Below are 60,948 nucleotides of genomic sequence, written 5' to 3'. Positions count from 1 at the left end.
GGGGTCCCAGATTCTATTCCGGTCAAAGGCATGTACCTTGGTTGCGAGCACATCCCCAGTGGGGGCGGGGGTGTGTGTGTGCAGGAGGCAGCTGATCGATGTTTCTCTCTCATTGATGTTTCTAATTCTCTATCCCTCTCTCTTCCTCTCTGTAAAATATCAGTAAAATATATATTTTTACAAATCAATAAAATTGCCAAAACCGGTTTGGCTCAGTGGTAGAGTGTCGGTCTGCGGACTGAAAGGTCCCAGGTTAGATTCCGGTCAAGGGCATGTATATTGGTTGCAGGCACATCCCCAGTGGGGGGAGGGGGTGTGTGTGCAAGAGGCAGCTGGTCGATGTTTCTCTCTCATCGATGTTTCTAGCTCTCTATCTCTCTCCCTTCCTTTCTGTAAAAAATCAATAAAAATATATTTTAAAAAAATCAATAAAATATATTTTTAAAAATTAAAGGATGGAGCAGTTGATTTCTTTGGCACTGCTAAACTCTTACTTTGTGGGAACTCCCACAAGAAATCAATGGCCATCAGCGGCCTTCGAGTGAGAACTACAATCCCCACAATGCTCTGCACTTCTCCGCTCTCACGTGGGGTCGTGGAGCGGTAACCCTATTGGAGGCGCTCCCACAACCCTTTGCGGTGGTTCAAGATGACGGCGCCCAGAGGTTCCACCAGCGACGTGGAGAGCAGTAGCGGCAGCAGTGACGCCGAGGAGCTGGCGCGGTGCCGCGCGGCGGCGGTGCCGGCCTGGGGCCTGGCGCAGCGCCCGGCGGCGCCGGAGAGGCGGAGAGCCGGTAGGGACCGTGTTCGAGCAGCCTGGCGAGGGGCGGAGGGTCTTCCCCGGGGGCCGAGAGGAGGATGGTGAGGAGACTTCGGGGACTCCACTTCTTTCCCGAGAGCTCCGGGACCGGAAGCGGGTTGTTTCATTATCCCATTCAGGGAAACGGAGGCACCAGAGTGCCTCTTGGCTCGGCTCCCGTGGGCGTCACACGGGGAGCCCGCCGCCTCGGAAATGACTGCGACGGCCGCTGATGGATTCTCGCACCCACCCTTCCTCCGCCCGCAGCACCTTCCCGCCGGGGCTGCGGGGAGCTGAGTCCAGTGCTAACTCTGACCGGACTCCCTGGCCTCGCGGGAGTAAGTCCAAAACTCATGGTAGCGGTGCCTCATCACAAGCCAGAGAACATGGATGTGGAATGGGGAGGCATTTCCTCCGCACTGTCATTAACCTCTGAAATTGAGCATCCCTCCCATCCTCCTTTCCTGTGCGCCACAAGCCACAAGTAGCTTTGACAACACCTGGCACTTGGCCCTGGCAAAAGTCACGGATTTTCTTACCCCATTACAGTCTTTGCAGATAAATGTTGGAAAAAGTAATTTACATTCATTCCTACTTTAAAGTAACAATAATTTTTATTTTTTAAAATATATTTTATTGAGTTTTTACAGAGAGGAAGAGAGAGGGGTAGAGAGCTAGAAACATCGATGAGAGAGAAATATCAATCAGCTGCCTCCTGCACACCGCCCACTGGGGATGTGCCCACAACCAATGCGCATGCCCTTGACCGGAATCGAACCTGGGACCTTTCAGTCCGTAGGCCGATGCTCTGTCCACTGAGCCAAACGGGTTTCGGCTACAATAATTTTTAGACCCTAAAGCACATGTGTCAAACACAAGGCCCGCGGGCCAAATCCAGCCCGCCAGGCCTTGCAATGTGGCCTGCACCGCGCTGTCATCACTGCACTCCGCTGTCAGTTTATGACATTGTCAGTTTATGACTGTTCAGTAAACCATTCGGCCGCGATTTAGGCTGGATTTTAGATTTTGGCCCCTTCTTTGATTGAGTTCGACACCCCTACCCTAAAGAATCTCTAGCCCAGCTGGTGTGGCTCATTGGTTGATTTTCCTTTCACCCATGAACCAGGAGGTCACAGTTCTATTCCAGGTCAGGGCACATGGGGGTTTGCAGACTCGATTCCCAGTAGGGGGCATACTGGAGCAGCCTATCAATGCTTCTCTCTCAACATTGATGTTTCTATCTCCCCTCTCAAATCAATTTAAAAAATACATATTTAAAAAAGAATATCTAGATCTTGTTTAATGCATTAAAAAGGAAGCACACATATTAATTAGTATGCCAGGATTGCGGTTTTACTGTTACGGTAACTGAATTTCAACATACGTAATTGTGTGTGTGTTTTTTTGTAGTCCTATTTGTGTATGTGTTTTTAAATATATTTTTATTGATTTCAGAGAGAAGGAGAGGGGAAAGAGAGATAGAAACATCAGAGATGAGAGAGAATCATTGATCAGCTGCCTCCTGCACCCCCCTATTGAGAATGTAGCCAGCAACCTGGGCATGTGCCCTTGGCCAGAATTGAATCTGGGACCTTTAGTTTCTAGGCCAAGGCTCTATCCACTGAACCAAACCATCTAGGGCCTGTGTGTGTGTGTGGGTGTGTGTTTTGTGTTTTTTTTTAATTTAAAACATTATTCTGAGAAGGGATCCAACCTATACAGACTACCAGAGCAGGCCATGGGAAAGCATGGTTTAAAACCTACTTTTGCCCAGCTGGCATGGCTGTGTTAAGCGTTGACCTATACTGGTAAACCAGGAGGTCACGGTTCGATTCCCCATCAGGGCACATACCCAGGTTTTGGGCTTTATCCCCAGTGTGGGGTGTACAGGAGGCAGCCAAGTGATTCTCTTTCATCATTGATGTTTCTATCTCTCCCTCTCCCTTCCTCTCTGAAATCAATAAAAATATATTTTAAAATATATAAATAAAATATTTAAAATAAAATAAATAAAACCCCTGCTTTTGCCTTAGCTAGTTTGGCTCAGTGGATAGAGGGTCAGCCTGCGGACTGAAGGGTCTTGGGTTCAGTTCCGGTCAAGGTCACATGCCTCTGCCTCTACCAATTGATGTGTTCATCTCTGCTTCTCCCCCTCCTTCCATTCTCTAAAAATCAGTGGAAAAATATCCTCGGGTGAGGAGTAAAAATAAAATAAAAATAAAACCCCTGCTTTTGTTTAAAAGGACTTATAAGCCCTTTTGTAATCTATTCCCTGCCTGTTTCTCCTTTCTTGCTGTCCTGCCACACCGCACTTCCCATAGGTAGGCTTCTTACCGCCCTCCCCTGATTTATTTTCCTTCCCCACACTTATTATTTATTATATATATGTATATATAGAAATATCAATACTTGTGGGGTTTTTGTGTCATCTGCCAAGTGGAGATAATGGTGATCCCTGTAATGGGATTGTTGGGAAGAGTCAATGAGTTATAAATGTAAGTCACTTAACATCATGAGTGGCATACAAAGAATATATTATTGTCATTTCCTCTATAAATACCTCGATTTTCATTATTTCCACAGATGCTACAAATAATCAGTTGCCAACTGCCCAGCCGAGCCTCAGGTATTGTGCACTTTGGGTCCAGGTTTATACATTCATTAACAAATATTTCCCCTGCTGTATGTCAGTGCTGGGTTAAGTCAAGTGATAACAGGGTGAACGAGACACATGTAGTCCCTGCCCTCATGGGGGTAGCTGCTGAGCTGGCGGAAAGTGAGGTCTTGTGTGTGTGTTGTAGGCATAAGGTGGATGAGCACGAACAGGACGGCAATGAGCTTCAGACCACCCCCGAATTCCGAGCCTACGTGGCCAAGAAGCTGGGAGACCTGCTGGACAGGTAACCAAAGCACACCTTCTCTCCCCCACCCTCAGTCATTGGAACAGTAAGGCTCATATGGGCTGGGAGCTCACCGTGTAGAAGCCAACCCCGCGGCAAGCATGTGGCATACGTCACCTCACTGCATTCCAAGCCACCTGGCCACCAGGCCCTGTCATTCTCTAGATGAGGAGACAGAGGCTGTTTGTGAGAAGCAGCATCTGCTGGCATCACAGAGAGGAAGGAGCAGATCTGGGACTCAAACCCAGGTGTGTTTTTTTTTTTTTTTTTTTTAAATAAATTTTTATTGATTCCAGAGAGGAAGGAAATTTTTATTGATCCTGGAGAGAAAGAAAGAAACAGAAACATCAATGATGAGAGAGAATCATTGATTGGCTGTCTCCTTCACACTCCCTACTGGAGATCAAGCCGGTAACCTGGCATGTGCCCTTGACCGGAATTAAACCTGGGACTTTTCAGTCCTCAGGCTGACACTGTCTAGACCAGCCAGTGCCAAAGGCCTTGCTCTTAAGCTCTGTGTTGTCCGGCTCCCATGGGATAAGAGGCACCACAGAAGCAAGAGCCCATTCACAAAAGGGCAAGGGACAGACAGAATTACTGTGTGGGCCCGCTCTGTATGTCAGGCCCTGTGCCAGGTCTTTCTTATATTTGAGAATATCAGTAAAAGCATAAGCGACCGTTAAGACCAAACGACCAAACGACCAGTCACCCAGTCCCTATGATGCGCACTGACCACCAGGGAGCAGATGATCAACGCAGGAGCTGACCCCTGGTGGTCAGTGCACTCCCACACCCAACCTCCCACGGCCAGCCAACCTCCTGGGGTCCCTCCCCCTGTCCAGCAGATCCCATCTGGCAGCCAGTAGGCTCCGGCCAGAAACTGGCAAGCCCCGGCAGGCTTGGCCCCAATTAGGCCTGGGCAAGACAGCTCCATTAAGCTTTGATTGCCAGCCAGGCCTAGGAACCCCACCTGTGCATGAGTTTTGTGCACCAGGCCTCCAGTAATTCATAAAGATCTAGGTCAGCATTTCTGAAATAGGCACCAAGAAATACGAGTCCAAAGTGTGACCAGGAAAAAAGGATCTGACCACAAAGAAGGTGAGCACCCCTGGAGCCTGCACACTCCCTGTGCCCTCGCAGTAAACTCCCCGTGTAACTGCTCACCCAGGAGTTTTAGGCTCATTTGGCTACAGTGCCTTCGTTTCGCGGATGACTGATAATATAACATGGGCATGGTCTAGATCCATTCCTGATTGACAGCAGGTTTTGAAAGGGAGGTGGGGATGTTAAGCCAGAGTCCTTCATTTTGAAGTAGGCACCAAAAAGAACAAGTGAGCCCTCTCCAAGTATAAGCCAACTGCTCTTCTGAGACAGAATGTTGGACCACAGCTCAGCAATCTGAACCCCCCTGACACAGGGCCAGCCCAGAACTGGAGAAAGTAGGAAACGTGTTAGGAAGGTCAGCTGGCCCTGCAGCCTGTGAGAGCAGTGTGTCTGTGACTGTTTGTCTTCAGGGTGTTCAGCCCACCTGGCGCTATGGAAAGCCCCGGGGAAACCCAGCAGGATGCTGGTCAGACCGAGTCGGGATATTCCCTGGAGAGTTTTTGTTTTTCCCATGTGTGAGATCCGGGTTTCTCAGCCTTGGCCGTATTGACCTTTGGCCTGGTAATTCCTGGTTGTGGGACTGTCCTGTGCTTTGTAGGGTGGTGACAGCATGCCTGGCCTCTACCACGAGGTCCTAGTAGCATCCCCCCAGCAGTTATGACAACCAGAAATGTCTACAGACATTGTCCCATACTCCAAGGGACCAACATCGAGCCATATTGTTAAGATAAAGGGCCAGTCAGGCATGGGTGGCACGGTTTTGGCATTTAGTTTTGTCTTCCCAACTAGATTTCCTCCTCCCAGCGGAGGTCCTGGGGGTGGGTGTGCGGAAGGCAGTAGGAGAAAGCACCGCACGCTGCTGTCTGCTGAGAGGACAGTGTGAGAGCACCGCCCTCCGAGTGCACAGTGACCTCCGTGCGTTCACCAGAGACCGGCATCCTGGTCTCCCAGCTCTCCCTGCTCTGAGCTCTGGGGAGAGGGCTTATTTTTGTTAGACGGCCTGTGAAACTTACTGCTTATCGCGATGACAGTGATTGTCGTCATAGGTGCCATGCACTGAGCTGCTGCTTGTGGCCAGGCTCTGTGCCAAGGGCTTGATATCCACTATCTCATTTGCTCCTGTGGCAGTCCTAAGCGGGGAGGGCGCCCAGTGTACAGATGGGTAACAGGCTTAGAGAGATGAAGTCACTTGCCAAAAGGGACACAACTAGTAAGTGACAAAGCCAGGATTCAAAACCCAGGTCTGAAGTCTCAAGAAGGCCAATGGATTCTATCAATGTCCGTTTCTTGGTTGTGATATTGAACTGCAGTTGCGCACATATTACCACAGGGCAAAACTGGGTGAAGAGTACATGGAATCTTGCCCTGGCCCATGTTGGTAAGTGGTTAGTGTACCAGACTGAGCACTGAAGGGTCATGGTTTTGATTCCCGGTCAAGTGTACATACCTGGGTTGCAGGTTCTATCCCCAGTCCTGGTCAGGGCTTGTGCAGAGGGCAGCCAATCAATGTGACTCTCTCTCATTGATGTTTCTCTCCCTCCCCACCTCCCTGCTTTCCTTCCTTCCTCTCCTCCTTTCTCCTCTTTTCTCCCTCTCCCTTCCACTCTCTCTAAAAGTCAATGGAAAAAATATCCTCTGGGGAGGATTAACAAACAAAAATAAATGAAAAAGTAGATGGAATCTCTGTATTATTTCTTGGAACTGCTTATCAATTTACAGTTATCTCAAAAAAAAGTTTTTAATCAAAATTGAAAACGACAACAAAAAGCAAGTGTTATAGGACTTCTTCACTACGCTTTGGCTATTTCTGTCTCTCCGGTGTTTATTTTCTCTTATTCCTATTTGAAATTGTATTTATTTTGTTGTACTATGAGTATCTTAAAAATCTTCAGCGTTTTCTGGGATAAAGTGGGGTTTAAACAAATGAAGCCCTGCGGTTTGAGCTGGCAGGAGCTGCTCAGCAGTTACAGCTGTGGGTGTTAGCATTCTTTTTTTTTTTTTTTTTTTTTTTTTTACATTTTATTGATGTTTTACAGAGAGGAAGGGAGAGAGAGGGAGAGAGAGCTAGAAACATCGATGAGAGAGAAACATCTACCAGCTGCCTCCTGCACATCCCCCACTGGGGATGTGCCCGCAATCAATGTACATGCCCTTGACCAGAATCGAACCTGGGACCTTTCAGTCTACAGACCGACGCTCTATCCACTGAGCCAAACCGGTTTCGGCTGTGTTAGCATTCTTCAGGCCAATGTGCTGTCTGCTTTTGCATTTAAGACTGCAGGCCCTATCCCCTACACTTAAAAAGAATGGTGTTAATTTTTTGGAAAAGATTTTGTAGGTACTTAAAATTTTATGCAAAATCAAGCATCTCCTCTTTCCTTAGCTCCATTACCATCTCAGAAGCTGTGAAGGAACCAGCAAAGGCTGAGGCACAGAAAGCCACCCCGGAGGATGATGGTGAGTAGTGATCTTCTCTGTCTCTCTCTCTAAAAGGCTAATGTGCAAAGTGTCCCCTTAGGAGCTGGACTGTGAGACCGGGAGGTCCATTACTCGCTATGACGTGCGCTGACCACCAGGGGGTGGCGTGGAATGAAGGAAGGCCCCAGCCGGCAGCCAGAAGGCTCTGATCAGCCCTGATTGCCGGCCTGGCCTAAGGACCCTACCCATGCACGAATTTCATGCACCAGGCCTCTAGTCCTGTTAATATCTGCTGTCATTTGGTAAGCACCTCCTGTGTATCTGGAGCTAGGAAATAGTATTGGTGTGTTACCTCTGTCATCCGTGCAGCCTGCTGTGAGGCAGGTATGACACCCCCATTACGGGGGGACTGTAAGAGAGGCCGAGGCTCTCAGGAATGACGGCACTTACCTGAGGTGACCACGTCTGTCTAACCCTGAGCAGAGCTCCCACCACACACTGCACAGCCTCTCCCGTCTGAGCGTGTCTGTCCCCTGTCAGGCTCATGGCTACTTTGGAAGCTGCCTCAGGCAGGAGGCTCAACTGCTGACTCCCAAAAGCCGCGAGGGCGTGCTGGCCTGCTTGGCACCTCGCACCCCGTCCCCCGGCTCCAGCGTCGTCAGCACGCCGCTCCGCACATGTGGCGGCATTTTGTGGTTTGACAGGAGCGACTCCTGGGCCTGTGCCTCTGGACTAGGCGCTCCTGAGGGCAGGGCGCCTGGGAGGAGAGGGGCCTGGCAGTGCTGACTCTGCCCCTGTGCGTTTTAGGCTTCCGCCTCTTCTTCACCTCCGTCCCCGAAGGCCCCGAGGAGAAAGCTGCTCCCCAGCCCCGCCGAAAGCGCCTGCCTTCCCGCTCCAGGTGAGCGCACACCCTCCCCTCAAGGCCCCTCGGCTCTGCCCACTTTCCGCACTGGCCAGTGTCTCAGGAGAGCCAGGCAGATCGGTGCGGGCCCGGCCCAGAGGAGCCCTGTGAGGCAGCTGGAGAAAGGACGCTCCGGGGCAGGGGAGGACACTCCGCGGGGCTGGCTCTGGAGGGTTACTGCTTTCTGAGCACCCAGGTTGTGCCAGACGCTCACTCCTTGGACATCCTAGTGAGGCCTGGGCTCAGTGAAGATCCCATTTTATAGATGAAGACATGAGCGTCAGAGAGGTTACCTGATGAGATCACATAGCCAGGAAGCAGAGAAGCAGGAACCCTGGTCTGCCTCACACCCAGCGCCTGAGCTCTACCTGCCCCCCACCCCGTGGGCGCTTTCGGGGGCAGCTTTGGGGCCCAGTCGCAACCCCAGCTGACCCAGACTGCCCTCTCCCGCAGCAGTGAGGACAGTGAGGAGGAGTGGCAGCGGTGCCAGGAGGCCGCTGTGGCAGCCTCTGCCATTCTGCGGGAGTCCGCCATCCATGGTCCTGCCCCGGTGGAGAAAGAAGCGAAGAAGAAGAACAGGAAGTTGAGAAAGAAAGCCAGGAAGGAGGCCAGCACGGACTTGACCACGGCCACCACCCTCACCGGCACGGCCACCGCGGGGAAGCAGGAAGAGGAGTCCGCCATGCTCAACGGAGACGATGTGCCACCTGGGAGCAAAAAGAAGAAACGGAAGAAAAAGGCCAAGAAGGCCGCTGAGGCTTCGCCACTCCCGCCATCGAAGAGCGCAGCAGCCGCGCCTGCGCACTGACCAGGTGCCGGCGGGGCCCACCGGTCCCAGGACGCGGAGCCCCCTCTCCACGTCAGGGACTTGGCTGCAAGTCCAGACTCTGCCCATGACTGGGTTTGCCCACGACTCGGGGAAAGCCTTGGTTGTGGAGTGAGAAGCCTGAGTAAGGCCGCCCTCCTGTGCCCCCTGGGGGCCGGGCAGACTGTGGAACCAGGATGTCTGTGGAGCCGTCCAGTCAGTCAAGGCTGACAGCCGAGTGGTGGCGCTCCCATCTCCCCAGGGCTGTCAGGGAGGTGCGTGAGGGGAGACCGCACCCCGCTCCTCAGCCTGCTGTGGGAGACGGTCTGAAGAAAATGCGGGAAGAGGTCCCTGAGGTGTCAATGCCCAAAGTGCCATGTAGACTGGATATAACTCTGAGAAAGGAGAGATCTCCCCCCTCATTTTCCAGAACTTTCTACATTTGGGAACATAACCACACACGATCATCTCCCAACCAGATTGTGGAAAAGTAAGTGTCAGACCCAGCACCTAACTAAGTGATGGGGTGCTGCCTCCAGCAGTGCTGAATCCTGATGAGACATTTTAAATCGGCACCACAGGAGGGTCCCTGCCCGGCCGCGGCGTACGGGAGTGTCACGGGCCTGGTGGACTGGCTTCGCTGGGCTTCGTGCACGAGGCCTATTCAAGGAGCAGAAGGCCAAGGTGAAGGTAACATTCTGGCCTCGTAGATTCAGCAGAGCAAGAACGACAGGTGGCCCCTGAGTCTGTGTGTGCTGGACCCATCTCTCCTCCGGCCCCGGGCCCACCTCCGCCCCCCTGCCTGCCCAACCCCACCTGGGCAATGAAGGACAAGTAAGGAGTTTCCAGTGTGTTCCTCGTTTACTTTATTAAAAGTTAAATAATGTACAGGCTCGTCCTTAGCTGGCTGTCAGCTGCAGGGGATGCGGCTCTTCATGGTCCCAGTTTGGAGGTGGTCAAAGCAGCGGTCACCAACTGGTGGCCCTTGGACCACTAGTGGTCTGTGAGGTCCGAAAGGTTGGCAACCGCTGGTCTAAGGGCCCGGTTCTCACATTAGTCCGGAGGGGAGGACACAGGAGCCCCAGTGGCGGCACCTTGTTCCTCGGGTGGGACTTGGCCCTTTGGGGCTGCATCTGCCTGGACCGCCTCGTCTCCCAGGCCCCAGGCTCCCGGCTTCAGTCTTGTCCACACAGGGGACTCCTCTCTGCCGGCCTCGTCTCTCTCCTCTCCCTCTGGGCACCTCTGTTCTGCCAGCGCTCAGGCCTCTGCCTTCTGAGCTCGGCAGCTTCTCCAAACCAGGGAAGGGTCTGCAGGCCCCAGAGGCCCCGGGAGCTGCTGCCCGGGACTTAGCACCAGGCCCAGAGTCGCAGGCTCCCACAGCGAGGACACTTGCTAGCCTTGAGGGAGGGGGGCTTTTCAGCAGAGGCAAGACAGCAGGCTGGCACAGAAGGCAAGCTGCTCGGGAACAAGTGTCCCAGGAAAGGAGATCCCAAGGTCCCGGGAGAGGGAAGCTGAGAGCCCTGGTGCCTTCAGTTCGCTTCCTCGAGGGCTTGGGCGCTGAGCTCCAGGCCTGGGCAGATCAGCCCCTCGGAATGCTCTCCGAGGGGGCTGGGCGGGAACGGCGGGCCTTGGGTTAATAGCAGGAAGGAGGCAGGGTGGAGTGGCCTGGACAGGGCCTCGGGACAGGATGGTCTGAGGCCTCTCAGAGCCCAGTGAGGCACAGCTGCACAGCTTTGTCCTGAGCGGGGACTGCGGCTCCTGTGGGAGTGCTGGGCTCTCCAGAGGCCCAGGCTGGCTGTACTGGGGTCCAGAGTCTGTCCCCTTCTTTTCGAAGTGACAAGGTTTACCAGGAGCAGCAGGGATGGGCCCTCCTGTCCTGCCAGGAGCAGGCTCTGCCTCCCAGCTCTCCACAGCGCCCTCTTGTGCACTGAGCAGTCCTCCCTCTGACACTACAGCTCCGTAGAAGCAGATGTTTGCAGGCTCATGCCCTGGTCACCCCCCAAGTCGCTGTGCAGGCCTCAGGTGCCAGCCCCTGGGAGGCGGTTGCCATGGTTACTGGGAAGAAGAGGCCATCTGCGTGGAGATGAAGGTCTCGATGACGCTGTGGTTGGACGGCAGCAGGTGGCCGTGGCCATTGGTGGATTCGGAGCTCTGGTACAACACCAGGCTGCTGGAGGACACTGCGGGGCACAGGAAGCTGCTGGCTGCCCACCAGGCTTATCCCGCCCCGCCCACTTCCTCCCTGGAAGCACTGGGGTGGAGGAGGTGGGACCTTGTCTTTAACCCCCAGGGAGCGGCCTCAGCGTTTTAGAGGAAATGGTAGACATGTGAGGTGGTTAATGTTGTGTGTCAGCTTGGCCAGGCTGTAGTGCCCAGTCCCTCCAACATCTGCCCCATTACCCCCAGCTCACAGTTTGCCCCATCAGGGGTGGGGAGCCGTTTTTGTGCCCGGGGCCATTTGGATATAACACTCGTGGGCCACACACAATTAACAACTTAACAGCCAGCCTGCTGTACTTGGTCAGATGTTTAACTCGGCCTCGTGCCCTGGCAGGGCCAGCCAAATGGCGTCATGGCCTTATCCGGCTGCGGCCGGTCGTTCCCACCCCGTGCACACGCCCGCGGGGAGAGGCTCACCGGGGGGGCTGGCGCTGAGCCGGTGGGAAGGCTGCAGGTGCTGGATGCCGGCGGGGTCCTGGCTGGGGATGTGGATGGTGGCGGCCTGAGATGCCGGCGTGTGGAGCCCGGACTCGCCGGAGGCCTCGGCGTCTGAGATGAAGACCTGGAGAACAGAGCCGCCTTCTGAGCCTCAGGGTGTCCTCTGAGGAGGGGCCCGCGGGGTGCAGGGCAGCCCGGGGTCTTACCTGCTTGGTGGGCGTGAGGCTGGCCAGGGCGCTCAGGTTGGTGGTGTCGGTGATGAGCATGGTCTGCAGGCCGGTGTGGGTGTACTGGGCCACCTCAGGCTTGTGGCTGTAGAGGGCTGCCAGGAGGGAGGAGACAGAGAGGGTTCAGACGTGGCCCCCTCCCAGGAGGGCCTCAGGGCTGGGTGCTCTGGGGAAGTGGGGGTGAGGCCTGGGAAATGGCCTGGTGGGACAGTGGGTGGAGACTCAGGGCTGATTTCCAAAATGGAGCTCCAGGTAGAGGGTTTGGACGCCCTCCCCAACTCCCGGGCCTGCTCAGCCCCTGAGAGGAGCCGGGAAAGTCCAGGACCCACACCCAGCTCCGCCCGTCACCTGAGAGCAGGTGTGAAAGGGAGCAGGAGGCCAAACAGGCCTCAGAGGGGAAGCCCCCTCTGCACGGGCTGCAGGCGGAGGGCAGCCACGTCCATGCCAGGATGCTCTGACCGTAATCCAAATGTCACCTCAGCCACCCGCAGACACAGGAGAAAACTCACCCCCCTTGACAGATAAAACCACAGCACCCACATGACAAACGCATGCACTCAATCATGCACACAGCCCTCTACCCCCAAGTCCCAGTTTGTAAGGGTGGCGCTTTGGTGGCACAATCTGACCTGAGCCTGAAGTGAGGGTATTTAAGTCTATTTTGATTATTACTTTTGAAATGTGTTTTTATTGATTTCAGAGAGGAGGGGGAGGGAGAGAGAGCGAAACATCCATGATGAGAATAATTGATCTGCTGCCTCCTGCACGCCCCTCCTGGGGATCGAGCCCACACCCCAGGCATGTGCCCTTGACTGGAATCGAACCTGGACCCTTCAGTCCTCAGGCCAACGCTCTATCCACTGAGCAAAACCAGCTAGGCTTTATTAATCTACTTGGTGAGATTCTACTTTTTTGCTGCAGAAATCGTAGGGCTTGGTGACAGTGTTAACCCCAAATGCTGCTGGGCGAGTTATGTAACCTATAGTATGGTCCCTATATTAACCTTTGAAAATCTGAAAATAGTTAATTCTGAAATACATATGGCCCCAAAGGTTTAGAGAAAGACTGGCCTGTGGACCCACACGTGGGCATACCCCCTAAATACTGATGAACACCTAGATGTGTTTCCACTCACACAGCACACACATGGCCACACGTATTCACACATGGAAACACATTCTGGCCCCAGACACTCTCCGGAGCCCCCGCAGAGCCCCCTCCATCACAAACACACTTGTACCAACACACACACAGGCCACAGTATCTGCGAGGCCCCCTCCCCCCGTGCTCACCGTGGGGGCTCTGCAGCTGCGCCATGGTGGCCATGAAGGGGTTCTGGGCCATGTGGCTCTGCACAGGAGACATGAGCGGCTGCTGGTAGGAGGGGTGCAGCGGCTGCGAGAACTGCACCGGCTGCAGGGTGGCCAGGCTGCTGCCCATGCTGTTGATGACAGGCACACTCTGTGCCTGTGTGGAGGCCAAGCCTGGAGCGGGAGGGGCAGGAGTCAACCAGGCCACCACGTCCACTGCCTCCCGGGCCCCTGGGGCACCATCCCCCCCGCCTCCCAGAGGCAGTGTGCTGGGGGGGGAGGGGGGAGTGGAGGCGGACAGGAAATCCCTTTGCCCTAGGGCCTGTCACTAACTCATGGCCCTGGCAAGTCACCCCCTCCTCTGAGCCTCTGGCTCATTACATGGGCGGGAGGTGGGTCTATGGGTTCCCTGGAGCCCTGGGTTCCGTGCAGCCGAGGCCCTGGGCTTAGGTCTGCGTTCCTCTCCCATCAGCTCCCATCTGCCTTTTAATAGTTCCTGTAAGTAAAGTCCTCCGGGCTTTAAAGAAAAGCCTAAAGCCTAGAACACATGGGTCCCCTCCTGCCGCTCCGTCTTCCCCACGGCCTACGTGGCTTAGGCATTGTTTACCGTCTGCCCCCCGCCCCCCCCCAGCCCCTGAGGCCTGGGCCGCCAGTTACGTGTGTATCACGTGCGGCGCAGAGCAGCGCAGAGCAGGCAGTGAGTGTGAGAGAGCCGTGGTCCCAGAGCCGCTTGGGCTGCGCCCTCCCGCCAGCTTACCGATGACCAGGGTGGAGGCGCCGGTGTTGGTGAACGTGGAGCCCAGGGAGGCAGGCTCCCCGGGCCCGATGGTCATGACCCCGGGGAGCGAGGCCATGATGAGGTTCTGGGGCTGCTGGCCGAGGCCCGGGGACGTCTGCTCCAAGCTGTGCAGCGCTGTCAGCGTGCTGACCGGGGGCAGAGGACCCCCAGTTGCTGAGACCTTGGAGGGGAAACCAAGCTAAGTGGGGACTGCTTTTCCCCACCGAGGGAAGATGGGGTTGGGGGGTCTCACCCACCTGGGGGTGGGCTGGGGACACTCACCAGCTTGGCTTCCGTGCTCAGCAGGCTGTGACTGGGCTCCAGGCCTGCGGGGGACACCTGGTGCAAGGCTGCGGACACTGTCACCAAGGAGCCGCCGCTGCTGGAGGGCACGTCCGCCCCCTCGCTGGTGGCAGGTTGTCCATAGCGCACACCTGGAGGGGAGCAGTGTGCAGCCTCAGCACCCCACTCTCCTGCCCTCCAGGGGCCTCACCGGCTTGCTCAGGCCACTCGCCCCATCTTTATGCAGCCTCCTCCCAGGCTCTGTGCTGCCTGCTTCCAACTCCTGAGCACAGGGGCTGCACTGCATCAGCTCCTCGCCCCTGCCCAGACTATATTGACATGCAGAAGGTGCTCAACAAAACAACTGCACCGAACTGAACTGCAGCAAATGAACTGCAGCAAATAATTGGAATTAGTTTAATGAAACTGAATCTAGTTGAATTGAACCTGAAATACATTGAGTTGCACTTAATTGAATTGAATCAAATTGATTTGGATTGAATCAAACTGAGCCATACAAACTTAATTTTCCTTGAATTATATTAATTAAACTGAGTTGATTGGCAATTGGATTGGATTAAATGGCACCAAATCTACATGAACAAATTGGATTATAATAAACAGATTAGGAGAGAAACCAAGATGGTGGCATAGGTAAATGCCTAACTGCAGCCTCACACAACAATTAAAAAAAAAAAAAATACAACTAAAGTACAAAATGGACATTATCCAGAACTACAGGAAAATTGACTGACTGGAAATTCTACAACTAGAAGGAAAGAGAAAACTAGAAGGAAAATCAGAGGAGCTGTAAAAGCCTAAGGTACAAAGACATGGTGCTCGCGAGGAGAGGACGGAGCCGGAGAGGAGGGGTGGCTGAGTGCCTGGCTGGCATTCCCTAGCGGGAAGGAGATAAAAGCTCCGGACTGTGTTGAGCCCCAGTTCCAACAGCACTGAACCCCAGTTCTAGGCCAGACCCTGGGGACCCAGGCTTTTACAGAGGGAGTCTGGGCTGTAATGTGGAAACTCAGGTGAGCAGCAAAAGGCAGTCCCAGAGGCGCGCACATTACATGCAGAGAATGGAGTGTTGACTGTGGTCCTGGATTGCCTTAGTGGGAAGGAGACAAAAGCTCCATACTGCTCTGAACCCCACTTCCAACCACACTGAACCCCAGTTCCGGGATGACTGGGGGAGAGCCTAGACTGTTTGGTAGCGGGCAAAACTCGAGGGCACCTTTCTCTCAGAGGTGCTTGCAGTGAGTACCTAAGGACACTGAGGAACACTGAGACTCAGGAACCTCAAAGGGCGGGGCTGACGAGAAGCCAAGGCTGTAGGCTCCACCCTGAAACTCCACCCCATCCAAGCTGAGCACAGAGGCTTTTATAATTTTCCAAGTCTAGTCGAATAAGGCTGTCTCCTGGCATAGACACAGCTGATCCTCACAGCCAATTGGCCTGGAGGTCAGTTCCTCCCAGTGATACCAACAACAATCAAGACTTAACTACAATAAGGCTGTACACACAGTCCACAAAGGGGTGCACCAAGGGGTGCACCTCAGGTAACTGGGAGACTGACCCACTGAACCATATAGGACACCTTAGCGCACAAAGCCACCCTACAAACTCAGGAAAGCAGCAAAAATGCCGAGACAAGGAAACAGATCACAAACGAAAGAAATGGAGGACAAAAAGCGACCGGATATAGAGTTCAAAACCACGCTTATAAGGTTTTTCAAGAATTTCCTAGAAAAGGCTGATAAAATAAACAAGACCTATGAGGATATGAAAAGGGATCAACTAGAAATAAAGAATACATTGTCTGAAATAAAAAATATTATATAGAGTCCTAAAAACAGAATGGAAGATCTCAAGAATCAAGTCAAAGATTTGGAACACAAAGAGCCAGAGGACACTCCTCCACAGAAGCAAGAAGACAAGAGAATCCAGAAAGTTGAAGATAGTGTAAGAAAACTCTGGGACAACTTCAAGCAAACTAACATCAGAATTATGGGGGTCCCAGTAGAAGAGAGAGAGCAAGATACTGAAAACATATTGGAAGAAATAGTGAAAGAAAACTTCCCCCACCTGGTGAAAGAATTAGACTTACAAGTCCAGGAAGCGCACAGAACCCCAAACAAAAGAATCCAAAGAGGACCACACCAAGACACATCATAATTAAAATTCCAAGAGCAAAAGACAAAGAGAGAATATTAAAAGCAGCAAGAGCAAAGCAGGTAGTTACCTATAAAGGAGCACCTATACGATTGTCAGCTGATTTCTCAACAGAAACCATGCAGGCCAGACAGAAATGGTAAGAAATATTCTAGGTGATGAATAACAAGAACTTACAGCCAAAAATACTCTACCCAGCAAAGCGATCACTCAGAATCGAAGGCCAGTTAGAGCTTCACAAATAAAAAAAAGCTAAAGGAGTTCATCACCGCCAAACCAGAATTATATGAATTGCTGAAAGGGGTTCTTTAGGAAGAGGAAGAAAATAAAGATTAAAAATTATGAACAACAAATATGTAACTATCAACAAGTGAATCTAAAAACCAAGGGAATTAAAAAATCTGATGAACAATATTAACTGGTGAATATAATACAATAGAATCAGAGGTATGGAAGGGGAGTGAACTGACAATTCTCTGGGAAAAGGGGAGTTGGGGGGTGCGGGAAGAGACTGAACATAAACTATGCACCTATGGATGAGAACAAGGGGGGGTGGGGAAAGGGCAGAGGGTGGGGTGGGAACCTGGTGGAGGGGAGCAGTGGAGGGGGAAAAAATGAGGAACATTTGTAATAATATGAACAATAAAGATTTATTTTAAAAAAATAAAACTATAATAAACAGTAGAATTGACCTGAAATGAATTGATCTGAAATGAATGAGTTGAACCCAACTCAGAGTGAACGTAGTGGATGGATGACGTGTTGTGGTCAGTGGAGTGGAGAGTAATAGAGTGGATAGAATAGTGTGAATACACTGAGGGGCCAGATTATAATGATCTCTGAACGCATAATTGGCCACTCAGTATATGTATATATATGTCTATATATATGTATATGTATGTGTGTGTGTATATATATATATGTGTGTGTGTGTGTGTGTGTGTGTGTGTGTATGTGTGTATTAGAGGCCCAGTGCATGAATTTGTGCTTGGGTGGGGTCCGGCCAGCCTGGCCAGGGGGAGAGGACATGGGTGCTTGGCCAGCCTGCCTGCTGGTCGAACTCCTGGTAGAGGGGACAATTTGCATATTAGTCTTTTACTATACAGGATAGACACTGAGTGGTCAGATTGTTCTGTGTTCAGAGATCATCATAATCTGACCACTCAGTGCAAAGTGGAGTGGAAGCAAACTGAAGTGCTGAGAGGTTTGGGTAACTTTTGCCACTGGGGTGGTGCTCCCCAACTCTCCCACCTACCCTCTTTTCCCTCCTCCCACCGTCCCAGCCCCTGCCCGCAGAGCACTCACCGTGGACCTTACTGGGGGAGAGGGCCGAGGGGGGCAGGCCGGGGGAGCTGTGGGCGGGCAGTGCGGGGCCCGGGCCCGGCCCCTGCGGCGGCCCGCTGTATGTGTCCATGGCCAGCTTGTGCCGAAAGGCTTCTTCCTTGCGCCGATTGGCAAACCAGTTGTAGACACGCACCTCTGTGACAAGGTTGGAGCCCAGCCCCTGTGCCTGTGAGGGCGACACCCCCCTCTGGATGCACTCGGCCCTGCAGAAATAGCCACTGTGAGGCTCCAGGCCAGGCACCAAGGAGCCCTGTCCTGGCCGGGGGTTCTGAGAGGCAGGGCTCTGCCTGAGTGTTTGAGGCTGGCACCGGGGTGCAGTCCCACATCTGCTTTGAGTGACTTCCCCCTCAGGGTCTCTAATCTTAGAATGAGCAGAATCACCACCGGCTGGCAGTGAGGATGAATGAGATGCACATCCACTCAAAATTGCTTGGACTGGGGGGTGTGTGTCAGAAATAGAGCTGGGTTTCAGACCCGGAGCCCAAGTTGAGACGGGGGCGGGGGAGGGGGAGGCCCTCCCTCAGGACCCAGAGCCACCCTCCCCCTCCCCAGCCCTGCGCTGCCCAGACCAAACCAGCCCCGCGCCCGCCGCTCCCACCTGTTGCACTCCTCCACCAGGGCCTCTCGCTCCTCCTTGCTGGGGTTCTTCTGCCTCTCGTAGGCCTGGAACAGGATCTGCTGGGACGCTGGGCCCCATTTGAAACGGTTTCTCCGTCCCTTCTTGGTCGGCAGCTCATCCCCCGTGGGCTCCTCCATCAGCCCCCCCTGCCCGGCGTGGGTGAACTCTGCAGACAACGGGCAGCTGTGAGCAGAGCACCAGCCCCTCCCGCCTTCCCCGCCTCAGCTGCTGACCACACTCCTGATGCTGTCTCACTCCCAGGGGCCCGGTCAGAGCAGCTCACAGCTGGAGCTTGGCAATCCTCTAATCCAGTGAGGACAGACACACAGCACACGTGCCTCCATGTTCCTAACCGTGTCCAAGGCAGGCATCACTAATCGACCCCTGCACACTTTTCTACTGAGCCAAGCTCTGCTCTCACTAGGCTCCAGGTAACATCAGCATTTGTTCCCTTTTGACACATATGCCATCCCATTTTACAGGTGAAGTTCAGGGAACTGAATATTTCTCTAATGTTGCACAGAGTAGAAAATGGAAGCATGTCTCCTTGAGTAGATTCAGAACTGTGTTCAACATTCCAGACTGGGATGCATTCTAAAGCCCAAAGTGCATTGTTCGCCAGCAGAGAAAAGACCCAGCAGCGTATCCCTGAGCAGGCCGCCAGCTGGGCATTTTATGAACGGGAGGAAGGGAGGTTCTGAACCAGGGATCTGTGGGTATGGCCAGCGTGTGCCTAAAATTACTCCAGAGGGGGTTTGCAAGGCTGCGACTGCTTTAGGTCAAGGGCATCTAATTTTAATTGTAAAGTCTTTCTCACATGTTTTCTTCTTAACTAAGTGTGCATTGTCTTTTATTTTTATTTTTTAAAATCTATTTTATTTTTTACAGAGAGGAAGAGAAAGGGATAGAGAGTTAGAAACATCCATGAAAGAGAAACATCGGTCAGCTGCCTCTTGCACACCCCCTACTGGGAATGTGCCCACAACCAAGGAACATGCCCTTGACCGGAATCAAGGGACCTTTCAGTCTACAGGCCGACACTCTATCCACTGAGCCAAACCGGTTAGGGCTGTGCATTGTCTTTTAAAAAGCTGGATGATTGCCCTAGCTGGTTTGACTCAGTGGATAGAGCGTCGGCCTGTGGACTGAAGGGTCCCAGGTTTGACTCTGGCCAAGGGCACATGCCTGGGTTGCAGGTTTGATTCCCAGTAAGGGGGCGTGCGGGAGAAAGCCATCAATGATTCTCTCTCATCATTGATGTTTCTATCTCTCCCTCTCCCTTCCTCTCTAAAAACTAAAAGATATATATTTTTAAAAGCTGGATAATTAATGAAGAGAAATAGTAGAAATTACTTTATGCATAGACAGGCTCAAACGTGAGAACGTGCACCTGGGACCCGGTGGGGGAGGAGGCCTGACTGGGGAGGTCCGCCCTCCCTGAATTGGAGTGCGCCCAGGTCTTCCCAGGTTTGCACGGGAGGACTCCCTGAGCACCTGCCTCACCTCTGAGCCTTTACACATGCTGTTCCTTCTGCCCGGAACACCCTTCCCTGATCTCCATGCGTCAAAATTCAACTCGCACGTTAAGACCGAGTCTGCAGGCCACACGGCTGGTGTGAACCCGCCTGCGCCCTGCCTCTCTCCCCTGCCACCAGCTCCACACGTGGAAACAGACTTTGGCAGCGCCGCCCCGGGCCGGTGCTGTGAACTTCGGGGGCCATGAGTACAGCTCCGGCTGCTCTCCTGTGCTTCAGAACACGTCTCCCCGGATCACACGGCCTCTCTCCCTCCTGCCAGCAGCTCCGGAAGGCAGGGCCCTGCTTACCCATCATGGACGCCCAGGACCAGCCCCGCTTCCCTCTCCCACGGTACCTTGCGCAGAATAAAATAAGCGCTGGAGGGTCCCGCTGATCCTCCTGAGCTCCCCCCCGCCCCCCCGAGCTGCGGGAGCCCGCCCGCGGGAGGACGGGCTGCGGTGTTACTTACGCTGGGCCACCTCTCGCTGCTTGCGGACGTACCAGGTGTACAGGGCGGCGCGCTTCTGCGTCTTCATGGGGGTGCCCTTGTTGAGGTGCTGCGACAGGTGCGACTGGTTGAGGCCGGTGGTGTCCACCACCTCGCGCTGTGGGATGTTGTGCTGCTGCAGGTAGGACTTCACCATCTTGGCCACGCGCCACGGGTCCTCCCTGGCGGGACAAGAGCAGGGCCCGCTCAGCGGGGGAGGGGGCCCGGGTGCGAGGATCCCTGCCCACACTGGGGGTGGGATGTGGATGAAAGCAGACGCTGACTCAGGCGTGATTCACGCCAGGACACAGGGACCCTCACACAGACGGGGGAAGGGACATGCAACGCGCAGCCACGGGAGAAACATGTCCCAGGCCCCGCCAGCCCCGCACACACAGAGCAGGTGCCCGTTCAGAAACGGTGACAGACGCTCGGCCACGGACATGTGGGCAGGCTGCCCTGGGCGCCCGGCCTGATGGGGAGGGCCTAACCGGTGAGCCTCCTCCGCAGAGCCCTCTCCCCCGGCACTGCGTTTGTGGCTGTGCCTTGTCCACAGAGACTGCCAGCGCCGTCTGACACCCATTCCCACAGCCTGGCATCCATTCCGCCCTCGGGGAATGCATGAACTCACCATGAATGAGTGGATGGGTGGGTGGCTGGGTGGGTGGATAGTTGGGTGGGTGGGTGGATAGTTGGGTGGGTGGGTGGATAGTTGGGTGGGTAGGGGGATGGATCGGTGGATGAGACCTACTAGGGGGGAAATTAGGTCTGAAAACAAGGAGAGAAATGGGATTCTCTCATTTACGGTCCGGGCCACCAGGCTAAGGCACTTGTGTCACTTGCATCTCTTTTTTAAAAAAATATATTTTTTATTGATTTTCCACAGAGAGGAAGAAAGAGGGATAGAGAGCTAGAAACGTTGATGAGAGAGAATCATCGGCCAGCTGCCTCCTGCACGCCTCCCACTGGGGATGTGCCCGCAACCAAGGTACATGCCCTTGACCGGAATCAAACCTGGGACCCTTCAGTCCGCAGACCGACGCTCTATCCACTGGGCCACACCGGTTTCAGCTCACTTGCATCTCTTGCCCAAGGTCACGGGCAGCCCAGCAGACAGTGAGGCTATCAGGGAAACATCACAGAGGAATGTGCCTCCTGTAACCTGCACCACCCCAGGCGGGGCCGGCGGGTCCCCCACACCCAAGCAGCACTGGGTCTCCGAGCCTCAGGTGCAGGAGCGGGGCCAGAGTTGGAGGACTTGTCAGGAAAACGTGATGTCTGGGCGCCAGGTCCTCCTCCCGGGGCTGAGATTCTCTCCCGGGAGATGGGACCTGAGGCCCCTGTGGTCCGTGTTCCCGCCCCCTGTCACTGTGGAACGGATGGGTCAGAGGCCTCACTGTGTGTTCTCTCCCTGCCCACTCCAGCCAGCCGGCCCTCCCTGTCCCAGGCCTCTCTTCCAGATGCGGGTCAGAGGAGAGCGGCCCGACCCCCGAGCCCAGACGGACTGGGATTGGAACCCCGGCCGCCGGGGCGCAGAGCCGGTGCTCACGCCCTCGCTCAGCAGTTTGTTCTAGAACCGGAGGCTGTGGTGTGTGCACATGTGGCAAACGGCCTGTGTAGGAGGCGATTCGGCACCACGTGGCCTGGCCACAGCCAAAAATTGGAACCACCAAAGAGGGCGCTGGTTAACGAAGTGCGGGCCTCCGGGCGGCGCCTGCGGACACCCCTGGGCTGCCACCGTGGAACATTAACATGGGGAGAGAGATGTCTACACAGTTGTGTGTGCAGGGCACGGCGAAGGTCACAGGACTGAGACACAGTGCCTCGGGGAACGAGTGCTGAGGACGGGGAGGGGGCAGTTTTTGTTCCTGCTCCACGCTTTTAGGATTATGTAACATGTTATATAATGCCCAGCACATGCATATGCACTATCTAAAACCGAATGCTAAAAGAGGAAACACACACACCCCCGCTCTGAAGCTCACCACTGCCTGTCCCCAGCCCTTCTCGCTGTCCTCAGAGGCCCAGCCCGCCTGGCCCCTGGCAATGCCCTCTGCCCGCGGGCACACAGGCCTCCATCAGCTCTGGCTCCGGCCCAGCACCCACAGGCGGAGGCCGGAGGGACCGCTGACCGGGAGCTGGTCGCAGCGTCCGTCTGGGTAAGCCGCAGCCGTGAGCCCAGTGCTTCCGAGTCTGTGCTGTGAGCTCGGCCTGGGCGGGAGCCGGCCATCTAAACCTGACAGCTGCCTTAGGGCCGTGGTCGGCAAACTGCGGCTCAAGAGCCACATGCGGCTTTTTGGCCCCTTGAGTGTGGCTCTTCCACAAAATACCACGGCCTGGGCAAGTCTATTTTGAAGAAATGGTGTTGGAAGAAGTTTAAGTTTAAAAATTCGTCTCTCAAAAGAAATTTCAGTCGCTGTGCTGTTGATATTTGGCTCTGTGGACTGATGGGTTTGCCGACCACTGCCTTAGGAAGTCAGTACTACTCATACGTCCACCTTACGGGTGAGGAAACGAGGCTCGGACAGGTGAGCTCACTGGTCAAAGGGACTGGGGAGTATTTCACTTTGGCCCTAGCTGGTTTAGCTCAATGGACAGAGCATCGGCCTGCAGACTGGGGGGGTCCCAGATTCCATTCCGCCCAAGGGCACATACCTCGGTTGTGAGCTCAATCCCCAGAGGGGGGCATGCAAGAGGCAGCCGATCAATGATTCTCTCTTATCGTTGATGTTTCTATCTCTCTATCCTTCCCCCTACCTCTCTGAAATCAATAAAGATTTTTAAAAATAAAGAATATTTCACTTCGCCCAGACCCCCCAGGCTCTCCGCCAGCTCCACCCTCCTGCTCCCCGGGCTCCCAGGAGCCTCCCCGCGCCCCTCCCCCCTCCGGTGCCAGGCACACCAGGAGGGCAGAGTGCAAAGTCCAGCCTGTGCTCCACAGCAAACACGCTTATCTGATCCCGGAGCTGGGCTGCTGGTGGCTCCCGCCTCCCCCACTGCAGCCGTCACCCCTCTGAGCAACCCTCCCCTCCTTCCCTCCCCTCTTCCTCCCTCCCCTCCTTCCCTCCCCTCTTCCTGTCCTCTCCAGAATAAGCTCAGTCTTGCTCTCAACAAGGCCTCTCCTGGCTCAACTGAAAGATTAACTGTCACTGTCCTGTGTGTGTGTGTCTGGCTCTCCCTCCCAGTCTCTCTCCCTCTCCTGTCTCCATGTCTCTCTGTTGTTCTCTCTGTCTCCTCCCCATCCCCCCCCCCCGCCCCCACACACACACCCCATACACTCACTCTCCAAAGATGTGACTCTTCAGGACAGTTTCTCTAACTCAGAACTAAGGGGCCAGGCTCCAGGCACCCCACTGCCACCCTCACAGGCTCCAGCGTTAGGCCGGCCCGGGCTCCAGTCCCGCGGCCGCCCCTCGCCCCTGAGGGTGGTGCCCACGCCGCCAACGCGCACACCGCCCGCCTCGGGCCGGGGAGGCGGACGGTCTCCAGGAGGAGGGGACGCTCCAGGGCTGGCACGCAGGAGCGCCCAGTGAGCGGCGGGCATTGTGACGAGCATCGTCCTGCAGCCGGGACCAGCCCGGGGTTTCAGTGCGGCCAGCGGAGGCCACCCGGGAGGCCCGGTGTGGAGGGAGCGGAGTCCCCAGCAGGCCTGCGATCTCAGCGGTGCCTGTTCTCCCGGGGCTGGGGCAGTTGCTTTGTGCTGTCCTGTGCCTCAGTTTCCTCATCTGTGATACGGCGCTCACAGTAAATATCTCACAGGAGGAGGAGAGGAGTCACACACGTCTCTAAGCCCCTCTGTCTCTGAGGTGTGCGTGGAAGTGAGTGATGGTGACGATGAACAGCCAGAGGACTAGGGCGGGAGGAGGGAGATAAACGTATCACGGGAGGGTGCTGTGCAGAGCGTGTGGCTGGGAGGACCCGGGTCCAAGTCCTGGCCTGGCTGCTTTGCAAGACCTTGGGCAAGTCCCTTTGCCTCTCTGCGCCTTCACTTGCTCACCTGTCAAACGGGACCACTCCCATGGCCACCGTCCATTACCGCGTATGTGCACGCATGTTATCATGTAAAACGGGTCCATTGCCACGTATGCGCACCCATGTTATCATGTAAAACGGGTCCATTGCCACGTATGCACACCCATGTTATCATGTAAAATGGGTCCATTGCCACGTATGCACACCCATGTTATCATGTAAAATGGGTCCATTGCCACGTATGCACACCCATGTTATCATGTAAAACGGGTCCATTGCCACGTATGCACACCCATGTTATCATGCCACCTCCACTTGCAGAGGAAACGAGCTCGGAAAAGGGAAATGACCTTCCTGCGCTAGAGCTGGGGGGCTGGGATTCGAACCCAGGCAGGCTGGCCTCCGTCAGGGACATCCCCCGTGGCCACTGAACTCCTGGTCCCCAGTGGAGAGGATAGAGTCCTTCCAGGCTGAGGTGTGAGCTGCTCAGGGACAGGAGGACCAGGAGAACACTCAGGCAGGAGCCCCCGACCAGGCTCCCCCCGCGGCCAGAGCAGCAGGGGTCCCAGGGCCTCAGAATCCTGGCCACTCGTCCATTCGCGCTGCGTGGGCTGGACAGGAAGGGTGAGAGAGCTGAACGAGGCCACGGAACCTGCCCTTGAAGAGCTTCTGTTTTCATGGCAGAAGACAGAAAACCAAGTACTGGTAAGGGCCAGGAGAAAGTAAAGGAAGGTGGTTGGAGAGTGACTGGGACAGACCCAACCTCGAGACGGGGCAGTCAGGGAGGGCCTCCCTGAGGAGGTGACACTTTAGCAAAAGGCCGGGAAGGAAATGGCCATGGGAAGATCTGGACAGAAGGTTCCAGGCAGACAGAGCAGCATGTGCACAGGCCCTGAGGTGGGAACCAGCAGAGTGAGCGTAACTGGAGGAAGGTGGGTGGGGGAGGCAGTCCCTCGGAAAGAGGTCAGGAGTCAGGGCCCGGAGTTTGAATTCCAGTCAGTGTCCAGGCAGGGCCAGGAAGAGACTTGCCCAAGGTCACACAGGGAGCTGAGGGTGGAGATGTGCGGTGGCCTCAAGCACAGGGCACCTGGGAGACCTGGGCCAGGACCCACCTGTCTCTTCCCACCACTGTCTCCCCAGAGAGCGACTTCCACCGGAGCCCTCCACCCAGGCTTCCTCCGGGGCCCCCAGCCCTCTCTGTCCGCTGAGACCACAAGCCCCACTCTGTCCCCTCAGGGTGGCTTCAGGCCCTTTGTTACCTGAACAATAAGTAACCCGGTAGTTAGTTATAAACTCTGCAGGAACAAGGAGCTGGTTGATAATTTATAGCAACATCTCAAATTTAAATGGAAAGTAAATAGCATGCTGTTAGCATTAAAGAAAACCCAATCTGGGCGCGGGGAGCACTCCAGCCTGCACTCAGCTCGGGGTGCCTCACTCTCCCGGCCCCTTTCCTCCCTCCTCTGCGCAGCTGGCTTCCCCAGGTCTCCCCATCCTCCCTGGTCCTCCCCGTCTCCCCTGCGCCCTCTCTCAGCACCCCCTCTCGCCCTCAGCCTCCAGGCCTCGGCTGGTCCCAGGGAGCACTTTGACCCCTGCTCCCCCCTCAAGTGCCGTGGATCCAGCCTCCCCCACCCACCACCCACCAAAGGACTGCTGAGCAAGAGGCCCCACCCAGCCAGGTAAGAAGGCCCTTGGCACCCCGTCTCCCACTCCTGCCCGAAAGCCCCCATTCCCATGGGGGTCCTGGCAGGTCTGGCCCAGCCCAGCCCCCGGCCCGGCCCCGGCCCCAGCCCAGCTGCCCTCACCCTGGGCCGGCCCTGCCTGACCCTTTGCCCCTCCCCTGCAGCCCAGCAGGGCCCTTTGCCCTCCACTTCCTGCCAAGTCAGGGGGCTCTCTGCCCCCCTGCCCCCCATCCCGGTCCTCACCCCTGAGGCCTCCCAGGCGGGCCGAGCCCTCCCCCACTCTGAACGGGGATCAGGACCTTGGACAGGAGGGAAATGGCTCCTGGAGTGAGCGTCTTCCGCAGAGCCCCTCCTCACCCCGCCGGCCGGCCCCCAGGCTGGGGACTGAGAGGACTGGACAGAGGGTGTGAGGTCCCGCTGGTGGCCTTAATCAAGCTACTCCCCTTCTCTGGCCTCAGTTTCCTCATCTGAGAAGCAGACTCACCCTCTCTTCCTCCCAGATTCCATCTCAGCATTAGCCCAGCCTCAGGGTGAGCCCTCCGCAAGCCCAGCTTTAGGATGGGGGCGCGGGGCCTTCGGGAAGGGGACACCCTCACAGCCCCTGCCCCCCCCCCGTCCCCTCCCCCCGCGCTCCCATCCCCCACCCGCGGGGTGGGAGGTTCATTGGCCGGGCCTTCCCAGGCCGCCATCCCTGCAAGTTAATGATCACAGGCCTTATCAGAGCCTTTCGCCGTTTATAAATTTATAAAACAAAAGAGAAATAATAAAGCCTGTGGGTAATAAGTAACCAAGTTCGCTCTGCTGAGGAGAGGGGAGGCCTCGGCTCAGACCCGCTCGGTGCTCTGGGAGCCGGGGAGCCGGTGGGGGGTACAGGGCGGGAGGCCTCCGATGGCGCCTGCGGGGAGGCCGGGCCTGAGGCCGAGCTGGGAGGACAGAGCCCCTGCCCCGAGGCTGCCTCTCCCTCAGGTAAGAGACCGGCCGACTGCGGCCTCCCCAGCGACCAGGGGCCCCAAAGCCCCGAGCTGCCCTCCCATCGAGCTGGCCGTCCCAGTGCTGCCCGGAGGTCAGGCCTGGGCATGGACAGAGCCGCTGGCTGAGTCCCACGGCCCCTGTTCTCCGGCCCAAGAGGCCTGTGGCCAGTCTCCTGCTCCCCCCGGGCTCCCCGGGCCCGGCTTCCCCAGCCCCGGGCTGACGGCGGCTCCTGGGGAGGCGGCTCCGGGAGGCCTGAGCTCCGGCCCGGGCAGGGCTGTGGGGCTGAGGTGGCTCCGGGCCGGGGGCCGGGGGCCGGGGGCCGGGTGACGGGGGGACAGGGGCTGGGGGGACGGGGGACGGGGGACGGGAGGAGGGGAGTGGTGGAGGGCAGGGGTGTCTTACTGCAGCAGGCTCTCCACCACGGCCTTCTGGTGGGCCGCCTCCTCGGGGCTGAGGCTCTCCAGCTCCTTGAGGATGGGCGGCGTGAAGGCCTCGCCGTCGTCGTCCGTCTCGTCCTCGGAGCCCCGCGTCTCCCCCAGCCCGTTGGGCAGCGCGGCCAGCTCCCCGCGGCCGCCGGCCTCCGCCTTGCCCAGCGCGCCGTCCGCGGCCAGCAGGTAGGGCCCCGGCTCGCCCAGGGCCTGCAGCAGCGCCTGCTTGCTGAGGCCGGACTCCAGCAGGGCGGCCAGCAGCTCGGCCTGCAGCTGGCTCAGCTTGGCCACCATGGCTCCGCCGCCCGGCCACGCGGCCGGCTCCCGCGCCTGGCCGTCCGCCCGGCGCCGCGGCGGGGGCACCTCGCGCTCCTGACACCCACGGCCCGAGCCCCACTCCCGAGCCCGCGGTGCCCCCGGCCCCCGGCCCGGCCCGCGCCGCGAAGCAGCCCTGCCCGCTGTTTACATTGGGCCGGGGGAATTCTCCAGGTTCATATTTATCCGAGGCCTCGCGGGGACTGAACTTTGGACTTCACCCTGCAGCGCAGCCCATGCCGCCCGCCGGGACCGCGCGGCCGGAGCGGGCAGAGCGGGTGGGGGAGGCGGCGGCCGAGCTGGGGGAGCCGGGGCCCAGAGGCCGCGCTGAGTGGCATCGCCCCCCCGCCCCCCCCCAAACCTGGCTGCAGGGGTCAGGCTGAGGCAGGACCGCAGAGCAGCGGGCTTCTCTTGGGAACAGAAGCAGCAGGGGTGTTAGCAGGTGGGCCAGCTCTCCCCACGGCAGGGCGAGGCCACAGCCGTTTTGGGCCTACCCCCCCCTCCGGCCTGCCCCCAGGCCGCCCCGTGGGAAAAGCTGGACTTAAGTCTCCCGCGTCTCAGGGCGGGGGCCGGGCTGTAACCCCGCCATCGCCTCGCTGCGCCCCAGGAGCTGTGAGCGGGCACAGGAGTCACCCCCATTCCACAGGGGGAAACTGAGGCTCAGGCTCTGAGAGGTAAGCAGCTACGAGGGACGAGACTTTTGGGTGGAACAGGATGAAGCCAGTCGGACACTTGACTCAGGCGCATATTTTAAAGGGGAACCAAAAAAAATCAGTAATCAAGAAAAATAATAGTTTTTTTACAATGTATTTAAAAGTTGAAATGAATGCAAAACCGAAAAGCACTAAAAACATGGGTCCACACAACTTGAACGTGAATGTCCACAGCAGCACTGTTCCCAGTAGCCAAACAGTGGGGAGCATGGACTCCATGCCTGTGTAAGGGGGTGAATGAAACGGTCCCTCCATGCAGTGGTATGTCATCGGCCCATGGAAAAGGAAGGAAGTGCCCATACAACATGGTGGCCCCTGAAGACGGGGTGTGAGCGAGGGAAGCCGGCAAAAGGCTGCATCTCCTCTGATTCCATTCGTATGACCTGTCCCCACAGTTGGGGGGGTGGGGGGGGAGGGGGGCCGGGGGGGCGGGGCGGGGACAGGAAACAGGGAGTAACCCTTAATAGGCAAGGGGTTTCCTTGGCGATGATGGAAATGTTCTAACCCAGTGGTCGGCAAACTCATTAGTCAACAGCCAAATATCAACAGGACAATGATTTATATTTCCTTTGGGAGCCAAATTTCTTAAACAACTCCTTCTAATGCTACTTCTTCAAAACAGACTCGCCCAGGCCGTGGTGTTTTGTGGAAGAGCCACACTCAAGGGGCCAAAGAGCCCCATGTGGCTCGCGAGCCACAGTTTGCCGACCACGGGTCTAAGATTGACTGGATGATGGCACACAACTCAGCTGTGTGCTCTAAAGGGGTGAGCCGTATGACACATAAGGCAATACGATAAACTTTTAATTAACGCCAAACATCTGCAATGAACAAAAGAGCAACATTTTATTTTATTTATTTTTTTAAAATAAATCTTTATTGTTCATATTATTACAAAGGTTCCTCATATTTCCCCCCCTCCACCAGGTTCCCACCCCACCCTCTGCCCTTTCCCCACCCCCCACTGTCCTCATCCATAGGTGCACAGTTTATGTTCAGTCTCTTCCCACACCCCCCTCTCCCCTTTTCCCCGAGAATCGTCATCCCACTCCCCTTCCATACCTCTGACTCTAAAAATAGCAACATTTTAAATAAAGACTTTTCCTCCTCTCCCCCAAGCCCCAGCCCTTAGCAGAAACTCACCCTCACACCCGCACCCCCTCTCCTCCTCCGGGGAAGCCCAGACAGAACCTGCAGCGTGTCCGGTGGCCGAGCCCAGAACAGGGCTTTGCTGCCTGGCCTCGGAGGAGGGAGAAGGTGCCATTGGCCCTGCCACCAGGCGAGGTCAGAGGTCGGGGGGGGGGGGGTTAAAGGTGACACTAGAGCTCTCTCCCTCAGTCTGGCCACTCGCACACCTGGTGCCCCTGTCACCCACCTACCGCGCTGGACAGCTGCGCTGCCCACCCAGGAGCATGGCCACGTGAGGCCACCGAGCCTGGGGATGTGGCTGAGCCACTGGCTGACATGGTAACAGTTTGGCTCTATTAGGGGAACTTTTACATTTTAAACCATTTTAACATTACACATGAGAAAGGTGAATTTCACCCGTTTCTTTTTACTTCTGGCGGTTTACTCTACCCGCTTCACTCCCGAAAGATTTAAAGTTACCAGGTGGCTCCCAGCACCTCCTGGGGGACAGAGTGCTGGCGACTCACGCATCCCATTGGTGGTCACGGCCGTCCTCTGCGAGAGGAGGCGGCCAGGGCAGGGCCCCGTCTGTCCCGCGCACAACCCTCCCAGGGCCCGGAAGAGGCCTAATCACATAGCAGGTACCCTGACCAGTGTGGCTCAGTGGACAGAGCATCGGCCTGGGGACTGAGGGGTCCCAGGTTCGATTTCGGTCAAGGGCATGTACCTTGGATGCATACATACCCAGTGGAGAGTGTGCAGGAGGCAGCTGATCGATGTTTCTCTCTAAACCTTTCCCTTCCTCTCTATAAAAAATCAATAAAATACATTTTTTAAAAAAGAAATGCTTGTTGGGTGACCTACAACGTCGTTGCTGTGTGCCCACCTGTTCGCTGTGCGCTGAGCCCTCGTCCCTCAGGCCGTTAGGGAGCCGGTGCTGTGATTCTCCCCGTTCTGTCCGTTCTGCGAGGGGAGAGCAGGCTCAGGGGCCTGAGTGGCCGCTCACTACCGCCCCCCCCAGTCTGCCGGCGGGGTGACGATGGAGGAGAGGGCCCCACCTTCCCTCCACTGCTTCTCCCGCAGTGCAGGCAGCTTTGGGGCAGACAGCTCGCTCCCAGGACAGCCGCTCCGGCCAGGCAGGGCGGGCGGTGTGTGCCATCCCTCCCTGGCCCCTGGGTCCCCGGCTTGGCGTCTCCTGCCCGGAGGCTGCCCCTCGGCCCTTCCCCTCGGGGGGCGGGAAGGGTGGGCTCAGTGACTCCTGCAGCCGGGCCGGCCCTGCGGGGACCGGAGGCGGGTTTGGTGAGGGGCGGCAGTGGGGCGGGGACGGGGGCGGGTTGGTGAGGGGCGGCAGTGGGGCGGGGGCCGGGGGCGGGTTGGTGAGGGGCGGCAGTGGGGCGGGGACGGGGGCGGGTTGGTGAGGGGCGGCAGTGGGGCGGGGGCCGGGGGCGGGTTGGTGAGGGGCGGCAGTGGGCGGGGACCGTGCCGGGGGGGGGGGGTGGGGGGGGGGCGGGTTGGTGAGGGGCGGCAGTGGGGCGGGGCCGGGGGCGGGTTGGTGAGGGGAGGCAGTGGGGCGGGGAGAGCCTCCGGGAGCCCGAGGGGCAGGGGACACACACAGGCTGCGGTCCGGCCTGGGTCCGGCCTGGGTCCGGCCGGCGCCGAACGAGGGAACCTCAGGAGCCCGCCCCGCTTCCCTGCACATGTTGAGGCACAAACACCAGAAAGCCGGCTCCAGCCCCCAGCCCGCCGGTCCCTCAGTCGCACAAATCCGAATGGACTGGAGGGGGGGTGGCAGTTTGCCTTTGGGAATCACAGACCCAGCTGGAACAGTTTGAATTTCATTGCCCCCCCCCACCTCTGGGGACACTGGGTGGACTCGGGTACGAGAGTTAATCTTTTTGACTCACCTGGAAAACAGGAGGGATCTCCTGGACTTGCTTAGGACAACTTGAAGTTGTAAAGAGCATCCTGCAGAGACCCAGGCTTTCTGGTTCAAGGTGACTTCCATGACTCAGTAGTTTTTTCAGCTGCCGGCAGCAAGCATCTCCTTTCACACACACACACACACACACACACACACACACTCACACACACTCCAAAAAATAACACACCTGCCGAAACCGGTGTGGCCAGTGGATAGAGCGTCGGTCTGCGGACTGAGGGATCCCAGGTTCGATTCCGGTCAAGGGCATGTACATTGGTTGTGGGCACGTCCCCAGTGGAGGGTGTGCGGGAGGCAGCTGGTCGATGTTTCTCTCTCATCGATGTTTCTAACTCTCTATCCCTCTTTCTTCCTCTCTGTAAAAAAAATCAATAAAATATATTTAAAAATATAAAACACATAACAATTATATTTAGTAAATAGTTAGGTCAAAACAACTAATAAGTATGTGTGGCCTAACAACTTAGTAGCTGCTTGAAAAATGCACTTAGATTGAAAGGAAAAATAATATTTTAGTTCCCTTTTTTAGTTGATTTTAGAGAAAGAGAGGGAGTAGAATGGAGGGAGGGAGGGAGGGAGAGAGAGAGAGAGAGAGAGAGAGAGAGAGAGAGAGAGAGAGAAACATCTATTTGCTGTCCACTTGTTGATGCATTCATTGGTTGCTTTTTGTATGTGCCCTGACCAGGGACTGAACTCACAACCTTGGTGTCTCAGGACCAGCTGAGCTGCCCAGCCAGGGAGTTCCTTCTTAAAAATCATAAATACTAATGGGATGAGTAGGCTCTAAGCAGCTGCTCAGACCTTGGAATTCTATTGGGTGTCTCCACCTTGTTTACTGTCCACACTATTTTTGCATGATACTTGGTTTTTATCAGAACTGCCATAACCCAGTTTCACAAAGTCGTGACATCATTCTACAGATGCCACTGCGTCTGACATTCAGACTGCGAACTACGTACCTTGAGCTGATAGTTTCCAACCTGGCCGACAGGTGTCGCTGCGTTCCTTTCCAAAGCCCTCCCTGCCTGCCTTCACAGCTCAGGGCTCAGCGGGTGAGCGTTGGTTGACCTATGAACCAGGAGGTCATGGTTCAATTCCCAGTCAGGGCACAAGCCCGGATGGTGGGCTCGATCTGCAGAGGGAGTCAATCAGGAGGCATTTGAGATCATGCTTCCCAACGATTGTCATCAGTTTAGCGCAAATAAAAGTTAGTTTGAAACAAAGATTTTCCAAATCGATTTGAGAGAGGGAGGCGGGGAGATAGCGATTTGTTGTTCAGCTCATCCCTGCATTCATTGGTTGCTTCTTGGATGTGCCCTGACATCCAAGATTCTCTATTATCATTGATGTTTCTCTCTCTCCCTTCCTCTCTGAATTCAATTAAAAATAAAAATAGCCCTAACTGGTTTGGCTCAGTGGCTAGAGCATTAGCCTGTGGACTGAAGGGTCCCTGGTTCATCTCCAGTCAAAGGCACGTGCCTGGGTTGCAGGCTCAGTCCCCAGTGGAGGGCATGCAAGAGGCAGCCAACCAATGATTCTCTCTCATCATTGATGTTTCTATGCCAAACCTGTAAGGAATTTTTATAAGAATTCTTTTGGACCTTGCTAGATAGCTCAGTTGGCTAGAGCAGTGGTTGGCAAACTCATTAGTCAACAGAACCAAATATCAACAGTACAACGATCGACATTTCTTTTGAGAGACTAATTTTTTAAGCTTAAACTTCTTGTAACGCCACTTCTTCAAAATAGACTCGCCCAGGCCGTGGTATTTTGTGGAAGAGCCTCACTCAAGGGGCCAAAGAGCCGCATGTGGCTTTCGAGCCGCAGTTTTCCGACCACAGGGCTAGAGCATCCTCCTGATGTGCTAAGGCTGCAGGTTCGATCCCCGATCAGGGCACATCCAAGAAGCAACCAATGAATGCAGGGATGAGTTGAACAACAAATCGCTATCTCCCCGCCTCCCTCTCTCAAATCGATTTAGAAAATTTCTGTTTCAAACTAATTTTTATTTGCACTAAACTGATGACAATTGTTGGACGCAGATCTCAAATGCTCCTCGCAATGGCTGTTTGCAGCTTCTTTCATGCATCGTGATTAAAGAAGTTTACGTGGAACCAGAGAGAGCAAGGTGGGGGTTGGATTACAGGAAAATGCACAAGATGATGTGCTCTCTAGACAGAGGGCGGTTTTGCTTATTTCAAAGGTGTGTTACCCAGATGCACAGAAACAAGAGACAGGGCTTGCTTAAGACGTAGATAACATTTGACTTAAAAAGCCATGTGCGTGGGGCGCGACTGCCCACCTTCCCAGTGGGTGTTCCTGATCAGATCACCTGGCAGGTTCCTTCCCCAGAACCTTTCCCCACGAGGCAAGAAAACATCCGCAGGAAGCGGGGCCGGATGGAGCCGGGCGTGCCGCCTCCTCGTGGCCGGCAGAGGGCGCGCTCACCCCACGCAGCCAGAGGTTCCCCCTCTGCTCTCCCCTAAGAATGCCCAGCGGAGTCAAACAAACCAAAATCCGATCCAAACTCCACGCCCAGTGCTCCCGGGCCAGGCGGACGCGCCAGGAAACCTGTTCTGTGGCCAGCTCTCGGGCGGTTTTCCCAGGAGCTAAGTCCAGCCGCAGACACAGGGCGGTTCGGATGGGCTGCTGCCCGCCAGGTGCTTGCTGGGCGGATAGCGGACTCTGAGGGCGGGTCCGGGGGCTTCAGTGCTGCAGGGACCGGGCAGCGGGAGCGGACGTCCCCGCCGGTCCGCTCAGCCCGGCGCCTGCGCCCCGAGCAGAGGGGCCGCGGCGGGTCCCGAACCACTCGGCTCCTGATTCTGCATCGGGACAGCAGGCCGCTGGGCTTCCCAGGTGGTGTGAGAACTCAGGGAGCTGCAGAGCTGCTCTCATTGTATCTCATAGCACGCAGGCTTTCCATCAAACGTTCATTGTGGCCCTAGCCGGTTTGGCTCAGTGGATAGAGCGTCGGCCTGCGGACTGAAAGGTCCCAGGCTCCATTCCGGTCAAGGGCATGTACCTTGGTTGCGGGCACATCCCCAGTAGCGGGTATGCAGGTGTGCATCGATGTTTCTTTTCTTTCTTTCTTTCTTTTTTTAAAAAAAATATATTTTATTGATTTTTTTTACAGAGAGGAGAGGGAAGGAGAGGGGTAGAGAGTTAGAAAGATCGATGAGAGAGTCATCGATCAGCTGCCTCTTGCACACCCCCTACTGGGGATGCACCCGCAACCCAGGTACATGCCCTTGACCAGAATTGAACCCGGGACCCTTCAGTCCGCAGGCTGACGCTCTATCCACTGAGCCAAACCGGTTTCGGCTCTCATCAATGTTTCTAGCTCTCTATCTCTCTCTCTTCCTCTCTGTAAAAAATCCATAAAATATATATTAAAAAAAATAAAGATAAATAAATGTTCATTGTTGTCCTAGTAAAAAGAGCTGCCATTTTTGCGCACCGCCCATGCCAAGCCCTGCGTTGGCTGTTTTTGTAAGGCTCCCCTTGGACTTGCTTTATTTTCCCCTTTCACTCTGCAGCCACCCCTGAGGCAGGTTTACTGTCCTCCCCATTTCACAGGAGAGGAGACTGGGGCACAGAGAGGGTAAGCGCCCTGCCCAGGTCTCCCAGCCGGGAGCTGGGGTTTGAACCAGAAGCCTGACTCCAGCCCCAGGCTGAAGCAGCCTCACGGGGACAGAACGACATCTGTCAGGGACCCTGAGACTTGTCCTTTGTTTTGGGGGGAACGCAGGCCCCAGCTGAGCGAGCCCATCCGTTAGGCAGGGGCCAGCCGAGGCGCAGGCTGAGGTCCCTGACCTGCTGCTCCCAGTCCGCTCACCCCGGAGCCCCCGGGACCGGCAGTGCCAGCGCCTGGTCTCGCTAATGCCGGGCACTGCCGGCGGACGCCCCGGTGCACCTGCTGACCAGGCCACGGCCCCCAGCCCACAACCCCAGGCCACAGCCCCCCAGCACGGCGACCCCAGAGGACCGTCCACCGCGCCACCGAGTGGCCGGAGGGAGGCCAGGCTGGCGTGTCCTCGGGACCCGCTGGGTCACTGATGCTCCCCAGCACCCAGAGCTGTGACCCTGCCGCTCAGGGACAGACCGCGGAGCCAGGCCCGGAGGCTCCGAGGCTGAGGACGGGACACAGGCTGCTCTTTGGGGCACACCCAGCGCACGGCCAGGTCCGGGGCAGGGCTGGCTCTCCCACTGGCGCTGGGAGGTTTCAGAAGGGCCTCTTCACCAAAGAGGGGAGACCGGGGCGCTGGGCTGTGGGAGGGGCCGTCGGCAGGCCTGTGCCTGGCGGGCGAGGGGAGGGACGTCCCCGGGGCCTGGGGAGGGGCTGGGGGGCTGGCAGAGCCCGGTGACCAAAGCCCGAGGCCCAGCCCTGCCTGCCGGCTCCCAGCCCTGCCTGCCGGCTCCCGCCCCCGCCTGCGCGCCGAGCAGCCCGGGTGAGGACGAGGCCTCGCCGGGACACGGCGGCCGGTGCTGTGACGGGAGCCGCTGGCCTCCTGGCTGCTGCCCGCGGCCGCGCCGGAAACTGAGCGCCAGGACTGCCCGGAGCGTCTCCCTCCGCGTTCGGTCTCAGCTGCTCCCTGACCTGCCCCCGCGGCTCTGGAGTCCCCGGAGGCCTCCGGCCGGGAGGCGGCCCCAGAGAGGCCGCAGTGTGGACGGTGGGAATCTCAGCCCGAGCACCCCCGCCGGGCTCGGGGGGACCGGGGCTGAGGCTGGGTCAGTCGCCGCTGGCAGTGACTCAGTCGGCCGTGCCCGCAGGAGGAGCCCCGGGAAAGCCCGTGAGGGGCTGGGAGCTGGCGGTTTGTGTGAGCCGTGCGGCTCGGGGGCTGGAGCGCCGTCCGGTACACCAACACGTTGCAGGTTCGATCCCGGCCAGGGCCTTACCAGAACCAACCACCGAACGCACACATACGGGGAGCAACAGAGCCCTCTCCTCCTCCTCCTCTAGAACCAGAACCAACCACCGAACGCACACATACGGGGAGCAACAGAGCCCTCTCCTCCTCCTCCTCTAGAAATCAATTAATAAAAAATTCAAAAATATGTGAACGGAGCTACTTTACGATGGAAACAGCTGCCTCCGGAGACGCTGCCTGAGCCTCTCCTTCCTCAGACTGCAGCGTTAGAGCCGCCGTCTGGGCCCGGCCCGGCCAGGGCTTCCGGAAGAGTCCTCTGGGCCTGGCGGGCTCTGTCCGCTCACCGTCCGGCTCCCGGCTCAGTGACAATCACAGCCCCTGGATGGGAGCGGCCGGCAGGGACTCCATCGGTGCCGGGGCGGAGCCTGGTCCTGAGGAGAAGCACAGCCTGAGGAGAAGCACAGCCTGAGGGGAAGCACAGCCTGAGGAGAAGCACAGCCTGAGGAGAAGCACAGCCTGAGGGGAAGCACAGCCTGAGGGAAGCACAGCCTGAGGAGAAGCACAGCCTGAGGGGAAGCACAGCCTGAGGGGAAGCACAGCCTGAGGAGAAGCACTGCCTGAGAGGAAGCACAGCCTGAGGAGAAGCACAGCCTGAGGGGAAGCACAGCCTGAGGAGAAGCACAGCCTGAGGGGAAGCACAGCCTGAGGGGAAGCACAGCCTGAGGAGAAGCACAGCCTGAGGGGAAGCACAGCCTGAGGAGAAGCACAGCCTGAGGGGAAGCACAGCCTGAGGGGAGGCACAGCCTGAGGAGAAGCACAGCCTGAGGGGAAGCACAGCCTGAGGGGTGGCCGCTCAGAGACACAGCACAGCCCCCAACGCTGGCACCACTGGGCCAGCAGCCTGCGGGGCCTGGTCACACATACACACACACACACACACCACCCACACTCACACCACACACCACTCACACACACACACCACACACACCACACACCACACCACACACACACACATACACACACCACACACACATACCACACACACACCACACCACACACCACACCACACCACACCACACACCACACACACCACACACACACCCATACACCACACACACATACCACACAACACACCACACCACACAACACACACACACACCACCCACACTCACACACACACACCACACACACCACACACCACACCACAGCAGACCACACACACACACCACACACACACACACACACCACACCACACCACACACCACACACACCACCCACACACACACACACCACACACACACACATACACACACCACACACACACACCCAAACCCACACAAACACCCACACCCACACTCACACCCACACCCACCCACACCCACACTCACACATACACACACATACACACACACCCACACACACCCACACCAGACCACACCCAACCAAACCCACACCAACACCCACACCCACACCCACACCCACCCCCACACTCACACTCACACTTACACATAAACACACACACACCCACACACATACACACCCCCACCCCCTCCCCCACCCCAACCCTCACCTCCACACCCACACTCACACTCACACACATAAACACACACACACACCCACACACACCCATCCACACCCACACCCACAACCACCCCCACACCAACACCCCCACCCCAACCCCCACCCACACACACACACTCACACTCACACATACACATAAACACACACACACACCCACACACACCCATCCACACCCACACCCACAACCACCCCCACACCAACACCCCCACCCCAACCCCCACCCACACACACACACTCACACTCACACATACACATAAACACACACACACATACACACACACACACCCAAACCCACACCCACACCCACACCCACCCCCACCCACACGCACACCAACCCGCACCCACACCCACACCCACACCCACACCCTCACATACACACCCACCACACACTCACACACACACACTCACACACACACACACCACCACACCACACACATACAAACATATACACACCACACCACACACACCACACACACCACACACACCACACCACACACACCACACCACACACACCACATACACCACACCACACCACACACACACACACACACACACCACAAACACACACATCAGACACACTCACATGCACCACACAGACCACACACACACACACACAGACCACACACACACATTAATCATATACACTCACATACACCACACCACACACACACATGCACACACCACAAACACACATACATCACACACACTCACATGCACCACACACACCACACACTCACAGACGCACACACACCACACCACACCACACACACCACACCACACACACCACACACACCCGCCACACACCACACACACACCACACACACATACATCACATACACTCACATGCACCACCCCACACTACACACACCACACCACACCACACACACACACAACACCACACATACACCATCCCCCCACACACACCACACACACCACACACACCATACACCACTCTACACACACACATACAAACACCACCCACACACATACACCACAGACACTCACACCATACCACATCACACACACACCACACCACACACTCACATACACACACCACCCACCCACCCACACTCCACACACACATATACACACACTCATATATACACACACACCACAGACACACACATCACACACACTCACATGCACCACACACACCACACACTCACAGACACACACCACACCACACACACAGATACACACACCACACACACACACCACACACACCCATCACATACACTCACATGCACCACACACACACACCACACACACACCAAACACAAACCACACACACCACACACACACCACACACCACACACACACATCACACACTCACATGCACCACACACACATCACACACCACATACACCACACACTCATACACACACTACACACACACCACACACACCACACACACATACATCAGACCCACTCACATGCACCACACACACCACATACACCACACCACACCACATAAACCACACCACACACACCACATACACCACACCACACACACAAATACACACACACATCACACTCACATGCACCACACACACCACACACTCACACACACACAAATACACACACCACACACACATACATCACACACTAATATGCACCACACACACACACCGCACACACACACACCATCCACACATAAATCACATGCACCACACACACACCACACACACACACGCCCCACACACCACACACATCACACACACCACACACAAACCACACACACACACACACCACAACACACCACACACCATAAACACACATCACACACACTCACATGCAACACACACACATCACACACACCACATACACCACACACACATACACACACTATACACACACCACACACACCACACCACACCACACCACACCACATAAACCACACCACACACACCACATACACCACACCACAGACACACACACAAATGCACACACACATCACACACTCACATGCACCACACACACACACACCACACACACACACATACACCACACCACACACACAAATACACATACACATCACACACTCACATGCACCACACACACATACACCACACACACACACATACACACACCACACACACATACATCACACACACTCACATGCACCACACACACACACACACACACACACCACGCACATACACACACCACATACCTATATGCACACACCACACACACATCTATAAACACACACACCCCACACACACACACACCACACACCCCACACACATACCACACACACACACACACTCACACACATATACACACACACTCATACATGCACACCATACACACAAACGCTCACACACACACACACACACACACTCACACACACACTCTCACACACACACTCTCTCTCACACACAGACACACACACACACAGTCACACTCACACACACACTCACACACACACACACACACTCACACACTCACACACTCACACTCACACACACACACAGTCACACTCACACACAAACGCTCACACACACACACACTCTCACACACACACACACTCACACACACACTCACACACACTCACACACACAGTCACACTCACACACACACTCACACACACACACTCACACACACACTCACACACACACTCACACACACAGTCACACTCACACACACACTCACACACACACACTCACACACACTCACACACACACACACACAGTCACACACACACACACACACACACACACACACACAAGACAGGGCCAGGTGCGTTCAGAGGAAATCCATCCCGAGGTCTGAGGCAGGTTTGGTCTGAGATTCACACCGAGAGAAACCCAGCCACTGCCCGGCATGGAGACCCCCACTGAGCCGCCCGTCCGCCCAGCCCGCCCGAGTCAGCACCTGAGAGGCTTCTGATCGTCAGCGACCCGGGAACTGTGTCCTAAGCACCCTGCAAAAGGGCTCAGGACCGCTGACATCTCAGAGATGGGAGGGTGGGGGGGACAGGCTGTGAAGGGGGAGAGAGATGGGAGGGTGGGGGGACAGGCTGTGGAGGGGGAGAGAGATGGGGAGGGTGGCGGGGGACAGGCTGTGGAGGGGGAGAGAGAGATGGGGAGGGTGGCAGGGGGACAGGCTGTGGAGGGGGAGAGAGATGGGAGGGTGGCGGGGGGACAGGCTGTGGAGGGGAGAGAGATGGGGAGGGTGGCAGGGGGACAGGCTGTGGAGGGGGAGAGAGAGATGGGGAGGGTGGGGGACAGGCTGTGGAGGGGGAGAGAGATGGGGAGGGTGGCGGGGGACAGGCTGTGGAGGGGAGAGAGAGATGGGGAGGGCGGGGGACAGGCTGTGGAGGGAGAGAGAGATGGGAGGGTGGGGGGGACAGGCTGTGGAGGGGAGAGAGAGATGGGGAGGGTGGGGGACAGGCTGTGGAGGGGGAGAGAGATGGGAGGGTGGGGGGGACAGGCTGTGGAGGGGGAGAGAGATGGGGAGGGTGGCGGGGGGACAGGCTGTGGAGGGGGAGAGAGATGGGGAGGGTGGGGGGACAGGCTGTGGAGGGGGGAGAGAGAGATGGGGAGGGCGGGGGACAGGCTGTGGAGGGAGAGAGAGATGGGAGGGTGGTGGGGGGACAGGCTGTGGAGGGGGGAGAGAGAGATGGGAGGGTGGGGGGACAGGCTGTGGAGGGGGAGAGAGATGGGGAGGAGGGTGGTGGGGGACAGGCTGTGGAGGGGGAGAGAGATGGGGAGGGCGGGGGACAGGCTGTGGAGGGGGAGAGAGATGGGAGGGCGGGGGGACAGGCTGTGGAGGGGAGAGAGATGGGGAGGAGGGTGGCGGGGGGACAGGTTGTGAAGGGGAGAGAGATGGGAGGGCGGGGGACAGGCTGTGGAGGGGGAGAGAGATGGGAGGGTGGGGGGACAGGCTGTGGAGGGGGGAGAGAGATGGGAGGGTGGGGGGGACAGGCTGTGGAGGGGGAGAGAGATGGGGAGGGTGGCGGGGGGACAGGCTGTGGAGGGGGAGAGAGATGGGGAGGGTGGGGGGACAGGCTGTGGAGGGGAGAGAGATGGGAGGGCGGGGAACAGGCTGTGGAGGGGGAGAGAGATGGGAGGGTGGGGGGACAGGCTGTGGAGGGGGAGAGAGATGGGAGGGTGGGGGGACAGGCTGTGGAGGGGGGAGAGAGATGGGAGGGTGGGGGGGACAGGCTGTGGAGGGGAGAGAGAGATGGGGAGGGTGGGGGACAGGCTGTGGAGGGGGAGAGAGATGGGGAGGGTGGCGGGGGGACAGGCTGTGGAGGGGAGAGAGATGGGGAGGGTGGCGGGGGACAGGCTGTGGAGCGGGGAGAGAGAGATGGGAGGGTGGCGGGGGACAGGCTGTGGAGGGGGGAGAGAGAGATGGGGAGGGTGGAGGGGGGAGAGAGATGGGAGGGTGGCGGGGGGACAGGCTGTGGAGGGGAGAGAGATGGGGAGGGTGGCGGGGGGACAGGCTGTGGAGGGGGAGAGAGAGATGGGAGGGTGGAGGGGGGAGAGAGATGGGAGGGTGGTGGGGGACAGGCTGTGGAGGGGGAGAGAGATGGGGAGGGCGGGGGACAGGCTGTGGAGGGGGAGAGAGATGGGGAGGGTGGCGGGGACAGGCTGTGGAGGGGGAGAGAGATGGGGAGGGCGGGGGACAGGCTGTGGAGGGGGAGAGAGATGGGGAGGGTGGCGGGGACAGGCTGTGGAGGGGGGAGAGAGAGATGGGGAGGGTGGAGGGGGGAGAGAGATGGGAGGGTGGTGGGGGACAGGCTGTGGAGGGGGAGAGAGATGGGAGGGTGGCGGGGGGACAGGCTGTGGAGGAGGGAGAGAGATGGGGGGGGGGGGACAGGCTGTGGAGGGGGAGCAGAGGGCAGTGCAGGGAGGAAGGGAGCCGGGCTGTCACTGTGGCGGCTCGGTCCCCCACCGCGGGGAAGAGCCGCTGTTTAAAGGCCCCGGAAAGGGCTGCGTGTCCTCCCGGCTCGGCGGCGGTAAGCTCGGAGGGGAGGCTGAGCCAGGGGTCCGCTCCGGGAAACGGGAGGCGCCCAAGGCTGGAGCCATGATCTGAGGCTCCCAAGGATCGGCAAAGCCTGCGGAGACTGGGCCGGGGTTGGAACAGCAATCTGAACCACGAGGCCTGCTCCGAAGTGCGGCTGGAAATGGTCTGGGAGCCTTGGGGTTCGCAGGCTGAACAGAGGGACTGTCAGGTGAGCCAGGGCCAGAGGCGCCCCTTAAACATCGGTGCCGGGAGGAATCCCACATCTTTTTCTCTTTTTAAAAATATATTTTATTGATTTTTCACAGAGAGGAAGGGAGAGGGATAGAGAGCTAGAAACGTCGATGAGAGCGAAACATCGACCAGCTGCCTCTTGCATACCCCCCACCGGGGATGTGCCCGCAACCAAGGTACATGCCCTTGACTGGAATCAAACCCGGGACCTTTCAGTCTGCAGACCGACGCTCTACTGCTGAGCCAAACCGGCTTCGGCAGGAATCCCACATCTTTGTACAAGGTCAGACACGGGGGCCCTGAGTCGCGGAGCATGAATGCACCTGCGTGGAAGCCTGGGGTCCGGAGCAGCTTGACTTCAGGAGAATTAGTGATGCTCCCAGCACCCATGGCGGAGTCCTCCCGCCCGAACGGCAAGGACGCGGTGCTCGGGGAGAGCAGCTGACGGCCCCTGCAGGGAGTTCGCCAGCTCCAGGGGACGGCACAGTCTCACACCAGACGCCCTCCCTCAGGCAGCCTCAGGGCAGGGCCAGGAGGTCCCAGGCCTGAGGGAACCTCGCAGGACTGGCCTCCTCCGGGGAGATCCTGTGAGGAGAGGGTGTCTCTTTTGTATGCTTTCGTTCTCGTTCTTTCGTTTGTTAGGGAGGAGTGTTTGAGGACGTCTCACTCATTGAAAATGTGCCTGCTCCAGCCCAGCCGGTGTGGCTCGGTGGTTGGGCATCGAGCTATGAACCAGGAGGTCACGGTCCGTTCCCAGTCAGGGCGCATGACTGGGTGAGGGCTTGGTCCTCAGTGTAGGGTGTGCAGGAGGCAGCTGACCAATGATTCTCTCTCACTGATATTTCTATCTCTTCCTCTCTGAAATAAGTTTAAAAATATATTTTTTAAAAAGCTTGCTCCACGGGTGGCGACCCTACAATACAGGGTACAGATGACGTGTATGGAATTGTGCACCTGAAATCCGTGTAATTTTGTTCACCAGTGTCACCTCAATACATCTGATAAAAGGGAAAAATTTTTTAAATAAATTAATTTAAAAATAAATAAATAAATGTTTGGAAAGAAGATGCTCCTGTTCCAACACCACTCTTAAAGGGTAAACATGCCGAAACCAGTGTGGCTCAGTGTATAGAGCGTCGGCCTGCGGACTGAAAGGTCCCGGGTTCGATTCCGGTCAAGGCCATGTACCTTGGTTGCGAGCACATCCCCAGTAGGGGGTGTGCAAGAGGCAGCTGGTCGATGTTTCTCTCTCATCGACGTTTCTAACTCTCTATACCTCTCCCTTCCTCTCTGTGGAAAATCAATAAAATATATATTTTTAAAAATAAATAAAGGGTAAACATGTTTTATCACATGATCTAGCCATCCCACCTCCGGGTGTGCTCCCCGGAGAAGTGAGAGCTGTGTGCCCAGTTTGCCTGGACCACAGGGCTCCCAGCGGCGGTGCGACCGCAGCCCCAACCGGGAGCAAACCGAGGGACCGGCACTGACCGGGCCAGCCCAGGGGCCCAGGCCGCTGCATATGACTCGGCAACAAATAGGACACACAGCTCCACGCGGAGTCTCCGTCACACTGAGTGGAAGGAGCCAGGCCACAGTGAGAACATGCGGATGATTTCACAGGCGTGAAAGCCTGGGTCAGTGGTCAGCAAACTCATTAGTCCCCAGAGCCAAATACCAACAGCCCAGCGATTGAAATTTCTTTTGGGAGCCAAATTTTTTAAACTTAAACTCCTTCTAACGCCACTTCTTCAAAATAGACTCGCCCAGGCCGTGGTATTTTGTGGAAGAGCCACACTCAAGGGGCCAAAGAGCCGCATCCTCTACTGGTCCGTGTGTGGTGTGTGTGTATGAGTGTGTGCCGTTTGCTGATCATGGCCTAGGAGATGCGGAGGAATCTACAGCAACGGGAAGCAGGCCCCCGGTCCGGGTGGGGGTGGGGGTGGGCGAGGTGGAGAAGCAGGAGGAAGGGACGACAGAGGCCACGAGAGCACTTGGGGCTGCAGGCATCTTCCTGACCTTGACTGTGGTGGTTTCACGGGCGTGTATTTATGTCCAAATTATACACATGACGTACATGCCGTGTATTGCATGTCAATTCTACCTCCACAAAGCTCTTCTCAAAACAGACTCACCCTGCCGAAACCGGTGTGGCTCAGTGGATAGAGCGTCGGTCTGCGGACTGAAAGGTCCCGGGTTCGATTCTGGTCAAGGGCATGTGACCGAGACAGTCGCAGAAAGCGAGCGCAGGGGGCCAGCCGGCCGGGAGCAGCGGAGACTGCGCCGAAGGAGTGCGTTCCGTCTGGCTGCCGCGTGCGCAGCCACAGACGGCGCTCTGCACTCTCCGGCAAACCAGTGGCTCGATAGCAGAGACATCGTTTCAGAACCGCTTTCGGGCCCTGGCTGGGTAGCCCGGTTGGTTAGAGCCTTGTCTGGGTACCCCCCAGTTTGTGGGCTCAATCCCTGGTCAGGACACGCAAGAATCAACCAATGAATGCATAATAAGTGGAACAACAAATCAATCTTTTTCTTTTTCTTTAAAAAAAATTTTGTCGAAACCAGTTTGGCTCAGTGGATAGAGCATCGGCCTGTGGACTGAAAGGTCCCAGGTTTGATTCTGGTCAAGGCATGTACCTTGGCTGTGGACACATCCCCAGTAGGGACTGTGTAGGAGGCAGCTGATCAATGTTTCTCTCACATCGATGTTTCAAACTCTCTATCTCTCTCCCTTTCTCTCTGTAAAAAGTCAATAAAATATATTAAAAAATATGTAACTTTATTGATTTCAGAGAGGAAGGGAGAGGGAAAGAGAATCATTAATGATGAGAACCATTGATTGGCTGTCTCCTGCACGTCCCCTACTGGGGATCAAGCCCGCAACCCAGGCCTTTTCCCCTGACTGGAATTGAACCTGGGACCCTTCAGTCTGCAGGCTGATGCTCTATCCACTGAGCCAAACCAGCCAGGGCCTCTCTCTCTTTCTAAAAAATCAATAAATAAAAATTTTAAAAATGCTTTTGGGAGCATTTAAGATCTTGCTCCCGTATGTCACCAGTTTGGCTCAAATAAACTCTTATTAAAATTCAATAAATAAAAAAATAGAAAAATGTTTTAATTTTTCTCCTCATATCAGAAAAAATCATTGTAGTGCCTATGAAAGTGATTAAACGTTGCCTACACAGAAGAAAAATAAAAGGTTTTAATACATAAATAAAGGTTTTGTTTGGTCTTCCCAACAACTCTGTGTGTTTGATAGGAATGGCTCCATTTTCCAGAGGAGGAAACTGAGGTTCAGAGATGTCACTAAGACTCCAGCCGAAGGCCAGTGAAACCGGGATGCTGACTCTAGGATGCCAACTCCTCCTCCTCCTGGCCTGAGTCTTCCCCGCCCCCACCCCCCAGGCCGGAAGCCCTGCAGGCCCTGCCCGCCCCCCTGCACCTGTGATCGCAGTAGCTCCGTTTCCTCCGGGAAAAACCCTGGAGGAAGCAGCGGTCACTTCCTACCGGAGGCAGCAGCAGCGACCCCCGGGGCAGCCACGGTTTGGATGGAGAAAGAGCTGGTGGACATTCCAGAGAAAAAGTCAGAGACACACAACTGTCCGTTAGAATGCCAGGTTTTGTCTTTGTAAATTCCCTTTTTCTTCAGGGGGAGGGGTAATCCTCTCCTAAGGATTTCCACACACCCTCCCCATTGATTTTTAGAGAGTGGAAGGGGAGGCAAGGCAGAGAGAGAGAGAGAGGAGAGAGAGAGAGAGGGAGAGAGAGAGAGAGAGAGAGAAATAGATGTGAGACACATTGATTGGTTGTCTCTCACACATGCACAGACTGGAGCCGGGGATCAAACCTGCAACCCAGGTACATGCCCTTGACTGGGAATGGGAACCAGTGACCTTTCGTGGGTCGGGGCCCATGCTCTAACCGCTGAGCACACTGGCCAGGGCTATGAGTTCCATTTTTAAGGAGTTCACCTGTGTCTGAGTATATTGGGGTAATAATGCAGGTAAGTTCATGTTAAGAAAACCAGTATGTAAGAACTTAAACTTGCAAAATAGATTTGTTTATTCATTCCACAAATACCTCCCCCTGGTATGTGACAATCTGAACAGTTAGCAGGGCAGGCAGGCACGGCTTAGGGTGCTTTATGGGGATTAGCAGCTGGTCCTGAAGACACAGTGTGGTGAGTTCTATTGTGTGTTTAATCCATTCTGGCTGCCAAGCGAATTCCGCAAACCGAGGGGCTCAAACAGCAGAAATCTCACTGCGCAGAGTCCGGAGGCTGGAAGGCGAGGTCAGGAGCCAGCGCGGCAGGTTCATTCTGCCGCTCTGCTCTTGGCTTGTAAGTGGCTGCCTTCTCATCGAGGGCTCCAATGACCTCTTTGTGCTCCGGGAGAGAGGGGGAGGGGAGGAGGGGAGAGAGAGAGAGAGAGAGAGAGAGAGAGAGAGAGAGAGAGAGGGAGAGAGGGAGAGAGAGAGAGAAAGAGAGAGAGAGAGAGAGAAGGAGAGAGAGATTTGTTGTCCCGCTTGTTCATGCATTCGTTGGTTGGTTCTCGTATGCTCCCTGACCAGAGATGGAGCCCACAGTCTCGGCGTATGGGGGCGATGCTCCCTGGCCAGGGCCGGAGGACGTCACATTTTGAAAAGTATGTTTTTATTAGTTTCAGAGAGGAAGGGAGAGGGAGAGATAGAAACATCAATAATGAGCCCGGCTGGTGTGGCTCAGTGGTTGAGCATTGACCGATGAACCAGGCGGTCACAGTTCGATTCCTGGTCAGGGCACATGTCCGGATTGCAGGCTCAATCTCCAGTGTGGACGTGCTGGAGGCACGTGATCAATGTTTCTCTCTCCTCTTTGGTGTTTCTATCTCTCCCTTCCTCTCCCTTCCTCTCTGAAATCAATAAAAAAAGAAAAAAATTGGGAAAAAAAAAAAAAGAAAGGAAAAGGAAGCATCCATGATGAGAGATCATTGATCAGCTGCCTCATGCATGCCCCCTACTGGGGATCATGCCCACAACCCAGGCATGTGCCCTTGACTGGAATCGAACCTGGAACCCTTCAGTCCATAGGGTGATGCTCTATCCACTGAGCCACACCGGCTAGGGCACGACATACATTTTTGAAGACAGGATCAGTCATAATGAAAGGGGAGGAGAAGGGAGCTGGTGCATTTGAGCGCCTCCTATCTGCCACTTCATGTAAGTTCACTCATTCACTCAGTGGAACCGGGAGGTGCCTGACAGAGGCAGCCGTCTCCTCTCCAGGGCTCTGCCAGAGTGCACCCCGGCCCGGCCCAGAACGGGCCATGGCCTTGTGGGCAGAAGGATGCATCCTCCTCCCCTTACCCCCGCCCAGGCCTGGCCGTAACACACCGTCATGTCCCCGCGGAAGGGGACGCGGAGTGTGAGACGGGGCCTCAGGAGGGGAGGAGCATGAGCCTGACCCGTCCGCCGGAGGACGGCGGCCGGACAGCCTGCCTGCCGGGGCGTCTGGGCAGAGGCGGCGCGCTGGGCCGCGTTCGGCCGGTGAGGCTTTGTGGTTGTTGGTTACCAGGCGCACCGGTTAACAATGCGGGTTTTTCAATAGGTGAAGTTACACATATGTTCAGATATATGTGATTTGATATGTATGCTATTTTGTTGTATTGACAGCAAACTTCGAAACTTCGCATGTCAAATTTGCTGGAGGTGTTAACATCATAGATATTTTTACGCTTAAAAATGTCAAATTTCGTGCCAAAAAAAAAGAGAGAGAGCATTTGCAGGAAGTTGTAATTCATTACTTTATTTGAAGAAAAGTGCTGCTGAATACTTCGGGAAGCTTCTGGTGAACATGCTCCATCTCAATTTACTTGTGAACGCTGGTTGAAACGCTTTAAAAGTGATGATTTCGATGTGAAAGACAAAGAACGTCCAAGTCAACTGAAAAAGTTTGAAGACCAACAATCACAAGCATTACGGGATGAAGATGCATGTCAAACTCAAAAACAACTTGCAGAAAGATTAAACCATTTCCAATCATTTACAAGAAATGGGAAAGATTTTTTTTAATATATATTTTATTGATTTTGTACAGAGAGGAAGGGAGAGAGATAGAGAGTTAGAAACATCGATGAGAGAGAGTCATCGACCAGCTGCCTCTTGCACACCCCGTACAGGAGATGTGCCCACAACCAAGGTACATGCCCTTGACCGGAATCGAACCCGGGACCCTTCAGTCCCCAAGCCGACGCTCTATCCATTGAGCCAAACCGGTCTCGGCTAATGGGAAAGATTTTAAAAGAAGGAAAATGGGTGTCAATTGAATGAAAGACAAATGGAAAACCAAAAAGTCATCAGTAAAGTGTTGCTTCAACGACACGAAAGAAAGTCTTTTTTTGCATCAAATTATGACTGGCGATGAAAAGTGGATTTATTTTGAGAATCCCAAATGCACAGAATCATGGGTTGATCCAGGTCAACCATCAACATCGACTGCAAGGCCAACTCGCTTCAGAAAGAAGACACTGCTCTGTGTTTGGTGGATCAAGGAGGGGCGGTGTATGATGAGCTTCTAAGACCAGGAGAAACCATTAATACTGATCGTTACCAACAACAGATAACAATTTGAACCATGCTTTAATCGTGAAATGACCAGAATGTGCCAGAAGACATGGCAAAGTAATTTTGCTTCATGATGACGCAGCATCACACACTTCAAAACCAGCTAAAGACACGTTAAAAGATCTTGCCTGGGAAGTATTAACTCAGTCGCCGCATTCACCAGCCCTTGCTCCTTCAGATGGCCACTTGTTCCGATCGATGGCACACGCACTTTCTGAGCAGCACTTCAAAACGTACGAAGAAACATTTGGAAAATTGGGTCTCTGAATAGTTTGCCTCAAAACAAGAAAAGTTCTATTGGGACAGTATCCACAAATTACCTGAAAAATGGGGGAAATGTGTAGCTAGTGATGGACAGTACTTTGAATAAAACACTTTCAATGTTTCTCTTGAAATGATTGTGTTTTCTTTTATTACAAAACCCACCATTATTAACCGGTACCTAGTACAGCAGTGAGCCAATCCTAACATATGTGATAGTATACCCAATATACAGATGAGTAAACAGAGGCTCAGAGAGGTTGATTAAGTAGGTGAAGGTCACACAGCTCATAAGGTATACAGCAGGAATTTGAACCAAGCTCTGCCTGACTAGACATCCCTTTCATTTGCTCTTTTCTTTCTGCAAACAACTTTTTAAAAACTGCATAAGGAATATGTGCAGAGTTTTGTGTGAGTGCAGCCTAATTCATTTAGTCAGTCTCCGGTTACTGAGGGTTCTCGCCATTCCCCCACTGTCATAAGCAATTCTTCAGTGACTGTCCTCACAGCTAAACCTTTATGCATAATCCTTAATTATTCCTTTAGGATGAATTCTCAGCGATGGAATTTCTAGGTCAAATACTTGCATGCTTTTTTAGACTTTGGAAAAACATTCCCAAATAAGTCTCATGCTCTTTCTACTGCACATACTGGCTCCCACGTGGCCTGCCAGCGACAGGAGCTGCCCTGAGCGTTCTCTGGCTTCCCTGACACAGGCATCGGGAGGCAGGGCCCAGAGCGGCTGCCTGCATGTAAATCTCTGAAATCAACTGAATAATCAAACCCGCGGGTCAGCTAGCTCAGTGGCCAGTGGTTCTTACACAGGCTCCAAGGAATGGGCTTCTCCTCAGCCCCGCACTTCATTCACTCAGAATGGATCGCATTGCCCTGGCTGTGTGGCTCAGTGGTTGGACCATCGTCCCGTGCGATGGAGGTGGCAGATTCGATTTCTGGTCAGCGCACATACCCAGGTTTCAGGTTCGATCCCCATGCAGGTGGCAACTGATCAATGCTTCCTTCTCACACCCATGTTTCTCTTTCTGGAAATAAGGAACACTTAAAAATTGATTAAAAAGACCTAGCCAGGCCAATACCAGTTTGGCTCAGCGGATAGAGCGTCGGCCTGCGAACTGAAAAGTCCCGGGTTCAATTCCGGTCAAGGGCATGTACCTTGGTTGCGGGCACATCCCCAGTGGGGGGCATGCAGGGGGCGGCTGATCAGTGTTTCTCTCTCATCGATGTTTCTAACTCTATCCCTCTCTCTTCTGCTCTGTGAAAAATCAATATAATATATTTTTTAAAATAAATAAATAAAATTAATAAAATAAAAAGCCCTAGCTGGTTAGCTCAGTGGATATAGCATCAGCCTGTGGACTGAAGGGTCCCACCTGGGTTGCAGATGGCATCCCCAGTAGGGGGCATGCAGGAGGCAGCTGATCAATGATTCTCTGTCATCATTGATGTTTCTATCTCTCTCTTCCTCTCCCTTCCTCTTGAAAGCAATAAAAATATACTTTTTTAAATTTAAAAAATAAAATAAAAATGTATTAAATATGTATTCTTTGGATAGATAAGGTATAAACAGGACACAAAAGACCAAAGGGCATTGATTACACAGTTTCCTCCCACCCCATCTCCTGGGCGCCCAGCTTCCTCTATGGAGAGACCACCGTCTTGGGACAGGCCAGCCGGAGGGCCGGGCATGTCTCATTCCCCTGGATGTGGGGGCTGTGAGGTTTAGCTTGGGTGCTAATATTCTGGAATTCTCAGCATTCTTTTTTTTTTTTTTTTTTAATATATTTTATTGATTTTGTACAGAGAGGAAGGGAGAGAGATAGTTAGAAACATCGATGAGAGAGAGTCATCGATCAGCTGCCTCTTGCACACCCCCTACTGGGGATGTGCCCACAACCAAGGTACATGCTCTTGACCGGAATCGAACCCGGGTCTCTTCAGTCCCCAAGCCGACGCTCTATCCATTGAGCCAAACCGGTTTTGGCAATTCTCAGTATTCTTGAGCTTTGTTCTTTGAAAGTGTAGTTGACCCTTTAACAACATAGGGGTTCGGTGCCAGCCTCCCTCGTGGTGAATGTCTGTGTAAAACCAGTGCATGCCTTTTTAACAGCAGAGGCAGCCTGCTGTGTGGCTGCTCAGCACACGGCTCTTTGCACTTGACCTTGCCTTGGGAGATTGCTCTCCATCAATCCATGTAAACCGACTTTGTTCCTTTTATTGTTTCATTTTTTTAAAAATATGTTTTATTGATTTTTTTTTTTTTTTTTTTTTACAGAGGGGAAGGGAGAGGGACAGAGAGTAAGAAACATCGATGAGAGAGAAACATTGATCAGCTGCCTCCTGCACACCCCTACTGGACCATCGTACCTTGGATGTGCCCGCAACCAAGGCACATGCCCTTGACCGGAACCGAACCTGGGACCCTTCAGTCCGCAGGCCGATGTTCTATCCACTGAGCCACACCGGTTTCGGCCCTGACGTGTTCCTTTAAACGGGCCCATGGCGTTCCGTGGCGGAGATGCCGTGATTATTCAGGCGCCCCCTCTGTGGGCGTTAGACGGCCTCCGCCCGCTTGGTTACAATCAGGGCGGCAGGAACGTCCCGCACCGGGTCCGCCCGGCCGCCGAGGGGCCGATGCGGCAGGTGAGGACGAGGCAGAGGAGGCTCGCGCGTGGAGAACGTCAGATGGAGCGGGAGAGACGCCAACACACAGCCAGCCGGACGGACGGGGCAGGCAGCGCCCGGGGCCCGCATCGCCCTGCGGCACCGACAGTGCCCGCCACGGAGGCAGTGCCGGGGCGCGGGGAGCCCCTCGCCGCCTCCCGCCTTCCCCGCCAGCTGAGGGGGCGGGGAGGGTTCGAGGTTGACATGGACAGCTTTTGGGTCTCCTGTGAAAGGTTACTTACTGTCTTGGGCCAGGTCTGACCCCGGCACATGAGCTCGCTGCAGGAGGCCAGAAGCTCTGGCTGGTTTGGCGCAGGGGAGAGAGCGTTGGCCTGTGGGCTGAGGGTCCCAGCTTCCATGCTGGTCAAGGGCACCTGCCTGGGTTGCAGGCTCGATTCCCACCCAGTAGGGAGCGTGCAGGAGCCAACTGATTAATGGTCCTCTCTCATCATTGATGTATCTTTCTTCCCCCTCTCCCTTCCTGTATGAAATCAATAAAAAAATATATTTATTTATTTATTTTTTTTTTTAAAGGAGAGGAGCAGGATCGGGCAGGTCAGGGGCTGGTAAGTCCAGCTGTGGCCTGACCCTCCAGGGCAGGGCAGGGTAGGGGCCATGGTGCTCTGGAGACTAAATTGTCCCATAGAATCGCCCCACGCTGACGTGGGAGGGTCCAGCCTTGTGTCCCTGTATCGGTCACCCACGGCAGCTGCTGGGGGGAACAGGGTGTCCGAACGCCTGCCCGGACCGGGGCAGTGCTCGGAGAGGAGAGCAGCCACCGCCCAGCGCTGAGAGGCGCCGCCCTTGTGGGAGGATCCGGCGGGCAGTGCGGTGGCTCCTGGCTGTGTGTCCTGCGGGGCTCGCCCCCTGGGCCTGGGAGGGATGGGCAGGGAGCTGGGCGGCTCCGAGCTGCTGTCTCTGCACCTTTTGGTGCATCACAGCCGAGCGCATCGGGACAAGCCGACAGGCCGCAGCGTGCAGCCTGCCTGCGTGGCTTCGAGTCCCCGTAACCCGCCCCGCCCGGCTCTTACCGGCTCCTGGCCAGCCCGGCCCTGCCGGCACAGCCTGCCCTCCGTGCCCGCGCTTCAGCCCATGCTTCTTTCTTCTTTATGTTTCACTTGACTCTCGAGCAATGTTTTATTTGTTTGTTTGTTTGTATTTTTATTTATTAATTAATTCATTATTTTATTTTATTTTAAAAAATTATTTATTTATTTTTCACATAATTGTCCTCATTCCCCCATTCCCATCCCAAACCCCTCCCCACGTATGCCCCCAGCCCTCCGTTGTCCATGAGCACTGGCCAGGCCCATATGCATGCACACAAGTCCTTTGGTTGATCTCTCCCCCTCACCCCCACCCTCCCCTGCCTTCCCTCTGAGGTTTGAGAGTCTGTTCGCTGCTTCTCTGTGTCTGGGTCTGTTTTTGTTCATCCGTTTATGTTGTTCATTATTTCCCCTAGATGCCTGAGATCATGTGATCCAAGAAATACCCTTCTAAGAACCGAAACTGAGACAAGTCATCATGGTTATGCCGAGAGGCAAATGAATCAGAGGAACTGACAGGAGTGCTCCAGCCATGAAGACAGAAGAGAAACAGTTCAGAGATGGAAGACGCTGACAACGCCTTGCCTGACTGGCAGACAGAAGCTGTGTGTGGCTGAAGGATGCCCAGGACCAAACCAGAGAGGGTCAGACCTGCATCACCACCGTTTGTCCACCAACCAGATCTGAAATACCATGGCTGACGCGTACACATGAGGAACTGTTTGACATTGAAATTGGGACTCAAAAGAGGCCCAGAAAGGAACTCACTACAGACTGATTCATTTGCCTCTCAGCATAACCATTTTGTATTTTTAAAAATATATTTTAGCCGAAACCGGTTTGGCTCAGTGGTAGAGTGTCGGTCTGCGGCCTGAAAGGTCCCAGGTTCGATTCTGGTCAAGGGCCTATACCTTGGTTGCCGGCACATCCCCAGTAGGTGGTGTGCAAGAGGCAGCCGGTTAATGTTTCTCTCTCATCGACGTTTCTATCTCTCTCCCTTCCTCTCTGTAAAAAAATCAATAAAACATATTTTTTGATGTAATAGTTGATATGTACCACATAACACATTCATTCCAAAAACGTTCACTAAGGGCCGCCTGGCGACCAGGCCTCGTGCTGCTGCCGTACCGCAGCCTCCACTCCGCCCTGCGTGTCTCCGGGCTCCCCTCACTGAGCCGCCCGTCTGGGCCAGGACACGCGGGCGCGGCCCCTGGACCCCACGAGTGGATGTTGTGGTTCCTGTCTGTTTCCCCGGAGCATCGGCCAGCTGCCGCCTGCACACCTCGGAGTGTGTGTCGCCGAGGCCACGGGAGGGAGGCGGCCGGCGGGACGAGCACAGAATGGGAAGCCGTTTTCCAGCCGCTGAGCCTGGAGGGGCTTTTGCCTCGGGCCTGTCTCCTGAGCTCCGGAATGGGGACACCCGGCCACAGGAACATTGTCAGAAAGGCGAGGTCAGCAAAGCAAGCACAGAGCAGGTGTTCACGAGCCGTTCGTTCAAAATGCAGGTGAGCCGAGGCCGGTGTGGCTCAGTGGGTAGAGCGTCAGCCTGCAGACTGAAGCGTCCCGGGTTCGATTCCGGTCAAGGGCATGTGCCTTGGTTGTGGGCACATCCCCAGTGGGAAGTGTGCAGGAGGCAGCTGATGGATGTTTCTAACTCTCTATCCCTCTCCCTTCCTCTCTGTAAAAAGTCAATAAAATATATTAAAAAACAAACAAACAAACAAACACAAAAAAAAGATGTCAGTGATGCTGAGGTCTTCCGTTTTGAGGGCGGGCGGGCGGTTGGCTCTCGCTGGGGCTTAGAAGACCAGCCTCCGTGTCCCCCGCCTCCTGCCTGTGGGCAGAGCTCCTGGGGGAGGTTTGGCGGAGCCCGGGCTGAGCGATCGGGGCCTCCAGAGCGGCCCACAGGCCGGAAGGAGACTGGTCCCTAACACCATGGAGCATCAGGCATGCGGGGCGTGTGTGTGCGTGTGTGTGTGTGTGTGTATGCGTGTGTGTTTGTGCGTGTGTGTGTGTGCGTGCGTGCGTGTGTGTCTGTCTGTCTCTCTGTGTGTGTATGTGTGTGCGTATGTGTGTGAGTGTGTGTGTGTGCGCGCGCGCGTGTGTGTGTGTGTGTGTGTGTGTGTGTGACACCAGGACGTGTCCAGCCACACCCCCTGGTTTGCCTGAGACCCAGGGCTTCTTGGGAAAGACCTGACACCCCACCCTGCCCAAGGGTCTGAACTCGGCGTTCAGACAGGTCCAAACCGGCCCGAACCAGCCGGGCAGGGCCCGCAGACGCGGTTCAGGGAGCGAAGGGGCTCAGAGCGGTCACAGGAGGGCCCGGGCAGAGGGCAGCCCAGGCAGGGCCCCCGGGAGAGGGGCTGCGGTGCGGGTCCGGGAGTGTCCCACCTGCCCGGGCCGGGCTCCAGGGAGGCCGATCCCCGTGACTCACCGACTGCAGCTGCACTGGGCGCCGCCCGCCACCCCACCCACACACACATAACACACACATAACACACACCCACACCCACACCCACACCCCCAACCCCACCCCCACCCCCACCCCCACCAACAGCCACACACATACACACCCCCACCAACACCCACACCCCCACCCACACCCACACCCACACCCACACCCACCCACACACATACACACACACACACACACACACACACTCACACATACACACACACACACACACACACTCACACCCACCCCCACCCACAGCCACACACATACACACCCCCACCAACACCCACACCCCCACCCACACCCACACCCCCACCCACACCCACCCACACACATACACACACACACACACACATACACACACACACACACACACACACTCTCTCACCCACCCCCACCCACACCCACACATAACACACACCCACACCCACACCCACACCCCCAACCCCAACCCCACCCCCACCAACAGCCACACACATACACACCCCCACCAACACCCACACCCCCACCCACACCCACACCCACCCCCACCCCCACCCACACCCACACATACACACACCCACACCCACACTCACACATACACACACACACACACACTCACACCCACCCCCACCCACACCCACACATAACACACACCCACACCCACACCCACCCTAACCAACACCCACACCCACACCCACACCCACACACATACACACCCACACCCACACACATACACACCCACACCCAAACTCACATACACACACACATACACACACCCACACCCACACCCACACACACCCCCACCCACACACATACACACCCCCACCAACACCCACACCCCCACCCACATATACACACCCACACCCACACACACACATACACACACACACACATACACACACACACACACACACACACATTCACACCCACCCCCACCCCCACCCACACATACACACACCCACCCCCACACCCACACCCACCCACATACACACACACACACACACACACTCACACCCACCCCCACCCACACCCACACATACACACACCCACACCCACACTCACACATACACACACACATACACACACATACACACCCACACCCACACCCCCACACCCAAACCCCCACCCACCCCACCCCCAGCCCCACCCCCACACCCACACTCACACATACACCCACACCCACACCCACACCCACACCCACACTCACACACACACACACACACACACACACACGCTCACACACTCACACACGCTCACACACACACGCTCACGCACACACACACACACACACATACACACACACACGCGCACACACATACACACACATACTCACACACTCACAGGCCCATGCCAGGCCTCCAGGAGGGAATCTGACCCGAAATGCTCCTGGGAATTGGGCTTATGGTCCTCCTCCCTGCCTCCCAGGAGCACATCCAGCTCTGAGAACGGGGTGACACCCGGAGACCGGACCCAGCTGGAGGCTGGTGAACGCGCTGCCGGCAGGAGAGCCCGGAGGTGTCCGCTCACGGAGGGGGGGGGGGCCTGTCACACCCCCGAGGCAGGCTCCCCGGGAGGAGGCCCCGGGAGAAGGCTGCAGACGGGGCCAGGCTGCCCCCACGCTGCGCACAGCATCTATTATATTGTATAATGGGTTGCCAGGCCCGGCCGGTGTGGCTCAGTGGTTGAGTGTCAACCCATGAACCAGGAGGTGGCGGGGTGATTCCTGGTCGGGGCACAGGCCTGGGTTGCGGGCTCAGTCCCCACTGTGGGGCGTGCAGGAGGCAGCCGGTCAGTTATCCTCATCATTAACGGCTCCATCCCTCTCTCCGAAAGCAATGACAACGGATTTAAAAAGAAAAAGAAATGGGTTGTTGGGAGCCTGCCTTTCTCGGGCCCCTTGGTCGGCCTGGGTTTCCCGGGGCCACACAGCTCCCAGAAACAGCCACGATGTGCTGCACGCAGGGACTCCGGGCCGGTCTGACCCTCAGCCTGACGTCCCCCCTCCCCCGCCGGGAAGCGAGATGGAGGGTGGGGATCCGAGCTACAGGCCCTCTGGTGGTTTTCACCCCTGGCGGGGCAGCAGAACCATCAGGAGATGTGGATCCCTAGGCCCTAACGCCAGAAACACTAACCCAGGAGGCTGGCCTGCCGTCTGTTTTCAGTCTCTCAGACTCAGACTCCGGGGGCGGAAATGACTGCCCTCCCGAATGAGGTTTGGAGGGACCTCACCTCTCCCGCCCGGACTATTCCCCCGGGCTCCAGGCTGCAGGCCACACCTCGAAGGTGGTTCAGGGGGGCTGTCAGATGGAGCCCGGGGCGGACCATGTCATCGGGCTGGTCTCCAGGCCTGACAGGCCGTGAACTAGGTGTGTGACCTGGGACAAACAGCTTCACTTTTCTTTCTTTTTCTTTTTTTAAAATAATATATATTTTATTGATTTTTTTTCAGAGAGGAAGGGAGAGGGATAGAGAGCTAGAAACATCGATGAAGAGAAACATCTGGGGATGTACCTGCAACCAAGGTACATGCCCCTGACCAGAATCGAACCTGGGACCTTTCAGTCCGCAGACCAACGCTCTACCACTGAGCCAAACCGGTTTCGGCACTTTTCTTTTTTTTAAAAAATTAAATATATGTTTATTGATTTCAGAGAGGAAGAGAAAGGGAGAGAGAAACAGCAATAATGAGAATCATTGATCCATAGGCTGCCTCCCACACGCCCCCTGCTGGGGATGGAGTCCACAACCTGGGCATGCGCCCTGACTGGGAACGGAACTGTGTCCTCCTGGTTCAAAGGTCAACACTCCACCACCGAGCCACATCAGCCGGCGGCCTCGCTTTTCTGAGCCTCAGTTCACCAGCTTAGAAACGGGCTAACGATGTGGTGACTGTAGGGGTGCTGTGAGGAATGAAAGGGTTAAAGGTGCAAGAGGCAGTAACAGCGGAGCAGTGCGGTAAGAATAACTCCCTCAGATTAGAATGACACAATCTGAACAAAACACATGCAAACAAACAAAACCCCAAACCAACCAACAGACCCCCAGGCCTTTGACAGCACCGGAGGGCACCCGATGGCAGCGGGGCGGTGAGGGAGCTGCACCTGAGACAGGACGGGGCTACCTTTGTGTCTTTCTGCAGAGGCGCACTCTGGTCTGTGTGGGAGGCGAAGCTGCAGAAAACGCTGGTTTTCCTGGTGTGAGGTGTCAAGAGTTCAGAATTGCAAGCAAACTTCTGGAATTTTAAGGTGACCCCGGGAAGAAATTTGCTTAGATGAGTTCCAAGTTTTGTACATAAACTGTGTCCAAATCCTTGGGTATCCACCGAATCACATACAGGCACAGGGGCCTCAGGGGCCCCAGTGAAACCAGCAAGTGGAAGGGGAAAGACCTGAGTGAAAATGTCAGGGGCTTTCCTTTGTAAGAGAAACGAAGGTTAGAGTTTGAGAGCAGCCAAGTTCATTGCCTGCTAGAACCAGATTAAAACCCTTGAGAGGGACATGATGGAATCCAAGGTCAGCCCACGGTGTCACTGATAATGTCTAGCACACCAGGCAGCAATGGATAGAATTAAAGGGAGAAGCAGACAAATTCACAATCATAATTAGATATTTTAATTTCTCTCTCAATGATCTATACCAGTGGTCGGCAAATTCATTAGTCAACAGAGCCAAATATCAACAGTTCAATGACTGAAATTTCTTTTGAGAGTCAAAAAAAATTTTAATATATATTTTATTGATTTTTCACAGAGAGGGAGAGAAAGGTATAGAGAGTTAGAAACATCGATGAGAGAGAATCATCAATCAGCTGCCTCCTGCACACCCCCCACTGGGGATGTGCCGCAACCAAGGTACATGCCCTTGACCGGAATCGAACCCGGGACTTTTCAGTCCGCAGGCTGACGCTCTGCTCTATCCACTGAACCAAACCAGTTTTGGCTAAAAAAATATTTTTTAAAAAAGAAAAGGAAACTTGTGTCCACACAAAAATCTGCACATAAATATATATAGCCATTTTATTCATATTTGCCAAACCTTGGAAGCATCTACAGCATGCTTGGTAGCTGAATGGATAAACAAATCCGGGTACTTTCATACAGTGGAATGTTAACCAGTGATAAAAGGAAACGAACTACTAAGTCATGAAAAGACACAGAAAAACGTTAGAAGCATATCGCTAAGTGAAAAAAGCCAGTCTGAGAAGGCTGCCCAAGGCATGTGATTTCAGCTACTGTATGTGACATTCTGGAAAAGGCAAAACTGTGGAGACAGTACAGCGATTGGCGATCACCAGGAGTCGGGGAGAGGGGTGAGCAGGTGAGCCCGGGGGATGTGCAGAGCAGTGACACTATTCTGTGTGACACTGTAGTGGCGGGTATGTGTCATCAGACGTCTGTCAGAACTCACAGACCTGTATGACACAGAGTAAAATCTAGTGTACATTATGGATTTTAGTTAATAACCATGTGCCATCACGGGCTCATCAGTTAAAACAAATGTACCACAGGAATAAAGATGTAAATAGTAAGGTAAACTGAGTGTTGTGGGAGAGGAAGTATGTGGGAATTCTTTATACTTTCCCATCAATTTTCTTGGTAAACCTAAAATTGCTCTGAAAAATAAAGGTGTTTTTTAAAAAAAATATATTTTATTGATTTTTCTTACAGAGAGGAAGGGAGAGAGATAGAGAACTAGAAACGTCGATGAGAGAGAAACATCGACCAGCTGCCTCTTGCACACCCCCTACTGGGGATGTGCCCGCAACCAAGGTACATGCCCTTAACCGGAATCGAACCTGGGACCTT

The 60,948-nt window shown here is 55.5% G+C and overlaps 2 protein-coding genes across 4 annotated transcripts; one reads left to right on the top strand and one right to left on the bottom strand.

The window, feature by feature from the left end:
* Positions 1-628: 628 nt before the first annotated feature.
* Positions 629-9,815, top strand: LOC311613898 (protein CUSTOS). 3 transcript variants are annotated; one of them, XM_084868376.1, is made up of 6 exons: positions 629-794; positions 3,383-3,425; positions 3,601-3,699; positions 7,187-7,260; positions 8,029-8,119; positions 8,579-9,815. In XM_084868376.1, exons 1-6 carry the CDS (start codon positions 650-652, stop codon positions 8,928-8,930), a joined length of 804 nt encoding a protein of 267 aa, XP_084724502.1. In that variant the 5' UTR covers positions 629-649; the 3' UTR covers positions 8,931-9,815. The 3 variants fall into 3 exon arrangements, with proteins under 3 accessions (XP_084724502.1, XP_084724504.1, XP_084724503.1); XM_084868378.1 differs by having other exon boundaries at positions 632-794; positions 8,576-9,815; XM_084868377.1 differs by lacking the exon at positions 629-794 and adding an exon at positions 828-1,137 and having other exon boundaries at positions 8,576-9,815.
* HNF1A (HNF1 homeobox A) lies at positions 9,776-27,682 on the bottom strand. Its single transcript, XM_084868299.1, has 10 exons — positions 27,350-27,682; positions 20,304-20,503; positions 18,297-18,483; positions 17,660-17,901; positions 14,183-14,334; positions 13,880-14,081; positions 13,105-13,296; positions 11,792-11,907; positions 11,565-11,709; positions 9,776-11,107 (listed from the first exon to the last, which is right to left on the bottom strand). Exons 1-10 carry the CDS (start codon positions 27,667-27,669, stop codon positions 10,980-10,982), a joined length of 1,884 nt encoding a protein of 627 aa, XP_084724425.1. The 5' UTR covers positions 27,670-27,682; the 3' UTR covers positions 9,776-10,979.
* Positions 27,683-60,948: the final 33,266 nt, after the last annotated feature.

This window comes from Pipistrellus hanaki, assembly GCF_964339955.1.
Source record: "Pipistrellus hanaki genome assembly, chromosome: 19".
Lineage (NCBI taxonomy): Eukaryota > Metazoa > Chordata > Mammalia > Chiroptera > Vespertilionidae > Pipistrellus > Pipistrellus hanaki.
Note: the sequence above shows the minus strand (reverse complement) of the source record. Positions and strands in the feature narration are given on the sequence as shown.

Coding starts and splice junctions, on each gene's coding strand:
- HNF1A (XM_084868299.1), bottom strand. CDS start 27,669: ATGGTGGCCAAGCTGAGCCAGCTGCAGGCCGAGCTGCTGGCCGCCCTG. Junction 18,484..20,303: donor GCAGCGAGAGGTGGCCCAGC/GTAAGTAACACC, acceptor CGTTGTCTGCAG/AGTTCACCCACGCCGGGCAG. Junction 11,710..11,791: donor GCCTCACGCCCACCAAGCAG/GTAAGACCCCGG, acceptor TCTGTTCTCCAG/GTCTTCATCTCAGACGCCGA.
- LOC311613898 (XM_084868378.1), top strand. CDS start 650: ATGACGGCGCCCAGAGGTTCCACCAGCGACGTGGAGAGCAGTAGCGGC. Junction 3,426..3,600: donor ACTGCCCAGCCGAGCCTCAG/GTATTGTGCACT, acceptor TGTGTGTTGTAG/GCATAAGGTGGATGAGCACG. Junction 3,700..7,186: donor CTGGGAGACCTGCTGGACAG/GTAACCAAAGCA, acceptor CTCTTTCCTTAG/CTCCATTACCATCTCAGAAG.